General features: G+C 40.8%; 3 protein-coding genes across 4 annotated transcripts; 1 reads left to right on the top strand and 2 right to left on the bottom strand.

Moving 5' to 3' along the window:
• Positions 1 to 27081: 27081 nt before the first annotated feature.
• On the bottom strand, positions 27082 to 28807 carry foxd1 (forkhead box D1). Its single transcript, XM_083929980.1, has one exon. It carries the CDS (start codon positions 28602 to 28604, stop codon positions 27543 to 27545), a length of 1062 nt encoding a protein of 353 aa, XP_083786106.1. The 5' UTR covers positions 28605 to 28807; the 3' UTR covers positions 27082 to 27542.
• Positions 28808 to 37225: 8418 nt separating this feature from the next.
• Positions 37226 to 44190, top strand: btf3 (basic transcription factor 3). 2 transcript variants are annotated; one of them, XM_083930329.1, is made up of 6 exons: positions 37226 to 37285; positions 39588 to 39656; positions 41049 to 41162; positions 41254 to 41455; positions 42700 to 42759; positions 43670 to 44190. In XM_083930329.1, exons 2-6 carry the CDS (start codon positions 39588 to 39590, stop codon positions 43714 to 43716), a joined length of 492 nt encoding a protein of 163 aa, XP_083786455.1. In that variant the 5' UTR covers positions 37226 to 37285; the 3' UTR covers positions 43717 to 44190. The 2 variants fall into 2 exon arrangements, with proteins under 2 accessions (XP_083786455.1, XP_083786454.1); XM_083930328.1 differs by having other exon boundaries at positions 37237 to 37348.
• A 504-nt stretch (positions 44191 to 44694) lies between these two features.
• ankra2 (ankyrin repeat, family A (RFXANK-like), 2) lies at positions 44695 to 50479 on the bottom strand. The gene is made up of 9 exons (XM_083929240.1): positions 50420 to 50479; positions 49958 to 50274; positions 48588 to 48746; positions 48438 to 48503; positions 47465 to 47562; positions 47252 to 47377; positions 46995 to 47061; positions 46750 to 46830; positions 44695 to 45727 (listed from the first exon to the last, which is right to left on the bottom strand). Exons 2-9 carry the CDS (start codon positions 50238 to 50240, stop codon positions 45672 to 45674), a joined length of 936 nt encoding a protein of 311 aa, XP_083785366.1. The 5' UTR covers positions 50241 to 50274; positions 50420 to 50479; the 3' UTR covers positions 44695 to 45671.
• Between the last annotated feature and the right edge of the window lie 536 nt (positions 50480 to 51015).

Here is a 51015-nt window from a genome sequence, read left to right as displayed (position 1 = left end):
ATGCTCATATTCGACTGAGTTCGTTATTTTTATGTCAAATAAATAATAACATAAATACACTCGCCTTTAATTTGCCCTCTACGGGCTATTGGGGATTAACTGGGTGCTTGTTTGCAGGATTATTATTATTATAATTGGGGTTCCCATGCTTATTATGGAGAAATAAGAAGATAACAGCTGCATGTTGCGTTAGACCTATTCAATTCAGTTCAATTCAATTTTATTTATAGTGCCAAATCATAACAAAAGTTATCTCAGGACACTTTACAAACTAGGTAAAGACCAAACTCTATGACTTATTTATGATTTACAGAGACCCAACAACACGACTCATAAATGAGGCATCAGCCAGACTTTATTCATTAACAACCAAAAGATGTTCCCCTTGAATAAAGTTAAATAAAGTTTTATTAAAAGAGGAAAAACAACCACACCAGCAGGGACCCGTCGTTACAGCCTGGTATCACCAAAAGGCGTGGGAATGACTCGCTATTTCTCATCTCGCGTGTAATTACGACGCATTTCATGATTTTTCGCGTGTCATTTCACGCCATTTAGTCTCAATTGACTTGTATTGTGCCAGCCTGGTATCACGTTGGTCGTTAACACATAAAAAGAGATTTAATTATTTTATTTTTTTTACATTTGCAGAGTTACTTTCCTTGAACTTATATGACTAAAATACTTTAAATACACAGTAGAATAATGTGCGCGTCCAGGGCCCCCTGTTAATAATATTAGTGCGTGTGTGGCAATGATACAACGTTTGGAAGTTGCGCCTCTTGAATCCCGCAGTCCTGCAGCTCTACAGCACATCGGGTTTGTTCTGGAGCCCTTTTGTGAGTCTTTGATGTGATGTGAAAATGTGTGTTTGGCGGTGAAGGAAAAGGGGAACAGCTTCCTTAGCTTTGGGGCGAAACACACTCTTCTCTTTCATCAATTAGCCTACCTCCCACCACGACTCAGCCCCACACGGAGCCCCCCCACTCCCCAAAACATATTTCCAGTCCATGGGAAAACAAAACATCCATTTTTAAACATATTTCTCATCATCTTGACTGTTCTGCATTAATATTTTACTTGTGAGGGTCGAGCCAAGCCACACAGTTTAGACCACTGAGTCAGACGTGTTTGCTCCTGAGCCTGGATAAATCGGTTCAGGCACTCTAGGTGGCGAGTTTCCTCAATTTATTAAATTGCAACATTTTGCCAATCCCTTTGCACGGAAAGCATTGTTTCCCCTCCTTCCACAGGGCATTATGAATAATTAGAGGCCAAATACGCAATCCTGCTTAAGGGGACACCAGGAAAGACCTGCTCCGCGCTGAGGCGCTTGTGCCTAATGCCAAACCAGCTGTGAGCGATCAATAATTAATATAGACCCTCCGCGCATGGGCGGCATTCACTGGGGTTCCCGGGGTGGGTGCTGCACCAGAACGGCTCCTTTTGACTCTGGGTTCTTTCGGCAATGCCACACTGTGATCAATGCGGCATGGAAAGCGTCACCAAAATAAAAGCATTATCAACTAAGCGCAGCTTACCAAAGTAAAAGGCCCTATACTGTTATTATTCGATTATTTCATGTTCGAGTTGGAGCTCGTTATTCTACTGCTTTGTTTATGTTGTTGGTTCATCTATAATAGATAGATAGATAGATACTTGATAATAATGCATCATATTTTCATGTTTTGTATGAAATATCTTAGTAAAGTGGTGCAGTAAAAATAATATTTGTCTAAACTGCACTGGGGGAAAATAGAAAAACTCACTTTTTGCACTTAAGTATTAAAGTAAATGTACTCAGTTACATCCCACTACTAATAAGAAGTTATATGCGTGTCCATTTTACCATGACGGCATTACCTGAAAGAGTGAAATCTGCTATTAATCTCCTTTTTGTTTGTTTGTTTGTTTCTTTACAGAATAATTTTTCCTATTTCAAAATAAACACTCTCATTAATTAGTATTTTAGGAGGTTTTTCTTATGGGACACAACAACGAAAATTAAATTCTACAAAGTCTAAATTTAGACACAACAAATCAAGTCCATTTAACAAAGTGTGAGGGATTTTCAAAACAAAAGTCTCCGTACTCCGCGCAGGAGTAAGTCCAGGGAAAGGGCATCACAACTGTGTTTGGCTCCACTCACCTAAGAGCAGCTGAACTCCCTGTAAGCGGGCCAGTTTGCAGAGTTTGAACTGGAAATCCTCCAGTCAGCAGGTTTACCTCAGTTGAACTAAAAAGAGCTTATGGGTCCAGCACTGTGACTGCTCCGCCTTTGGAGACCATTCAATAAGTAATTCCAAACCATACATGCAAACACCGTGGAGGGCACTGGGAATGACAGATGTGTGTCTAGACACCAGCTAAACAAAAGGTCCTGCTGATTTTGCAGTGTTGTAAAAATGAAATATACAAATAAAAAACAAATAGGACCAAAATAAAATTGAGAAACATCCAACCGTGTGATATTTGATCCATGACACTAAATCTTTTTTTAATGTCAGCTTTGAATATTAAATAGAGATTTTCGCGACAAATCACTTGTTGCTGCAGAGATATTCCCGTTTATTAAGTTGTTAAATTAGGGAATAAAAGGAGGTGTTTTCTTTCAAATACTCGGCTTATTAAGTAGGCTTAGTTTAATTTGGATTTTATTTCTTAATATCTTTCTTTTTTAATTGCACGGCGGGTCATTTGGGAAAACCCAGAGTGTGGATTTGAGAGTTTTCATGAGGTGTTTCTTGACAGAGGGCAGGGATGTGTGTTTCTCGGTTTGTATTTGACACACTTGTTTGTAGTCGCACATAAAATGACATCAGCCACGGTTACTCGCTGGAGTTTCTCTCTTCTTCTGTCTTAAAACCATTTAAGAAGTGGGTAAAAAAGGGGGCTTAGAATAACTTGTAAATGCGCAGTTTTCCAGTTGAAAGTGCGCGGTGATGTTAGATTTGAAGGCTGTGACGAAGCCTGGAGGAAATGCCTTTTTTCCTCCCCACGGGTGCCCGCGCACATGAGCGATCTGCTGTAGTTTGTAACGTTCCCAAGATGTATATCGGTGAAATGATCCAGCCGATGCGGCCCCGGTTAACAGATGACTCCGGGGCCATCTGATACGTCCCTGCAGCCCAACAACAGCGTCTTTTCCCGGCCGCTCCGCTGCAAAGATAAGGTGCGTTTGGGAAATGTTTGTTTCTGTGTTTAGTCAGACTTAATGACAACACCGACTTATCTTGAAAGCCATAATGAACGGCCATTAGGAGTACAAAGGTTTCCAAATGGTGCGCGTTCGGGGGAATATTTTAGTGTCATATCAAAATTACAACTCGAGTAAACCAATTTTCCTCCACACAGGAATAAACACAGACTCAAGTGAACCGCAGAGATCAAGCTCGGGGAATATCACAAAGTGTTTTCCGAAGTGCAGCAGACTTCTTGTGCAATTAAGAGCGCTTGGCTTTGAATGGTAAAGGAAATAGCTTTCCTTGCTGTTAAATGTCACCAGGAACGCGCCCGGGGCATAAAGTGACCACTTTGTTTTTGTTTTGAGCGCTTAAATCCCTCTCAGTTACAAGGGCTGTGATATCCCAGGACAGCACGGGGTCAGAGCCGAGTCTGCGCACTGTACAAAGCTTCTTTTTACTCATTTTGTATTTATTTATTCATTAAATGTAGTCAACATTGGTTAACCCTGGGTGCAAACTCTTATTTCAAACTTTTAAAATTATATATATATAAATTACTTGAACTCACATTGTTTTCATCCCCATTATTTAATGAGTTTATGATGTTAAAATATCTTTATGTAGTTTTGCACAATAAAGCAAATAAATAAAAAGGATTTGAACTTTGACCCAAAAGGCAAAGGTTGTGTTTTATTCTCCTCTTACCCCAAAACGCATATAGTTATTGATTATAGCAACCTGACTGTCATGAGAACCACACGGTTTAAGATGCAACAAGTTGAGGAGCTTCATTGGGAAGATTTAATTTGAGGAAATTCAAATTCAAAAAACTTTATTTGTCCCCGGGGGGAAATTCAGGGCACACAAAGCAGCAAATAACGACAGTGCAACTATACAAAAACATTTTAACCTAACACAAGAATAAAGTGTAAAAGAAGAATAAGTGTCAGGATGTTAGTGTGTTACACATGTTAGTGTGTTACACATGTTAGTGTGTTACACATGTTGGCGAGTTAGTACAGGTTAGAATAAGTGTGTTAGTGTGTTAGTACAGGTAGAATAAGTGTCAGGATGTTAGTGTGTTAGTACAGGTTAGAATAAGTGTGTTAGTGTGTTAGTACAGGTAGAATAAGTGTCAGGATGTTAGTGTGTTAGTACAGTTAGAATAAGTGTCAGGATGTTAGTGTGTTAGTACAGGTAGAATAAGTGTCAGGATGTTAGTGTGTTAGTACAGGTAGAATAAGTGTCAGGATGTTAGTGTGTTAGTACAGGTAGAATAAGTGTCAGGATGTTAGTGTGTTAGTACAGGTAGAATAAGTGTCAGGATGTTAGTGTGTTAGTACAGGTAGAATAAGTGTCAGGATGTTAGTGTGTTAGTACAGGTAGAATAAGTGTCAGGATGTTAGTGTGTTAGTACAGGTAGAATAAGTGTCAGGATGTTAGTGTGTTAGTACAGGTAGAATAAGTGTCAGGATGTTAGTGTGTTAGTACAGGTAGAATAAGTGTCAGGATGTTAGTGTGTTAGTACAGGTAGAATAAGTCTCAGGATGTTAGTGTGTTAGTACAGGTTAGAATAAGTGTCAGGATGTTAGTGTGTTACACATGTTAGTGTGTTAGTACAGGTTGGAATCCAGTCACAGAGTTAGATACGAAGAACAGCAGAGAGGAAAGTGTCTAGATGTTAGTACAAGTGAGCAGATCACACAAGAGAAGTAACGAGTTAATCCAGTGGATTGGGATGACACAGAACCACAGGCATAAATACTAACAACATTTTGAAATGTAGGTGTTTGAAAGCATTGTTCCTAATTAAGGACAGCTTTTTCTTTTACTGCCCCTCCATGTTTTATTCTTTTTAATATGTATTTACATGCAGAATTACTCATTGTCTTCTTAGCATATTTTGGGTTAAAGATTTTTACTTTTTTGTCCCCTAGGGGAAATTTAGCTTGGGCAATAGTGCTACACGCAGTTGCAATCAACTTAAACAGTACCACAAGACACATTACTACACACAATTAACAAAATAAGTCACAAACAACAGCAATATGTAAAAGATTGCACCTGATATGTAAAGGGATATGCAAAATATTGCTCATGCCCTGTGAGATAAAATGCATTAACACATCGGCATTATAAGGAAGGGAAATAATAAAAACCATAATGCAGAAAAAACAAAATAAAAGGAGTGTCTCCTTGTCTCTGAACTACAGCATCAGCCTCGTGTTATAGACGTCAGGAGGGTCGAAGTTGTTTTTTACACGAACCATTAACCGTGAACACATTTCTCTCCTTTCACTTTCACGTATATGCATCTCAGTACATTCGCACACCTCATTTGAGCTGTAACAATCGTGGGTCACGAGTACTGAAAGAGTGATGTCTGCAGGAATTCCCTCAGGTCAGAGAGAAAGCTGTGTTTTGAGGACCTTCTTAGCAGCCTTTGCCTCACTGGCCTTTGACCCCGGCCAGCCCTCTTTAGTGAAGGAGCATAATCCACCTAACATGGATTTAAACAAACAATGTAATCCATAACACCCAGCCGTTGCACACCATCTCATTCGGGTTATGAGCCCTGCTGCTGTTGTGACTGCTTTGCTCTGAGCGGGTGATTTCTCTCACACACTTTGTCTCTTTGGCAGCAGGAGGCGAGTTCTCACTGCAATTTCACGTGCAGTAACGTTCCCTTTTAAACCGTCGACTCTTATCGGTGGAGGTGTGCTCCTTGTGATGCCCCCCCCTGCGACCCACGCACCTGCATTATAACTTTAATGTGGAAATAGGAGTGTGAAGTGATCCGTTGTGTTTTCCCAGTGCACAGCCCGGCCGGCTCTGTGTGTGCGCTTCAGTACAGCTGTGTTTGTGGCCCTTGCACCTCTGCCCTCGCCTGCCTCCCCGCCGCTTCAAGCCTCACTGCTCCCCCCTCCTTCCTTAAAAAAGTTCATCAATATTTTGGTTGACCTTTGACTTGACCCGCACAATTAAACAATGGGATTTTGGGTACACTAAATGGCCTGGCTTTGCAACAGAGGGCAGACTAATGAGAGGATGTCGTCTTTAGTTTATAGCTCAGTCCAGAAAGCACCGGAGCGGAAAAACAACCCGACGTTCCGTTAAGCTGCCTCACGCAAACTTTCAAAGCGGGGGCACTTGGAATCAGACTGGGCTTTGCAATGTCATTTACCTTCACTCACATTACCCCGCCCTTCGACCTCCATCCCCTCCTCCAAGTTGATCTTGCTTGAGTTTTCCCTTTTTTTGAACATTTCAGTGCCTCTCATTGGATTCTTTTCCAGTCCCCCCCCCCCTCCCTGTATTGTGCCCAACAAATATTTTGCAGGTTTACATGAACAGATGTAGAACAGTATTGTGCACGTGCTGTGAGTATGTGTTTGTGTGTGTGAGGGAGACAAAGGCTGTTTTTGTGTGTTTAGCTGTGTTATTGATGTGCTGTTCCCTCGGCCTTGCCAGTGTTGCTTTTCCAGTCTCCCAGCTGGAGTAACAACTGACTGCTGAGATGCTTTTTTTATTTAAAAGTCTTACGGTGGCTCCTCTTGAACAGCGATCACACAGGTATAAAAATACTTTAGGTAGATCTTAATGTACTTAAGTACATTTTATGCCACTTTATACTTGTATGTCCAAGGCTTTTTTACACGACTTTTACAGCTACAGTTACAAGTTTAACTTTGAAGATTGCAATTTAACAAATACACCCTGTGATAAGTTTATGAAATATAATTTTATGCTGTAGATTAAAACAGTGAGTCCAACCTTGTTGAAATGAACCAGTGTCTACTTTGCCCAGGTTGGGAACCACTGCACTAAACTACACAACTGTAGTTAAAATCAACTCCAACTCTACATCAAATTTGTGGTACACATCAATGCATCAGTGATATTTATCAAATATTATGATATATTATATAATAGCATAACATTGATGGGCTGTTCTGCATAATTGAATTAGGGGTTATCCCTAAAGAAAACTAAACTAAGTAGCATAAAAAGTAAAACAACCTAATCTAATCTAAACCCAGGTATTCCCAGGATGATTTCAGTATCTTTACGAGTATATTTAAAAATCCTCTCCAGACATATTCAGCTCAGATGTAAAGTGTTGCCCCTCTTCAGTGTCAAACTCTGCACATGCATCATTCTGCAGAGAAGCTCGATCATCAAAAGGTAAAGTAACGATATTTTGGAGTGTAAGGGGACTGAGTGACCACCTTAAGATCCGTAAAAATAAAATAAAATAAAAAAACCATAGGTTAATATTTCTTAAATTAAATTTAATATACACAAACATTCAACTGCAAAGGTAAATACCAAATAGTTTATTCCAATGACTTGTAGTTTGAGGGGTTTAGGACATGAGTATTTATTAGCTTAAATAACAGTTCAAAAGGAAACATCATAACATGGAGGACCCTGGTTTATAAACTGATTTAGTGTAGTTGTGTTTAGGGCTAGACTGATTAATTCATTCATGTTTTTAATAAAAGCAAAAGCAATTCTTTAAAAAGAAGTCAAATAGTTAAAAACCAAGCAATGAGGTTCAGTTCTGCCCTCTGCAGAAGGCGTTGCTCTGCACCATGATTTATTAGTGCATCAGCTGTGTGTTTACGTAGTATAATGACATTGAATCCACTGCTGCCATAATATTGTCACAATGGAGACGTGCGTTTTGTCACTGCTATATATCTGAATGCCAGTAATACTATTACTATAGAGCCCCTCCCCCCTCTTCATAAACACACACATGCGTACACACGCTTCGACCCTTATGGTGCACATACAGGCTCCATCTCCATTGATTGGTTCAACCTTTCGAGGAACCTCCTCCCAGAGCGACAGACTCGATATCTTTCGCTCTAATAATCTTTCACAAACGCTGCGTGTGGCTTTAGTGTCCCCGAGTGCTCTACGCACGAGATGGGCTCGTATGGGACTCGCTGTATGACCACGCAGGCAAATAAACACACTGTACGCACAAGTAAATAAGAGTAATAGTCCTCCTCCACGCCAAATACGCTCACATCACCATCTTGGCAGTTTGAAATTGGCTCTGCTGCATGTCTTCCCTGACAAAATAGGTACATTTGCTCATCTTGCTAATGTCCTTGAAAGGATTTTCTATTATTCAAAGCCCTGAAATAACACCTGATGTGTTGGACCAGGGGATAGACAGCAAGAGAAATAGCAGTGACAAAGGACTGAGATGAATGGATTTAGGAGAGGAGAACCCGTTAGAGGGAGGGAGGGAGGGAGGGAGGGCTGCATCATGCAAAGACGTGTGTGTGTGTGTGTGGTGTGTATGTGTGTGTGTGTGTGTCTTTGAGATGTAAATAGACAAGCAGACACATTATGGGATTACGGATGTGATTTGGGGCTAAAGCGAGGTTAGAAGACCTGGCTGTGTTGGAGAGGAGAGGGGGAGCGAAGACACAAGAGTCCTCAATCCAACCCTGGAGGATCTTCACACCGGGGCAACAACGACGCTCAAAGGGGACCGGTGGATGTCCAACAGCATAGTCAACAGACTCCTGAAGACATGAACATGAAACGTTTCATTGCGAATGTTTCTTGACAATAAGGGAATGTGTCCTTTCGGGGCCCATTTTGACGCCTGGATTATTTGCTGGTGGCTCTGTGCTCACTGGCACTTTGCCCAAGCAGCGGGTTCATTACCACTGAATCAGTTACAGCAGTCTGACACCCAGACTTCAACCCGTACACCTCACAGCTCTGACGAGACCGCCCTCCTCCTCTTCTGTGCCAAGATGGTTTGAGACCTCCCCTTTGTGCACCGCCACGGCTTACAGCTCTGTGACCTGTGAAGCAGGAAAAACACATCTAAAAGTGCTGTTAGGTTGTTTGCGTTACATCGACCCCGGGGTACACTTTAAATTTCCACTGGATTGCACTGTTTTTTTGTAGGTCAGCGTTATTGATTGTCTCATTTTGTTAAAAGAAATGTTCAACTTGGGAAATAGAGTTATTTGCTTGCTTTTTCTCCCACATGTACTCTAGATAGCCTCTCCCGTCCTCCCACGTTTGCAATTGTTTAATAGGATCAGGCTCAGCATTGTATTCTCCTTTTCTTATTATCAAGTCAGAAAAGATAAGCCCTTACAACGGCTGGTATAACTAAACTTCATGTATGTGCCAAATGAAAAAAGGTCCAATGTAGCACATACACAGCCGGGGTGGAGTTGAATGTCAGTATGCATATTTCTGTGGGTGAGTAGTTGGAACAGGGCCCTGAAAATTAGATCTATCTTCAAGTTCAAGGCAACTGGTTGTGCTGCAGTAGCAACAAACAACACACAAGATAAAAAACAAACATACCACACATTATAAAAACATATACGAAAGTACAAGAAGAAGAAGAATTACTTTATTTATCCTGCAACGGGGAGATTTAATTTTTTCACTCTTATTATTAATCAGGCCCAAAATACACACACATGCACAAACAGGACCTATATACATGCAATTAAGGAGAGATGTTAGAGCGAGGAGGCTGCCAGTGACCAGCGCCCCGAGCAGTTGGGAGTTCGGGGCCTTGCTCAACAGCACCTCGGCAGTGCCCAGGAGATGAACTGGCACCTCTCCAGCCACCAGTACACGCTCCATATATGGTCCACACAGGGACTTGAACCAGCGACCCTACGGTTCCCAGCCAAGTCACCTATGGACTGAGCTAGTGCCGCCCTTCAGATGAAACCACAAAGTACAAAAGTTACTAAATGAATGAGAAAAGAAAGAAGAAACTGATCCAGTAAAGGGCCGTATGGCTGCAGGTTTTCATTCCAACCAAGCAAGAACACACCTGACTCTATTCACTCAATCACCTGAACTGTCTTCACACAGTTGACTTGTTGGACCAGGTGTGTTTTTGATTGGTTGGAATGAAAACCTGCAGCCACACGGCCCTTTACTGGATCAGTTTGACACCCTTGGTCTAGCCGTTTCCTCCTGTTTTCAGTCTTTATGCTATGCTAATTTAGCCGGCTGCTGTAGCTTCATATTTACAGTACATGCATGAGAGTTAATCTTCTGGGTGTTCCTCCACTGTATCTTTGTCTGTCAAATGAACATATTTCTAAATGTTGTTTAAATAATAGTCCTGCAGACGTGCTGGTAGGTGGATTTTGTTACCTTTGGACGGACAGGCTAGCTCCGGTCTCCGATGTTGTGCTATGCTAATCGTGGGTTAAGCGATGTTAGCTGGCTGCTGCTGTAGCTTCATTTTTACAGTACAGACAAGCGAGTGGCCCCAGTCTTCTCATCTAACACTCAGCCAGAAAGCAAATAAGCACATTTCCCAAAATGATAAACTATAGCTGCAGGTGTACATTGTGTGAATGGATCAAAAAATGTGGAAAAATCAAATTACAGCAACTGTAGAGCAGCAGAATCTAACTTAAAATAATGTTTCATAAATGAAAACATATGCAGCCGGCCCTTGAGAGGGAAAAATGATTGAGAGCCGCAATTGGAAGAGGAAGTAAAGAAGGTCAAGAAGTGATCTTTATTTTCATAAGCATCCCTACCTCTGCTATTAGCCAGTGGTCGTTTCTTAACCTTTCTGGTCTTGAATCAAGGGCCTGCTCAGTCGAGTTTCCCCCCCCAAATGGAATTAGACTAAAATTACAGCATGAGGTCATGGCTCCCTGGCAATGAACTCAACAACTAAAAAGGAGTTAGCAGAAAAGATTTTGAACCTTTGAAGAGCATGGCTTTGGATAGAAATAATCATAAAAAAATCAAGTAAATTATATCTACTGAAGTATGTCAGAGCATGTTAAAGCCAGAAACCTCAAAGTGGGAGGACTCGAGCAGGAGTTTTATGGAAGTGGCCAGTTTCTGCATTCTTGTGATATTCCCAAAGGAACTAAAGATAGCCGGGTTGTAAAGTACACATTAAGGCCTGTGCGCAACAAAGACATACACAACGTAGGGCCTTTAAGTTAAGGTTTGTTCACATAGGTACCTAAAATACCAGGTCTGTTCATTGTTTTTACAATCACGGCCGCTCGCCTTCTAATTATGTGATCTCGCGAAATGGTTGCGGTGTTGCATAAAGTTTATATTGTGAGGACGGCAGCGAGTAGAAAACACCAAAGCGGTGGAAAAGAAATCGTCGCTGTGTAAGAAGTTACAGCGAAATTCCAAACTTTACACTCGGCTTGGTTATGATAGCTGCGAATGATGTTGGGAAGTCGTGTTCGTGTCTGGTTTTTAACATCCCTAAAGTGCAGGTTCCTTTGCTTTGCTTGCGGTTCGTCTTTATCCGACAGCTTCACTTATATGGGTCTTTTAAACAAACGTCCTGAGGCATCATTTTAACCACCTTCACATGGAGCACACCCTCTCCACGCAGTGATGGAGCCCTTTGCTGATGTTTGAAGAGCCAATGCCGGATGTTACGGCATTAAAAAAAAAACAACTCGCACTGTATCGTCACAATAATAGAAATACACTGTGAGGAGGTCTGTGAGTCATGACACGATGACTCGCACAGAGCTGACCTACTGCTGGGTGGTGAACAAGGTCTTTTGTGCAGCAATAACAACATGACAACACGCCTACATCAAACACTACTACTACCACTACTACTACAAATGGGAAATACAATATAATCCTGATTATTCTACTTTATAATCAACACATTCTCACTTTACAAAAGTTGTTAAAACAAGGGAATTATAGAACTGAAAGGATGAAGGGACGGAACAATAAAACACAAGCTAAACTAATAAAGAAAACTTTCACATCAGATGCAATAAACACATAATTGTGAACTTCTTCTGTGTGCAAAAGGACCTGATTCTTATATGTAGATATAAACACGTTAAAAACACAACAATTGTAATTTTCAGGTGATTATGCATTAAAGAAAACATTCTTATTAATATTATTTTCCCTTTCCACCAATGGATCCCCCTGAATCCTGCAATCTGGTCCTTTAAGACAGGCAACCATTCAAGTGACATTTTAAATTAGATTTTAATTTCAACTGAATTTGAACACGATACGCTGTTTCAGAGGCCGCAACACCAAAAGCTCTTTCAAATTGAAGATTGAGTTGGTGAGACAGTTTGGAGACCTTAGTCAGGTGACCACAGACATAATGCAATCTGGGGCTTTTGCTGAGTAATGGTAATTAAAATTATTTCAAATGAGATGTTAATGCGAAGTGGGAGCCATGAGAGTAATGTGAGCAGGCTGGTTTGGTGTTTGTGCACGGTGCTTTTCCAGCACACATTTGACAAACAACCTCCAACGGTGATGAACCCCAAAAAAACAATTACAACATGTCCTTTCAACACAATAACACTCACACTGTAACGGCCCTGTCTGTGCTGGCATGAGTTGGACTGGGAGAGGAAAAATAGCACTTGATCCATTCAAGCCATTTAGAGTTTCTCGCAGTTTTTTTCTGCGATTACAACTGAAGTAGGTACGTTTTAAGTGTGTTTGTGTGTGCGTGTACGTGTGTGTGTGCGTGTACATGTACGTGTTTGTGTGTGTGTGTGTGTGTGCGTGTGTGTGTGTGTGTGTGTGTGTGTGTGTGAGAAGTCAGTGTGTGTCTGAAGCTGTTCATCTGTCTCTTTTTTCTATAAAAGACCTCAATTCGCTATACAACATTCTGTGTGTGTGTGTGGGTGTGGGTGTGTGTGTGAGTGCTTGCGTGTGTGCGTGTGTGTGTGCTTGTATGCATGCGTGCGTGTGTGCGTGTTTTGGACAGCAGTGTTCCCGTCAAACTGAAGTTACGTCAATCAATGGGGAACACACATTTGAGGAAATGTACTCATAATGATGGTATAATCATCCGTGGAACAAAGGTGTTTCTATGCATAGCTCTCTTGTTTTTACCTACAGTAGTTGTGTTGCCATTCACATAGTTAGCTTTTATCCAATGCTGTATGAAAATGGCAAAACTCTACAGGCTTTTGCGGGAGCTACCCCTAAGCTCTGGAACAGCTTACCCGTTCATGAAGACACTGCTCGGACTAGAAACCTTAAAGTCACCGCTGAAGACCCACCTCTTCTCGTTGGCATTTGCTTGAGTTGAGATTGACACCTTGACCTCATCTTCTGCTGTACTGTTATTCTTTTACTATGATTCTATTTGTTGCTTTCTTCCGTTCTTGTCTTAAATGTGCTATATAAAATAAAGTTTGACTTGATAAAACTGCGCTCTCTTCAGGTGGTTTTTGCCTTAATGGAAAACAAGTCGATGCGTTCAATGAAATATGAAAACGCCTTTGTTGAACAGGTTCTGACGTACTGAACATGTATTTCACGTGGCTGATCATCTGTTTCAGTTGTCGGTGTCTTCCCAGATATTCCCATAATGTGTCTTTATCTCAGGACAGCATAAAACATGGTCACTACAGCTGATGTGAAAGAACAATTAAAACATGCCTAATTGAAGTAAATTCCTGATCACCTCTCTCTATTTTTCTCTCATAGATGCGGTTACATGGTCCAGGCAACTTGTTTAGTTTCCAGTTCGCAGCCTCTAGTTCTTCTACTGTTTAATGGCAGAAAAAAAGCCCTTCATAGCCTGTAGGCTAGAGGGCTAACTTTTGACCAAACTACGCTGTAGCTATTGGCTCCAAACCAGTTGATGGAAACTGATTTTCAAATTTCAAAAGGTCTCCCTGGAGCTACAAAATGTTTTACAAATTTAGATGTGCAAATCTGGCACACTTTTCACTTTTAATATCATCCATCCCTCCATATCTATAACCTTCTTGACACATAGAGGGAGACCATAGCCATATAGAGATAGACCCTTTAACATGATGCAAGACCGAATTAGGGGAAACTTTATAATCTGATACCAAATGTCTCGCAGCGTGCTTTCAGAACCCCCATGAAAACAGGATCATCCATCACAATGAATACACAGTATATCCTTGCATGGTGGTGTATCTGTGAAGGAATGGCTTAGCAGCTTCTTTAATTCTGCAACACACACACACACACACAGACACACGCACAGGCTAAGTCACAGAGGTCAGAGAGAGTATGTGCATGTAAAACATGATGAAGTGGAACACATGTCACGTCATGTATTGGTGGTGCTCCGGGATTTATTGTGCATTAAATCACCTGTGCTGATGTATATCATAGATGATATGAGAGACATTTGTTCTGATGGGTGTTAGGCGTATGGGTGGTCGGTCTGTACGCCACACCTCAGTCAGACTCGCATGCAGCGCACTTCCTTGAAAAGAGACAAAGCGTGCTGCATGTATGTAAGCAATCACACACATGCTGTAGATTACTCACACGATGCAGATCGCTTGTTCTCATGTGGGACCATGTCATGAGTGTGCAAATTCTTTCCTATGAATGAGAATCTGTCTTAAAGACACCGCTGCGCCTCGTCGTGCTCTTTGTCTTATCCAGCACGTACAACTTTAATGACCTCAGCTGTAAAAACAGAGAGCGTACTCATCTCCTCCTCCGCGCCCTGTCCTACGGCAGGTCCCTGGAGGCCGGTGTTGGCGAGGGGGAGTTTGCAGGAGTCGGGTTTTGAGGGGGGGACCCAGATGCTTGGTTTGAAGGAAGCTAAATAACTTCAAGGTTCACTTGCTTAAGCGCCGTAAGACATATTTCAACACTTCCTTCACTCTTTCCCTCTCACTCTAGGTGGGTGCGCCTCCTCTGTATGTTTGTCTAAGGCAGTGTGAGAGAGTGAAAGTTTGTGTTATTCTTCGGTGCATATCAATCCTTCTACATTTATGCAGCCAAAGGGTGTCTTGTTGAAAGAAAGAAATATCAGGAATCAAGTATATTATAGCGCCATTTTGGGGCAAGGAGAAGAAAAACAAACAAGTAGTGAAGGAGGTGAATAGAAATGTTATTGTGAGTAAGTGTGAGTAAAGTAGTTAAATGCTTCCATTGCTCTCCCTTTTCTCTCTCCTTCTGCCCCTCAGGCTCCATAAAATGGTAGTGGATAGCAAGCTGTCCCTGCGGAGCATCACTAGGATAAACACACGCTCATGAATGGCCTGCATTGAGCCGGGGCTGCGAGGGGATGCAGGGGAATACAGGGGTCACCAGTGGACCCCCTCTTGCCGGGGGAGAGGTCACCCCAGTGACCGCCCTCCTAGAAGCCAAAGACAAGGAGAATAAATTCTTTGGTAAAGCCCTTCTCCACTCCTCTTCTACATCCCTTAAGAGTGAATTGATAGCCCCATGAATCCCCCTGCTCTGCTACTGAGAGAATGATTATTTGTTTAGACTGGGAAAGTCATCAAGCGTTAACGCAAAAAGACTCAATCCGTCAGGCTGTTTAACTGTCAGCTCGAGCCGCTCTGAAGCAGACATCAGGTAACAGTGGAAGGCAGTTTCACAGGTATATCCCGAGCTAAAGGACAATAACTCGCTTCCTTCTAAACAACAATAAGTTCCTGAGTTTTAATGTCTATTTTTCCTGAGACAATGCTTTCTTACTTCCTGAATAGAAGCACAGGTGAGGCTTCTCTGCTGGTTGATGCCTTCACAAAAGAAGATACTGACAGGAGAGAAGAGTTTGACTTTTTAGGAAATACACATATTTGCTTTCTTGCTGAGAGTTAGACGAGTAGATTGATACAACTCTCCTATTTGTACAGGGTGTTGTATGAAAGTGTCCAAACTTAAGACCCTTTCACAAATGCACTGAAAGTCTGCAATGATCTAAACAAGATCAAAGTGACGAGTCCATGTGTGAACAGAGAAGGTGAGCTTATTATCAACAGAATTCCTAATGAACAAGTGGGCGTGTTGGTGACATTTCTATCAAACGGCTGATGCGAAACCAGACAATAGACAAATATTTGCGGGTGAAGAAGGGTGATTTACATGTAGATGGCAACGCAAATGTCTAACTGGAGAGACAACAAGATTCAGGAACCGTCGGTATGGCCCGAAGCATTCGAGGAACAGCAAGAGACTGTGGTTTTGCACCAAATTACAATCGCATACGCAGTTGTTCATTTCCCTCATTTCCCTCCGCGCCATAGAATTGTAAGTATGGGGTGCAGGGGTTTTCTACCCGGAAGTTATTGTAGACAAATGCTGCAAGTGGGTCTATACCAGCCATTACATTTATGAGATGGTGCTTCTCCTTACTTATGAATGGGAACTGCCTCTTAATCTCATAAATGAACTAATCTAAACTCCTATTATACTGTACTTTAGAGCCATAGGAAGGGCATCAATGGATATAGTTTAAAAAAATCCATCTTAAACTGACCTGGTCTATTTAACGGTTGTATGAGTAGGAGAGGGGTTAGAGAAGTATGAGGTCCATGGGGGAGGAAAAGTTCCACTGCTAACAAATGACCAGCGTCCAGATGCACAGATTTATGTGTTCGCTCTGTGACATCCTAGCATCATCCAACCAGCACTGCGTTTCACCCCTCTCCCCTCATCGGCACACGGTAACCCTATCCTCCCTGGTGATGGGCAGAATAAATGGAAACACGCTGATCTGTGTAGCATATGTGCTGCACGCTGGACAGAGACCGCGTCCTGGACACCCCCCCTGCCGCCTCGTTCCACCTGAGTGCAGAGTGACGAGAGAGGATGGAGAGATCAAGAAGAGGAGACCGGAGTGGCCAGTGAATCAATTAAGCTACTGTAAAAACAACGGGCAGCACAGGCAGGAGAAGTCGCAGCTGTCTGTGTGCATCCTGTTTGCATCCTTTCTGCACGCGGCTTCAGACCACTTCACCTTGGATATGGTGTTTGGTTTGTGAGTTTCATTCAGTCAATGTCAGGAATAACCATTGGACACATGCTGGTTTCCTTCAGAGGACATATACCAGTCTCTTTTTAAAGCCATTTTCCTATGAGCTGTCTCACTTATTGTGAAAATTCTCCACTATGTTTATGTGTCACCTAATATCTTTGCTTTCAAAACAAGAACTCCCTGTAGAATCCAGCTTTGTTGAACATTTCCAAATGTATTATTCTATCATGTTTGAGTTGGCTGTGTCAGGGCTGCAGCGCTGTACATGAATCCGTAAAGAATAAACAGCCACTGAAGACCATCCAGGGCATCGTTTGGGAAACTTCCACGCCTAAAGAAACAAATACAGACTTTAAGAACATTTAAATATTGTTATCTTAGGCTTCACATACAGCAGAGCACAATTAGAGAAACCCTGCAAATGTTCAGCATAACCCACCCCAAATATTGTGAGAGGAAGATGAGAACTTGTCGTGTAGCGTTTTATAGTTGGCGTTCGAGTTGTCATTCATTTGGCTTTTCTTTTTTTTTTCTTTTTTTTTGGGTTGGTTGCTTAATTGAATAGAAAAGAGGAAAATGCAGCAGAGAGCTGCATGCACGAGAGCCTACACAGGAAACACCTGACCAAACACTGCACATAAAAGGCCGGAGCTGACCTCTGGACTTATTCTCATTATTTTTCATTTAGCTTTACCAGGTGCTTAGTATCTTTAAAGATATCAGAACAGGCCGGTTTTAAGAGACTAAATCTGGGCTGAAGGTTTCTAGAAATACTGAGGTCACAAAGCCAAAGTACCCCAGTAGACAGGCACGCACCTGTCACTTAAAGCAGCCATGGCCTTAATTATGCATAACAAAAGACCAAAACCGTTTCTTATACTTGACTGTTACATGTTTATTTCTGCTGTAAAGTTCTGCATTTTAACACGGGGGTCTGACCTGCTTTAGGAGCCAGCCTCATGTGGCCGCTCTGGGGACTGTAGTTTTTGGAGTTTGCCAGTTGGCGCCAACCCGCCACTAACACATTTCTAACTATCTGCCAAAACATTTTCTGATTAATTGATGTTTTTTAAAATTGTATAAATTAAAATGTATCTGAAAAAACCCCAACATGTGGACATTTTACATTTGTGGTTTTCAGATAATACACACGTCAAATGTTTCACATATGACTTTAACATGTGATGTCGCAGATGAACTGCCACTGAATTCACCGGTGGCCAAGTCATTTCCCAAATATATAAAATCACAAAATATTTGGCATGGGAAAACATGTGAATTACACATCCATATTGAATTTGATTAAAATGTTCGATGTAAAAGAATATTAGATGTAACACACAATATACTTTACAAAATCAAATCCAATTGAAAGAGATTTACCCTAAGAAAAATCAGAATCATCCTTCAAACCCCTCCATGCATCAGCTTTAGTTGTAGTATGCAAGGTTGAGGCTTCCTTTTTTAAGCCTTCCTGATTTGGCCTAGCTTAAATTTGTTTTTATAAATTTGAATGATTGATTTTGTACATATTAACAATCGATTATACTAGATGTTATTTTCTAAAACCAAGTGGCGAGACTCACATGAACTAGTGAGGGGTCATGAACTGGGCTAACGTAGCGTGCTAAGCTGTCAGACGAATGTAGTGAGGTGAAAAGAATTATATTGAATTTCCGCCTGTATTGCAGTGGAGTAGAAGAAGAAAGTGTCATGAATGACTTGTACATTGTAGTATTAGAGCACATTTCTTTTGAAACTCAAGCAGCTCCACTGAATCACATGGAAGATTTTAATTACATACAACATAAAGCAAAAACCCACCGTTTAGTATGAATGTAACTGTATGCAAACTCTTCCATTGGTTGTTAAAACACCTAAAATGCTTATTGAACCATTAACCTGACACATCAATACTTTGCATATGAAATGAAATAAGCCCTTTTTGTATTTGACTGCTCCGCACATCATGGGTCGTGTTGCTGTTTTGGAGATGTCCGCTTGCATAATGATCGCACTGAATTACCACTATCGGATGGTGATAATTAGTATTGGTGTTCATGTTTAAAAGTGTGCGTGCACTGATGGTATGTGGGTGTGTAAAAGCCACTTTTCCAGCTTTTCCGTGTACGAGAGGGCAAAATGGAAGCATAAGTGAGGCACTTTGAGAATTAGAGATAAAACATATGAAAAAGAAACCCTAACCAGCATTATGGTAGATTCACACGAAGCCCGTTTAGATTATGGAACTCCATCAAACGCACAAGATGGACCTCTTTACTACTTTGTGAACTGTTGCAATTTGTGTAAATCTAGTGGGAGTGCAGCTTTTTGGTGGTGATCGGGTATATTTAGCTTGTGATCGTAGTAGAGGTGCATTAAAATACAGCCTGTAAATGTAGCTTGTGCTAACACTAGAGTAAGGCTACATTTCAGCAGGTCGGCTGCACCCTGCTGTGCCCTGAATATGTATCCAGTTACCTGCCAGTGGAGCCACTTCACATATCCAACAGAGAACCGCTCCGAATTGGCGGGCCTGGCCACCCTGAAGCACAGGGGCCCCAGGACACCCCCTTTGGTGAATTTATACTTTGATAGAGGCCCCTGAAAATGTTGTGACTGGGAACAGGAAGTGCCTACCGCCATGGGAGGAAGTATCAAATAGAACTGCATCTTTTTTCCACTTTGGTGAGATCTTGCCAGATCGATGTTTTCTATAGTGAGTTTTACTACTGCAGACAAAAGGGGGCTTTCAGCAGCGCCTCACCTTGATATACAGTGTTTTTACAGTTTTTTCGCCTCCCTTCGAGAGGGTAAACATTGTTGTTGCACACTAGGTGTATGTTTTTGTTCATTTTTTTATCAAATCTGTGGAGGGAAGAGAAGGGTTTGGTGAAAAAACTTCTGTCAATCTCCAGAAAGTCCCTCTAAAATGAGACATATAAGACTGACTGCGGTTAACTGTGCCGCCGCACATGCACACATGCAGTTGGGAAATGAACACTCAACATATACTTTGAGTATTACCCCCCCGATAATTGTTCTTTTTTCCAGGCACAACCGAGTCATGACTCAGAGGGCAGTTGACAATTTAAGAACGTGTCTTTTTAAGGGATTTTCCTCACCTCGACAATGTCATACATAACCATGCAGTGTGTGATCATGAAATCAAGGCTCAGATCCTTAATATGTTGCAGAGGATCATGGTTTTGTCTTTCATGTGGCTCACATTTTGGACGAGGCTACATCCGAGAGTCAGGGCGCTTGTGAGTGTTTCCTAAAAACCTCTGGATCTAATTGTGGGTCGATCTGGTTGCTGTGTGAGAAGAGCACGTATGTCAAATATCGAGACAGATTTGGACAAACCTCCAAAAAGCCTGACAAGTCATAGCAACGCGGAAAAGAAGTGGGGCGGCTCGGGCCGACCACTTAAATGCTCAGCTCCAGTGTCTCCCTGTTCCTTTCAGAGATCCGAGTCATCTGCCACAGACACTTTGTGGTCGAGTCAATGAGGCGGAGAGCTGGAGAAAGAGGAGGATGGAGGGGGGAAGGAATATACAAACAGAAGGGAATGTTCGGGGGAGGAGAGAGGAAGGATATTTAGGAAAGGAAAAGTGAGGAGTGAATGGGCCTACATGGGTGGCTTCCAGTGTTGACGTTTTAACTTTTTGAGTGACAAGGCCATCGTCATTGAGGAATCAATGACATAACACAGAGGATGTAGGCTGAAATTTCAAACTTGGAAGCCCCCGACTCCATCCATCTACACACACACACACAAACACACAGAAATGCAGTACCTACACACACACACACACACACACACACACACACACACACACACACACAGAAATGCACCACATACAGAGGCGAGAGCTTTTGGTTTACCGGTTTTTGAATGTATCCTATATATTTATTGAAGGTGTACCACTCTGTGTTTGCTGTGTAGATCGCTGGCAGTCTGTGTTTAGAAGCTCAGAGGAAATGTTTGGGTTCTGCCTTGTGTCAGCTGCAGCCGTTGGTGTGGATTACCTGTGGGTGCCACGATGATGAACGGGCTGCAGGAGCCCGATGAAGTGTTTATGACTGAAAGGCGTTGTTGCATGTAACTAATCAGGCCTGAAGCTAGTAGTCAGAAGCAGTGCTTCTTTGGCAGACCCCCTTCTGAGCGGTAACGCGATGATGCTTAATGATGTGTAGGATGCAAATGGTCAGCGGATGTTGCATCACGCAGCTGCTGGACTCAGAAGTCTATGGGGTGCCTAGGATTGGGGGACTTTCCCAAAGGCCGAGATGCCATGGCTACATGTGCAGTCATATTTTCTGCTCTATTTATTGTTGTAACCTAAGTAGGAGATGTCTAGGTAACCTCTGTACTTTGTTTCAAGTGGACAGAATAATAAATTCTGCCGTAACAAATGGTTTATTTCAAGCAGCCTGTTATTTTATCATCGCATTCTGCACAGGCGTGATGGATAAGCTACGGGCCCCAGTTGTTTGTATGAGGGGATAGCATGCCAAAGCAAACACGTGGCGGGCTAAAAGAAGTGAAAAATGCAGTGAGAGGCAGCAACATAATTCTGCAGCAGATCGCCGGATCTGCGGGTTCGTACCGGGGTGAGACAGGCAAGATGTAGAACAAATAAAAACACCTCTGAAAGTCTCCGGCTAAATAAATGATGTGCAAGGATGCGTAAGCTTGCACTGCATGGAGTGGTGAAAGCCCAGTGTTTCTCCCATGGCCTGTCTGGAGCGAGGTGGCCCGGAGCCAGAGACTTTAATTCCTCTGTCAAACAGCACCTCATGCATCTCTATCTGTTACTGTAAGTCTCACCGCGTGTGCACTCATCACTGCTGTACTTTCTCCATCACTCCGTCTGCGTCAAAAGGGGCTAAAACGTGGTGAAAGCTTTGTTCTCCTTTTTGTTAGCAAGGCTCTGATGAGAGCACACGGAGAGAAAGAAAGAAGGGAAGAAAGAAAGAGAGAGAGAGAGAGAGAGAGAGAGAGAAAGATGGAACGGGTCAGAAAAAGAAAGAGCAAAACGACGGCATCACAAAAGGGGAAAAGCAGAATCCATCCCAAAGCCACTCTTGTGTAGCAGGTCCTTGCAATTCTGAGCAGCCTCTAATTAGGCTAGTATTCAGGGGTGGCATTAGTTCCCAAACTTTTTAATGGGGTGGAAAGCGGAGCTCCTTTTAGAGAGAGGGGATAAGTGTAGCGACCGTTCCATATACTGAATAGCAGATGGAGAGATTCTGCACCTCCCTGGGAGGTATTCACTCTTTTTACTTTTTTAATTTCATTCTTTATACCCCCCCCCCCCCCCCCCCCTTTCCCATTGCTCTCTTTTTTCTCCATATTTCCCCTGTTTTCCGCACAGTTCACTTCAAAAGCTGCAGCCTGATTTGGGTCTAGGAGAAAGCTGGTCTCTTTTAATGTCTTTAGAAGTAGATTGAAGGAGTTGGAGAAAAGGTACATCAGGTTGTAGTGGCTTTGACTGAGCTATCCCGCCCCTGTGTGATCTATGCGATGACCTGAGGCTTGTTTTTTTTTGTTGCGATTTGAAATAAAGTCTATAGCTGTGTTGTTTGTCTGGAACTCCCTTTAATGTGCTGATGCTTTCTTGGCCGGGACACTCTTGTAAATTAGATTTTGTTTTAATCTCAGTGAGTCTGTTTCCTGGTTAAATAAATTCTAAATTAAAAACTTAAAACAAAACCAGATGTTCTCAGGTTCGGACACGTTATTCTTGCTTCTAATATAAATGATAACGCTGGCATTTACAACACTGCTGATCAATGTGAATTCTCACTATAATAAATAAATAAATAAATAAATAAACATTAATTAACAGATGCATGAGATTGACTTAAAAGTTTAATTTCTTCTATTTTATATGAATAAATGAAACTAGATTCCTGACTTTACTATTTAAAGTCATATATTTTAAAAAAACAAACAAATATATTTAAAACTAGTATTTATATATACAGATACACAAAAACACGTCTTATCTGCTTTAATTTAGGAACTTTTAAAGTATCTTTCTTGAAGACGTCTTCCCTAAATTATTTATTCCATTGTGTTTTCACTGGAGTTTGAATTTTAAAAGATTATTGCAGATACTTTTCTTGTCTTTACGAGTCAAAAACACTTGTTAGCAGCACTGTGGTTATTATTAAATTGTAACTTGTGCTGTTATTAAAATGACCCTATCATCGATGACAGTGATGATGATTATTACCATTTATTATGATACAGATCAATAAAACAAAGTTGGCTGTTTGGGTCACTTCCGGATACACTGAATGCAATGCACCTGGAGCTGTAAGTAATTCAACATTTTATAAGAGGCATTATGGGGCCAGAAACACAACATGTTTACTATTGCACTGCGTCGTAAAATGTCTTTAGTGAGACAAAATTAAATGTTCAGGTCAACTTGCATTTATTAGTGGATTATACAAGTGAGCGTGTGACGTTTTTATATCAGTGTTTGTCATTTTATTAACCGTCAAATATTTCCTCTTGGAGGGAAAAAACAATCCTATTAGAAAGTCCTACTTTTTACAGCATGGGGTTGATAAATAGTGCTCATGTGGAGTCGATTTGTACAAAAATAATAGCTCATCTATATAATATAACTGCATAGAGAGACGTAATAGCTATACATTGTTTATCTGTTTTATTATAATGCATTTTAAGTCAGGAAACATTCATAAATCATATTTCCCTTGATGTGTGTTTTACAGTTTGAATCCATGTCCAACTGGTACAACTATCAAATGTATTCCCAGTAGTTGGTGCCAGTTTTCCTTCTTAACAACACACTTCTGTTGCAGTGTCAAGTGATGTGAAGCTGTCGAGGTAATTATAAAAAATAATGCATGCGATAAGACCATAAAGGTGTCCAAAGGTGGCCCAAAATGACCCGTTTACTGGCCCTATAGGTTTATACCCAAAGCAGCCAAAATCTTTACGACTTCCTTTGAAATATAGATTATTCTCAGAGTCCTGAATGCCCCAACACATTTACCCAAAGCCCAATGGGTTTTATGGGCTGAGTGTGGTGCTTTATCCCCTCTCCTCATGACCTGTGACCCAGCAGGATAAACTGCTAACTGAGCTTCAGTCATGCTCAAGGAGGCTGATGCCCACATGACCCATGACATTTGATGAAAAGACCCTTTTTTTTGTTTTACTCTGGGACTACCAGCAGATATCCATGCATGGAAAAAACAAACACTTAATGAATCAGCTTTGTTCTCCTTGTTTCAGCTGTATCTCTATTTAAACCTTAATTGTTTTGAACTGTGTGTGAGTAGACCCTACATACATTACCAGCAAAGGAAATATGCAGTCATAGTCATAGTGTAGACGCATGTTTTGCCAAAGCTGAATCTGATTCTGATTTAAATATAAAGTTATTTAAAAAAAACTCCACTTATCTTTTCTATTATTAGTGAATTCAACAAAATCAATAACCCTCTTAATCTTTGTAAACACTTACAAGAGCTCTCTAAGGATTTTTATTTTAACCATAGGCACCAAACTGTTTGAGCTGCCTGTTTAATTATGAATTATTATATTTCAGAGTGCTACTTTTAAATGATACGGTCTACTACTACCTCTTATAATAAGAATAAGAATAGGAATGAGTGTATGCCGTTATTCCCGGAACGAAAGTCTGCAAATGTGAACGATTTGACCTCCAGCCGAGTGTGTTTTTAATGACAGATGGGTCAGAGATGGATATTTCCATTGTGCGCGCGTATGTTATTACTTTGTTTTTGTGCTGAGTCTTGTTTTTCATTTCACCCGGAAGTCTCTGGAGACGCATTATTTATTTTTTAGAAAACAGTAGTTAACAGTCACACGGGGAAAAAATATACAATTTACAATGTTGCAATACAGTTCAACATTGCACAACAACATGGCCCCGAGAGGCGGAGAGAAGACATGTTGGACTTCATTCATTCTTCTTGACTCTTTTACACGCAAGGCGGGTTTTACATGTGGCGTTTGGGTGCTTGGTGTGAAAGCAGTGTTTCCAAATTGAATATTATGTGTTTATAACAAATTATAGGTATACTAGAAGCCAAGGGTGCGTCTGGAGCTGCATGCATACAGCATTTAACATTAACAAGCCCCGACTATTAACCATTAATATTTGACAAATGAGCTTTTACCAGAGCGATCCGCAGAGAAATGACTGCTAAATTAACAAGTTGAGTGTGTCACAGGAAGTCCCAGAATATCACAGAACCGCAGACGCACTCTAGTCCGTTATAGAGAGATAACAGATATATCCCAGACATACTAGTATTTTTTATAATATAACACCAAACTGCATTAATTACCCAGATATTATTTAAATATAGCTTACCATAAAATACCATAAATAGCATTGGCCACAGACACGATGTAAATCCCCATATGTCTATTTATGTGATAGTGCGGCGTTTGGAAAACCCTCCACGCGGCTGCACACGTTATTATTATAATGTGTCTTATCGCAATATATTTTTTATTATTGTATTTTTTTGTTTACTTGATCTATTTGTAAACAAGCCCATACAGTACAACTGACCTCCTTCCCTGCTACTATCCCTCTTTCCCTTTAGCGTGTGTGTGTGTGTGTGTGTGTGTGTGTGTGTGTGTGTTTGGTGTGTGTGTGTGTGTGTGTGTGTGTGTGTGTGTGTGTGTGTGTGTGTGTGTGTGTGTGTGTGTGTGTGCGCGCGTGTGTGTGTGCGTGTGTCTCTCTCTCTCTCTCTGGTTGCGTGTTACATCATCACGCAATAGCTGTCCTCCCGTGGCCTAGTGAACTGGCTCTAAGCGCTGCACCAATTTAGCTATCTACTACACACACACGTTGCTTTGAATCAGGGGATGCAGACACACGCAGACGACGGGCGCACACATCCAGTCACGGAAGCAGCGCGGCTGTACAGTATGGGCTACTACAGAGCTCGTGAAATATTCAAACATAAAAAGGGGGTCTGACACAACACATGCAGCATCGCACAGGAGTCGGGGCTCTGCAGCTCCAGCACCTGCTTAGGACTGAAATGTATTGTGGAAATCCATAATGTTTGTTAATAGTTTTAAAATCCACGTCTTTATGGTGCGTAATTATCTCCTGCGTAAAAAAAATGGCACGTCTATTTGGCTTTTCGTGTCAACACAGTACAAAAGATATGGCCTTTCCTATACGGGGGCAAAGTAAAGGTGAGTAAACACTAAAAATGATGAGTGGATTAAGGTGGTTTGAGCTTCCACTACATCTCTGCACACGAGCTCTGTTGGCCCCGTGGCACACCCGAGCGAGACTCCAAACATTTCATTTTCTCTGGGGGGGAAATAAAAAGTGTGTCAAATAAGAGCACATAATGAAATATTACACGAGGAGTGTTTTCTCAAGAGGTGCCCAGCTGTCGACATCAGCACCGGTGTAATCACCGACCTGAAGCAGGCAAAACACAGCCCCTGTCTCACCCCGCTGACACCTTTCTGTCCGCTCACCGTAATTACGAGGATGAGTGTGAGAGAGGTCAGATGGACACGCAGGCCCCGTGTGCGCATGTCCAACAGTGTGCAGCACGGACAGTAAACAGCGTGCAGCATCCCCGAACCCACCGTATAGACTGTATGAAACGTCTGATCTGAGCAAACTGTTTGATCACATGAACAAATGCAACAAATAAATAGATTTTTTTTTATGGTTTTCTGAAATGAAAACTGGTTCCAACCCCCACTCAGAGTCACAGATGCTCCCACAGCCTGTTCAAGTTGCTGTTACTGTATCAGCTGCTTAATAAGCACAATTCAAATGGAAGAAAAGATCACGAATAACCCTGCAACTTGAGTTTTTTGGCAACAATATTGAGCCTAATTTCGTCCTAAGCATAAACCTTGGAGTAGCAGTAGAGGCACAGTGCTTTTTAATAAATGTATTTCCAAACAAATTAGCTTTTTTTTTTGTAAAACGAAATTTATTCTTGTTGAAAAACAAACTGTGTAAAAATATCACACTTCAATTACACAATACTTGCCAAAAATGTACAATGTTTCATGACTGAAATAAACACACACTGCATATTATTATTATTATTATTATTATAAATGTATGACTTTGCTCTGTGTTGTTGTTCTTTTTAATACAAAGTTCAAATCAAAACCATTTAAAAAAGTTTTGATTTTTTTCCAAACCTATAGAAAAACATGGGTGTGTTTGACACGAATACATTATTAGCCTATCTTCAAAAACATGTGGTGATTTATAAGCTGTCCGTTAAGTCGTTATCCTGAGACGCCCTAAAAACAGTGACTGGAACGAATGAACTCATGGGGGAAATACAAGGAGAGGGTCGTGGTCAAAAGTCTGATTCACACCGAGAAGAAAAATAACATAAATATATATTTTCAAACAGCATGAATAGAGGCACAAATAGTGTTTTTCTTATGTCCATTATTCAGCTGCGTGCTATCAAACAAACATACAAAAATAATCCTACCTTCAAAGAGGGGCGTTTTTTGTTTTTCACGCTGTTTCTTTTTTTTTTTAGTGTCTTGGAAAAGTTTCTTGTTAAGACATTTAACAGTCGCTAGTGCCGCTGACAACTCTGCTCGGAAAGTTTTCTACCGGGTGTAAAACAGCTCCGGGGTGCACGCTCTGCGGCTGGCTGCCCGCTGCAGGCCCCAAGGAGGACGGTAAGACCGGGATAACGGCCGGAGAAGTCCTGGAGGGGCTCAGTGACCCCCCGATGATACTCTCTATGGAGAAGGGAGACCGCTGCACCGGAGAGCTGGACTTCTGCACCGGGACTGCAGCCTGCACGCTGGCCGAGCCCAGGCTGGAGCTGAGCTGGGGATAAAACCTACTCCTGGCTAAGTCCGTGGTGGTGGGCATCAAAGACGGTGCGGGGATAATGGTTCCCGTGTGTGAATGTGAATGCCTGGAGTGCTGATGTTGCTGCTGCTGCTGCTGCTGCTGAAACGCAAAAAGTGCAGAGTGTGTGTGGTACGACTGGAGCTGGATGCCGTATCCTCCGCAGCCGTACGGTCCGTACCCATACGCAGCGGCTGCGGGGAGAAAACCGCTGTGTTCCCGCAGCAAGTCCTGCGCCTGCTGCCGCTTGAAGCGCTTCCTCCGCCTCAGAAAGCTCCCGTTGTCAAACATATCAGCCGACTCCGGGTCTAAGGTCCAGTAGTTGCCCTTCCCGGGGTTCCCAGGCTCCCTCGGTATCTTCACGAAGCAGTCATTGAGGGACAAGTTGTGTCTGATGGAGTTCTGCCAGGCCGGGAACTTCTCCCTGTAGTACGGGAAACGGTTGCTGATGAAGTCGCAGATCTCGCTGAGAGTGAGCCTCTTTTTGGGACTCTGCAGGATGGCCATGGTGATTAAGGCGATGTAGGAGTAAGGGGGCTTCACCAGGGTGTTCTTGCCCACCGGCTTGTAGGTATCCCTTGAGGAGGTGGAGCTGTCCAGGCACGGCGGAGGAGGAGAGCCGTCCAGGAGGATGCCGTCGTGCATCTGTGCCACCTCGTCCACGTAGGAGCGCGTCTGGTTGTCTCCATCCTCCCCTTCGCCGACCACGTCTATGTCGGTCTCTTCCGAAAGGATGGAGGCATCCGACATCTCTGAGCTCAGAGTCATGGCTCACACACACGGCTGTGCCCTCCGACGCCAGATGAGGAAGACGATGAGATGCAGAAGCCGCCCTGCCCTCCCTCTTCAGAAACTCATATGAGGAGGGGGAGAGGAGAGGTGCACGTGTCGCCGTCGGTGAGAGATGTCCCCCTGTTTTCTCGCTATTTCCATATGTTTTCGGGGGGTTATAACGCTGGCTAACGACCGGTCCCGTTGATGCCAGACAGAGAAAATGCGCCGGGGAACCTGCAAACGGGGCCAAACCTGAATCACAGAGGGGGCGGATCTTCTCCCGGTATTTATACCGCCGCCCTGATCACATGGCACACGGGGAGGAAACGTCACCGGGGCAAATGAAAAGAGAGAGAAAAAATTAAATAACACAAAAGGTCTTTGAAAATTAACTGAGTGGTTTAAAGAAAAAAAAGGGGGAAAAAGTTTGGTGTGGCCTGCATCCTTTTTAGTGGTCAGTGCCGGTGGCCTGTAGTCCGCATTAATCTGAAGCTTTAGCGTTTCGCGCAAAAATAGATGTTGGGAGATTAAAAACAAATCTTCAGGAGAGTGTAATTACTGGTATGGGCATTGCTGAGTTCGAAGCGGATATCTTGACAAGCGTTTTATTCATTTACGCGCGCATTGAGGGCGCGCACGCACATTTTTAATGCGCAGAAACGATGCGTCAAAATACTCTGGGTGAAAAAAAAAAAAAGGTTTCTGCTTGAATTTAAAATTGAATTTTAACCCGGGATGTTTACTGTGAATGGCTTCTGAAACGAAGTGCCGAAGACTGGCGGCGTCGGCCTATACCAGAGGCAGCTCCGTTTGCGTGATCCGGTAGTTATCTAGATTATCCGCGAGCCATTTGTAATGGAAAAGAGTCAGCTGTTAACTCGAATCAGTCACGGGTCACGCAGAGCATGCAAGCCCCACATATAAGGCCTCTGCCGTGCGTCTGGAAGCATGGTGCCGTGTGTGTGTGTGTGTGTGTGTGTATATGTGTGTGTGTGTGTGTGTATATGTGTGTGTGTGTGTGTGTCTGTGTGTGTGTGTGTGTGTGTGTGTGAGACAATTTATATTCATCTTATTTCATTTGTAGGGTTAGGAGAAATTAGGAGGATGGGGTGAATATTTTAAATTGGTGTGAAAAATTCTTACAGGTTGATCACATAAAAGAAAAAAAATGGTGATTTAAAATAAAAGTTAAGAGAAGTTCAGCAAAATGCATTATAGTACATAATATAATTGTCTAGATCTATATTAAAATAGATCCTAAATAAAACCCGAGGAGCTCAAACACTTGTGTGTATCGGTAGCTCCACGTTTCACACTCATTAGATGAGTAAAAGTGAGGTAACTCAGTATGAATGTGGAGGATATTTTACTTTGATTTAATTCGTTCATTTCACTTTAAATGTGACTGTTTCTATGGTCGGCTGATGATTATTTTTCCAAGTGGTTTCCTTTTGGAAAAAACAGCACGTGCTCCTATTTTTTGATGTGTTTTATTTTGTGCAAAAACACTTGAAACAAAGCGAGCATATTTACCAAACATCCAACTCGGCTGGGTCTCATCAAATAACAATAACAATAGTAATAAGAGCTTTAACAAACTTTTACTTCCACCTTTTCTGTTCTAAACAGAGGAGCCCGTTTTCACAAATGCGACTAACAACAAACAACATTTATACTTCTAATAAAACTCTATTCATAAGGTTGGGATGACTTTATTCCAGGGTGATGGATGTGTTACTGTGACTGTGAGGCCCTGCAGTCACTTCTCAGAGGTTCCCATTGGAGCGGCGCCATCTAGTGTTGAACCCGCGTCACAGTTCACACATTTCTGGATTTATGGCTCATAAAAGTTCAAAACTGCTACAGCTGTGTGTGTGTGTGTGTGTGTGTGTGTGTGTGTGTGTGTGTGTGTGTGTGTGTGTGTGTGTGTGTGTGTGTGTGTGTGTGTGTGTGTGTGTGTGTGTGTGTGTGTGTGTGTGTGTGTGTGTGTGTGTGTGTGTGTGTGTGTGTGTGTGTGTGTGTAATACAGAGTTTATCAGACCTATCATAATAAAGCTCTAAATGAAACTGAGCTCTAAATAATAATAAATAATAAATATTTTACATGCAAACGCTGTTAATTTAATGAGAAACCTTTTGAGGTGAAAAATAATAATAAAATAATGTTTTCTGTAATTTCTGCTAACACTGTTATGTCCCTTTATATGAACCCATGCAGGCAGGGCTGTATTTTATATATTAATCATCACTTCAGTTTGAAATAACACACTAGTCTGCACTATCACATTTAAGAAACTCAGTATACTCTACATCTATTAATGATATATAGATATAATTATAATCAATTCATTTTTAATCTATGGATAAAATACAATCTGATGAAAAACCTCTACAAGTTACACACACACACACACACACACACACACACACACACACACACACACACACACTCACACACACTATCAGACTTACTTAATAATTCAGTTAATAGCGTTGTATTTATTATTAAAGTGAATCAGTGCCGCTCACAAATGCAGACACGGAGTAACTGTTGCAGAGTAACTGTTATTGTTTGAATCCAATAGGTTTGCGTCATCACTTATCATAAGCACAATAATCAATAAGCAGTCCGTGTGAATTGCGCGTGGATCTGCGTCAGCCTCTACTCAACCAATGATGTTTTAAAAGACTCCATTGTGGTTTTTTCAAACTTAACCAATAAAGAAGTTAAAACGCCACTTTTTTAAAAAAGCACCACATGGATTTTGCTCAGTTGGACGCTTTATTTCTCCAGCAGAAACCAAAATACAATGGTTCACGAACATGTCCGAAAAGTTAGTTCAGTTAGGACACGAGCTGCTCCAAATCAAAATGAGCCTATTTGAATTTAAATAAGTGAAGTTTGCAGAGCCAGAACTATTCAATTTGAGCCTGATGTGAGTGACACTATCAGAAAATTGAGCCAGCATCACGACACATCCAGCAGCAGCAGCGGCAGCAGCAGCGGCGGCAGCAGCAGCAGCAGCAGCAGCAGCAGCAGTCGTCGCATGTGTGGTAAACCGCGTCTCAAGTGTTTCTAAATTCCCCCTCTGCGATCCGAGGGTGCCTGTTCCGTGCCGCGGCGCGTACGCTACCCAGAAAGAAAGCACTTAGCTGGTTAAACGCGATCCCTGCTCTGCTCTGCTCTGCTCGGCCTCCTGCTCTGACTAAACCCCCCGAGTGTCACCAGCACGGCCCGTCAGAGAGGGGTCTGCGGGGCATGGGATTAGTGTGTATCACATGGAAGAGGCGAGACAAAGTACCGCACCAGCAAAGGTTCTGTGCTGCAGGAAAAAGAAAGAGCCTGGAGGCTTTGCATGAAAACTATCACATTCATCCAGAGTTAAATTAAATAAAAAATAGTTTGAATAAAAAGTTTAATATTTTACAATTGCATTTCAATTTAACGGGGATGCTTTGAAATGCAAAACTAATGACAAAACGTGTTGCAGGTTGAATTCTTGCACTTGAAGGAGACAAACGCAAACGCTTTGACAGTGGTCGGGTTTCTCAATATCTTATTTAATATATATTTATATTAAAAAATAACATGGCTCTGGACTGCCGTAGTGCCATATTGAGCTTACAGTTTGTGCTATCACTTGTTATACTTTTAAATATTATTTTTTATTACTTAACCAAACTCTGACTGGCTCCACACTTTCGTATAAGCAAGTCTTTTTTACATTTGTATTTTTTTTCATTTTCTAATAAATAATAATAATAATAAACAATAACAGTTTCCGAAGAGTCATTTAACGTGACACAAACATGTAATAAAAGTGTTCATATTTTTGTGCAGAATATGGATACAATATGAGGCCTACATTAAAGGTCAGACCCTTATTTAGAGCCAGAGACAACAAACATCAAAAAGGTCCATAAACTGCACGACAGGAAAAATAAACTGTTGTTATTATGCATTTATATTTATAAATGCATATATTTAAGTTAGACTTTGTGTCTGTATTTGCATGTGTTGTACCTGTAAGCTTGCCTAAAGGTTTATTGTTGTCTAAAAGAGAACATGCGTATGGTTTATGCTATTTTATTAATGTGAGTGTGAGGTGAGTGCAATATATTGTGCAAATATTCGCTTCATATGGAAGCGTCTGATAATTCATCACTTTATTCAGTTGTACTTTCACTTAGTTTAGTAAGAAATGCTTCTAAACCTTTAACACTGTTTTCACTTATCGCTCCTTATCACTTATTCAGTTTGTACTTATTTTATTTCAATCTGCTGCTAAACTGCACGCTGCGTATTGTTGTATATTGTATAAACCTACGTTTAACTACAATGTCTTTTGCACTCTGTCACACTTAGTTATTGTTTGACTCATTTGACGTTAGCTTTCTTTTGATTTGATTAATGTTTTTATGCTTAAAGTCACTCTGATCCTTTCTCACCTTTGTATTGAAACTGTTGAACAATAATTTCCCTCGGTATAAATAAAGCTGGAAAAAGAAACTGTTATTATACATTTATATGTATAAATGTATATATTTAAGTTAGACTTTGTGTCTGTATTTGCATGTATTGTATCTGTATGCCTACCTAAAACTTTATGTTGTCTAAAAGAGAGCATGCGTATGGTTTATGCTATTGTATTAATGTGAGTGTGAGGTGAGTGCAATTTATTGTGCAAATATGTGCTTCATATGGAAGCGTATGATAATAACACAAACAAAACAGGAAAAAGAAGTGATCACCTCATCTTCATTATTATGCATATGGTTTGTAAGGGCATTATAGTGGAAATGCATTCATTATTTATTTAGTCTGTTTGTTTTTTACACAATATGTTTAGGAAAAATAAAAACAATGCATATGTGTCATTTTAATTAATTAACGAAGATAGACTGCTTCTTTAGACTCACTGTATGGCTGACATCTTACATCACACACAAACAGAAACAGACACCCTCAGATTCTCTAGTGTCTCACTCTCACTGGACCAGAATGCAATGACGTTGCAAGACAAACACACACTGGATCTACTGGAGTAAAGATGATCCGAGGTGATACATCCTTTTGAAGTTAGAGAGAGCGTTTACATTGATATCATTTCCCTCTGTTTAACCCAACACGTCGCGCACACACACACTCTTCTTACTTTTTCACCAAAACCTTTCCACTTAAACCATAATAGTTGAACCTAGACTGAAGGACAGAAGGTGAAACGGTCACATACTGTAAGTTTTTGATGGGGAGACTAGTGTCATGTGCACATCTGGATATGATGTGCTTAGGTGGTTTATGGAGAATAGAGCAAAAGGATCTTCTTTTTTTGCCTTTTGCAGGCTGAGTTTGAAAATGAGTGTGATCTAAGCCTGTCCTCCACCCAAAAATGACCACATAGGTCGTTTGATCAAGGAGCTTATTACGACCCATAGGCACGTTTCGAGGTTTAGCGGTAGTGTCAACCTGTCCTCCACCCTGGAGGACTTGTTGGTGTGATCCCAGCAAGGGCCTTCTGACTTCTCCACAGGTGCCTAACATGTCCACGTCTATTGTAACTTTGTAACAAACTATAGATCTATCTAAAGGGATTATTATCAGCTGCCTGAGCCTCTTGTGCTTTGTTTGATCAGCAGTGGACTATTTTACCAAACAAGCAAGCAAAGTAGTGGGAAGATTGGTTTGATTTTGAACTGTCTTCTCTTTGAGGTGCTTACAGACTTGAGGAGAGTTAAACTGAATATTGTGCCGAAAATGCATGCAACAAAAGTTATTCCAGAGCCCTTTGCAAAGTGTTTATGTCATCCCCAGAATAGAACAAAAGGTTCGATCCTTTGATAATCATCCCATCAGCCATGATATCTGGAGCCCAGAGGACTTCTGTATGAACAGGACGAGGGTGTCATACTATTGCTTCTAATCAGCAGGACACATTGTTTTTACTGTGTATCTGGCCCTACCATCTGGAGGTGTCCACCTACTAACACCTCTCACATTGAGGTCCTTCGAGGACACCTCCTGTTTCCAATTCTGCAGTTTGCAGGAAGGAAAACAGGGGGTTGTTGCTCTATAGTTGGCATTACATCACAATGACCTGACAGAAGAGCACTGAAAATAGGCTACACAAGTACAATCCTTACTTCAGCAAGCAATCAGTTCACTTTCCACTCCATCTCAAACACCTCTGCATATTGTGCTTGTGCATGTGTCACAGTTCAAGCATTACCCTCTTAGAGATCTGGCAAAGTAATTACTTAAGTAAGGAAGCGTCATTGGTGGATTATGAGACAATGGGCCCCTGAGCACAGACATGCAAAAAGGCCCCACCACACAGGAGTAAGACACACAGACGTTATGGTTGTTTCTGTTTGTGGTTGTTTCTGTTATTATTTACACACCTCTCTGTGGTTTGGTGTGTCACTTCATGCTTCTTTGTGTTCATTTTACACCCCTTCCTGTTTGTACATGTCGATTTTAGTAGCATTTTGCAGGTAAATGCCAGGAATCATGTTCAGGCGATCCATGTTTGCAGTGAAGCAAATGGTAAAGGTGACATAAGCAGAGGTTCGGGCTGCACAGACTTGTTTGGGGATAGCCTGGCATGCTTGTTGTCTAATCAGAATGAATGCTTTTTATCATTAAAAGGTGTACATAATGGATGTATTACATCATTATTTAATTTGTGGTGTTAAACAAAGCCAAATGTCATTTTGATTTCATCTGATTGTAACACATTCTAGGGGTCTGTATGAATGAATGAATGCTTTATTTCAAACATGTAAATAAAAAAGCTAAAAGAACAAAACACAATATTAACTTAACATGTCTGAAGGTAGGAATAAGAAAGGAATAAGAAGAATCAAAAACCTTATTTAATCCCACCCCTTTTTCATTACTTTATAATATAAATCATAATTAATGGTTTCATATTTACATCATATCTTTAACTCTTTCGATTACTATTTGTAGCATATGTATACTTACACACCACAAAATAAAAACATACATATTTACATATTCATCATAGAAAATAAACAAGTTGCAGCTTATATATATATATTTAAATATGCATTAAACAATTCAAATTGAATTTAGTCTCTGGGGCATCCATAGACCCCAACCTATAGCTCCCTGGTTAAACCTTTACATTTGATCAGTGATGGAAGAAGTACTCAGAGCTTTTACTTAAGTTAAAGTAGTAATACCACACTGTAAAAATTCTTTGTTAGGAGTAAAAGTCCAACATTCAAAATGTTACAAAAAGTACAAAAGTATTAGCATCAAAATGTACTTAAAGTACAAAAAGTATTTATTATGCAGAAGGGCTCATTTCAGAATATTTTATTATTATATTCTAATTATTGATAGATTAAAGGTTGAATATGGAGAATGAGCAGAACACCGCCATCTAGTGTCTCAAGATCGTAGTCGCAACAACAAAAAATAATTCCAGCAGCCGGGTTGCCATGTTTGTTGCCCAGTTGCCTGCAGGAGACCGGAGTCTGTTTGAGCCTGTTTGAACCCGTCCGCTCCGGCAAATCACGCCATAAAAACAAGTATTGCAGAGGAGTTTGACTGACCGTTACCGTAGCTGTTACAGCTAAGAAAACATGAAAGTAAGCATACCGATCAAGGGGAAATGTAGCCATTTCGGCGTGCGTTTTAATGCAGTTGAACTCCTTTATCTCAGTCCATGGAGTGAATGCTTGGCCTATATTGACTCTGGTTTTTGTCTGTCTCCGCTCACTCAGCTGCTGGGAAAAATAACGCAGCTGCAGGATTGGCAAACTCTATTTCACCTGTGCCAGCCTACAGTAGCTGCACCAAACAACAGACAACCGTGGCAACCCTCAATGCCGGCAGTTATTGACTGCTACAATGTAAACAGAAAGTGGCAGAAAGTCAGTTTCAAACCCGTCAAAAAATTTGAAAAAATTAATTAAATCAGACAAATATTTTTATTTGGAAAAGCAATAATTTAATCCAGTATCCCTCAAAACGTGTGGACCATAAATGGAGCGTGGACTGGTGGCTGGAGAGGTGCCAGTTCATCTCCTGGGCACTGCCGAGGTGCTGTTGAGCAAGGCACCGAACCCCCAACTGCTCAGGGCGCCGGTCACTGGCAGCCCCCTCGCTCTAACATCTCTCCATTGGTTGCATGTATATAGGTCCTGTCTGAGCATGTGTGTGTATTTTGTGTGTGTAATATGAAAAAAAAAAATAATAGAGTGAAAATTGAATTTCCCCATTCGCGGGACTAATAAAGGAATTCATCAAACTTTAATGTTAATATAACTTTAATGCTGCAGCTGATAAAGGTAGGGCTATGTTTGTTTTTTACCTTATATTCTGCTGTGTAGCTTAATGCATAAACAATATATGCTATTTAATTTGTTGATAACATGTATTAATAATCAGAATCTGTAAAGGGGCTAAAGTTACCAAATACATGTAGAGGTATAAAAAGTACTATATCCCTCTGAAATGAAGAACATATTTAAAATAGCAAAAACAAGTAAAGTACAAGTACATCAAAATTGTACTTTGAGCCTGCGAGGATGCACTCGGGGCAACAAAAACCCACCACTCCATTGCGCTTTATGCCCTACGTCACTTCCTGCCTCCTCTCTCGCTTCCATCTTGCTTCCCGCATGTGTCTGCTGTTAGTTTACAGGTCAGTGAGGAGCTTTAAATACCTTCTTCCCTGCACTGTTTCCCCCCGAACCGACGGCAAGAGGTAAACGAAAGCCTTTTCTCACTCGATGGCTGAAATCTGCCGGGGTTTGAAGCTAACGTTACTGACGCTGTGTGTGTGTGTGTGACAGGCCGCCCACTCCACTAGCTCACAGTTAGCTAAAGAAGCTAGCTAAACTTAGCATACAAGTTGTTGCTTTAAAAGCTAAACCACACCTTGTTTCGGTTACACTGGCTGGCTGAATTAGCCCGTAAACGTTATCTTTAAACTACCTGTCGTTACCTGTAGTGAGTTTTGGCCCAGCACAGCCTTATGTCATGTGGCTCCCCTCGCATGTTGTCCACAATACAGACATCAGATAAAGGGGAACCGTTAGCTTAACGCAGCTAAACCTAACTTAGCCGCATTTGACACTGACAGCCTTTTTAAACGTCTACTTACTGCTTTGAATACGCTGACGACCACACCCACTCCAAAGTCTCTTCTACCTGTGTGTGTGTGTGTGTGTGTGTGTGTGTGTGTGTGTGTGTGTGTGTGTGTGTGTGTGTGTGTGTGTGTGTGTGTGTGTGTGTGTGTGTTTCATGTGGGAGAGGAAAGGTGCAAGTATGCCTAATTCATCTTAACCACAAGTCAAGGAGACTAAAACCCATAAATGCCAAGTAGCATGCACAATCAAAACAAAGGCCTGTAAAAACAAAGGAAATAGACCCTTTTTAATGGAATTGTATTGCTAGGCAACAGCCTTGGTCCTTGTTAACTTCCTCTTAGTTGTCATTCACTGCAACAGGAATCAGACTTGGACACAATTAGAATAAGTATGTTTACAACTCTGTAAAGGCCTATAGGATAACAAGGATGAGTACATGCATATAAACAAGTAGAATCCAAATTGCGTCCAGATATTGTTTAAAAAAAAGACCCCAACATTATCTTATTTATCATGCCAAGTTGGCAATATCTAGGAAACTGTTACTATTGCATGCAACGCTATGACTTGATGTAAATGTTGGTGTGGTCGTGATGTTATTTGTGTGTTTTCTTTTAAATTAGTTTATAGTTTCATTTATACGGGCAAGTGTCTTCTCATACATTTGCTTGTCCACACTAGTTCAATCAAACACAACAAGTCTGCCCATGAATTAATAATGATTCTACTTTATGTTTATTATTGATGGCCGGGCGATAATTCAGCATGAGACTTTATCCAAATGTATCACCTTTGAATGGAATCAATAGAAACTATATAGTGATTCTTATTTTAACACACGTTGACGTCGTATAAATTGACAATAAAAAACACGTTAACACACATTCAAACCTCTCCGAAAATGTCAGTTGATAATTGCAGTTTTGGTCTTATTATCCAAACCGTCATATTGCCTAGTAGGGCGCCAAAATACACATCGTCAGGAGTATGCTAAATAGACTATACCATGTTGTTATTGAATATAGACTATTAATTTATTGACTAACCAGAAAGCAGGCTATATCATGATCTAGGCTATGAAGTCCCGTATATTGAGATTAAAGATTTCATCCAGAACATCCAGCCCTAGTGCATTACATCGACAGTTGTTTCTAATATTCTGGCCCTCTGCACATGTGCTCAACAGAAACTTCCAAACGGGACAATAACAATTCTTAGTAATGAAGTTGACATTATGTGCAATGAAGTTTTAAGAACGATGGGGCAGCCAACTAGTTACAGAAAGGAAGGAAAAGACGATAAATCATTCACCTGACTTTTGTCACCGTGCCATCGTCCGTTTTCTCTTTCCATTATCCCTTACACACTAAAAGTGTAAACCATTGTTCGTCCCGTGCGTCAGATTTTCCAACAGACTGTGTTTGCTCAGATCAGAGCCTCCTGTCAGCACATAAACGATCCAGGTCACACCAAGCGCTAATCACTAAAGCCTCAATTTGTTATTTGACGTCAGACAACTAAGATTTCCACTTTGTTTTGTAACAGATGTTTTATTTTTAGTGCATTGCAGTATGGCCATTTTATCTCCATACTTGCATGGTGTGCTTTGTGCCTTGATGCCACAGCAACCACATCAAGTGTTCTGAATTAACCCAAACATGTTTTTCTGTCTTGACCGTTTTATTTTTAGCTGTTTTAATTCATGTTATTATAATGTTTGCAAGATGTACAATACTGCAGTATTACAGTTATTTGCTAAATATCCAACATGTGTTTAAAAAGTTTGTTAAACAATGGGGGCTGTCAGTATGAAGATACACTAACATAATCATATGTGATGTACTTTTTTTTTAGATGAAAGAATCAATTATGAATCAAGAAAAACTTGCTAAACTGCAGGCACAGGTCCGCATCGGCGGAAAGGTAAGTGACTAAATAAACACATTAACACAGGTTACATGAAAGCTTTCTGCTTTCTCTGCTGTTTCTTAATGCTTCAGACATGCTCCGTTTTCAAGGTCTGGCCCCATGTTGTCAAAAGAAATGCTCCGACTGAAGAGAAGCGATGACCTGATACACTGTATGTGTGAAAGAGAATTTAGATCCTTGGTAATCTGCTGACATAAGGCTGTGATGTCCGGCGGTGCAGACTTATACATCTAGGTAGTTTCCATTAGGGATGATGGACATTATAAGCAAAACTACTATTTGATATTTACTGGGAACTAATCGACTCTTCTTCCACCCGTTGGGTCACCGTACTTGCAGACTCGCAGATTTGCGGGTGCGTTCCCGGCAAGTCTGAAGTTCTGAAGGCTGTCCAAATCCACAAGGGGCCTTACCCAGACTTCTTGTGGACTTCTAAAGAGTATACACGGGGACATACATCACCAGACTTCACTGATTTTACCACCCACAATTTGTTACAATATGGGTGTGACGTTATACACAACGTATAAAAATGTATTTTATCATTTAAGCATGACCTATAAAATCTGTTTAGTGTAATGCCAAATATATATGTCTTTAAAAACAACAGGCACGTTTTGGCATGATTACTGCGTACATGTGGTTGTCGCTCGGACGTTTCCACAGCAACGAATGAAACAGACTGGAGGCCTGTCTAACAGCTGCCTTGCAGTCTCTCGCCCTCAGAGGCTAGACTTGATGACACTGAACACGTCACGTCACAGATGTGTATGTATGACTGAAGTCCGGAGGGTTGACATTTTGGATTCAGCCAAAGTTACAGCATGCTACACGACAACACTAGCAACATGGTTTTAACATTAGCCAACACTGAACGGCTGGGATTGGACTCTCAACTTTGTTTCACTCCAACTTTCTATAAACGATGGATTCAAGCTTCAACACATAAATCATGCGATAACAGTACAAGCACGCTGGTGGTTGTATTATCATTAGTTTTTGCATGTTTCTCCTGTTTGTACAGTAGAATTGAGCCCATCTCACAGCGCTGTAGCAATCGCTCTACTGGCCTCGTGCAGGAAATAGCCTGTTATGCCACATGCATTTTATCTGTGACGGTAAAAACAAGGGCATACACGATGATAGTTAAACTATTAACCTATCCCTGGTTTATATCACAACAATTTTATCTATAATTTGTGTTACACAGCTGCATATATTTAAGTCAACCGTGTACTGTGGGCCAGAGAGGGAATCAGCTTTAAGGACAAAAAAAAGCCCCATAATCTACCTACAAGTTATGTATACAAAAGAGGATGCATTCATAGATTATTTAAAAAAAACTGGAGGTTTTCACAAAATGTGTTTGTATGAATGTCCCTGTAGGGAAGTGCTCGCAGAAAGAAGAAGGTCGTGCACAGAACAGCAACCGCAGATGACAAGAAGCTCCAGTTCTCCTTAAAAAAACTCGGCGTCAACAATATCTCCGGTATCGAGGAGGTAGGCATAATCTTTCATCTCAGCTTTGTCCCACTGTGCCTCAGCACTGCTTGTTATTATGCCAACGCTGTAAAATCACGTTGTGTTACAGGTCAACATGTTTACAAATCAAGGAACAGTCATCCACTTCAACAATCCCAAAGTGCAGGCCTCCCTCGCTGCCAACACTTTCACCATCACTGGCCATGCTGAGACCAAGCAGCTGACAGAGATGCTGCCGGGCATCTTGAACCAGCTGGGAGCCGACAGCCTGACGAGCCTCAGGAGACTCGCTGAGGCCCTGCCCAAACAGGGTCAGTAAACTATTCATATTCAAAGGCTGAATATGTAGAATCTTTATTAAAAGCTATATCTATTTTTCTTTTAGAATAATACACCCACGGTGCGTTTTGAGGGGTACAGAATGAAAGTATTGCTCTTCAATTAATAAATATATTTAGTCTGAATTAATACTTAAAAAATTTTTTTTTGACAGGTGTGAGAATGAGTCTGTCACGTTTTGTTTACATTGTACTAGACAATAGCTGCCGGCATTGCAGGTTGCCAGGTTTGTCTGTTATGCCACAGAAACAAGGAATAATTTTGAGTTGAGAGTTAGCTAGCTAATCGATAACGATAAATACTGTTGTAAAATTAATTTATAAGTCAAAATTTGGCGTTACTGTGTATGGTTATCAGTCGGCATGGTGCAGGCTGATCGTTTGACACACTCTGAAAATGAAGCTGGCTGCCCAAATCATTTTTTTTGTTGTTGCGACTACGATCTTGAGATCCTAGATGGCAGTGTTCTGCTTATTTTCCACATTCAACCTTTTAACTTTATTCAAACATGTTGGATAAAGTCAGAAATGTGCATGTAGCACACTGTGGCTGGGGTCATCGACTACATTTGTACAAGAGACAGAATTGTTTTAAGCAGGCACTGTAAGGGCCAGACTTTCAAATACGAATATCAATGACACAATTGATACTTTTATTAGCCTTTATCAGTGTGAACAGACACTGAAAACATGGGAAATCATTTAATTTTAAATGGTCTTTCTACAATGAAGTCGCTACTACAGGGACCGACATTATCACGCATGAATACAGTTGAGCTCATTGAATCCACAACCCCAAAACTGCCTGCCCCAAACGGCATTGCAGGTAAATTGGGTGTGTCTGTAAAGGGGAGACTCGTGAGTACCCATAGAACCCGTTTTTATCACCAAAATGTACTTTGGAGTGTGCACTACACAGTTGGTGCCAATGTTGCCTTAGGTCAACTTGTTTCATGATATAAATATCTAAACTCTAACTTTAAAACAGAGCCTGCAACAGCCTCCAAGACAGTAATGTCGGCAGAGATCACCTGCAGTCCTGCGGGTCTCTGGGGGCCGGATACGAAGGCACTACAGATCCATAGCTGTGTTTTCTGTTTAGTCAAACTTGTTTAAAGAGATGAGTCTCTGCTTCCCTCAGGATTTAACCGTAATTGCTTCTGGCCACCATTCATACTACTCTTCAGGCGTCTCACAGATGTTTTCTGTTCTTGCAGCTGCAGATGGAAAAGCGCCGATTGCAACAGTAGAAGAAGAAGAAGACGACGACGTTCCAGGTGAGCGCTTAAATGTCTCACCTTGCTTTACGCTCGACTGTTCACGCACAGAAGTCTGTTCCAACACTCAAGATAAAGCATGACTCATGCGAAGCCTTTTTTTGGAAAGGCTTCTTCACATTTGTCCGTTAAGGGTTGAGGTTTTTTCTTCCTTTTCTCTCGGTTAATAACCACCGCAGGTTTGTTTTTCTTTGGGCTTGGGAAAGGGGTCAAAGCAAGGTGATCCATCAATGACTTGAGGGTGATGGTGCAACGCAGGGACATGTTTGAATCTCATGCTCCATTGTTTATAAGATCTTAAGATCCAGTTTGCTTTTCTTTGTGAGGAAAATAGGCCAAACACATGAGGTTGCCATTACAATAATCCCAGTTTTTTCCCAGGACTGCTCTCCCCGTAGCCCCGGTTCTCGCAAATGTAACAAACGATTACACATGCATTCGGCAATAGGAGCAGTCGGAGCCCGATGGCACTGAGGTTAACGGCCATCGCCATCATGTTGTTATTGGAGTTAAGTTTCCTTTTTGTTCTTCCACTGAAGGAACATGTTTACTCAAGAGTTTTTGAATTGTTTCCATTTTAACCCTCGACCCTTTGAGCCAAATCGTTCAAAGGCGGATTTCTCACGTTTCACAGAGTAATTGAAGCCAACTTTTTGATGCTTTACGCCATAATTTTTACAGCTGCTTTCGGTGGTTGTGAAGGACCCCATCTGTCGCGCACATTGCACTCTATGTAGGAGCAGGGGGAAGATGAGCAAATCATTTGGATTGCATTACACCTAGTATCGCGTTTCGGATAAACACGCTTTTCCTGAACGGGGCTCTGGCACCTCTCGAGTCATTTGTGCACATGGACGCGGCTCTCACCCTATCTCAATCCATTTACCACTGAATCTTTTGTTGTTTTCAGATCTGGTGGAGAATTTCGACGAAGCATCCAAGGATGAGGCTAACTAGAGGAAATGGGACTCTCTGGAGTGTCAAAACTTGACAGGACCATGTGAGGCACAAGATGTTTTTCTGTCTGTTTCGAGAGGTGGAAAGTTGATAGTTAAAGAACCAGAGAAGATGGATAATCTGTCAGCTTTTGGCTGCGAGCCTTCTGTAAAACGTGCAACACCCGAACAAAGTACTTGCCTAACTCCTCAAGTGAATTATTTTTGAGTAATTTTCTAGAGTAGTACCAGGAGGAGCAGTATTTGTAGTGTAAGGTTTTTTAAAGTACTGATTCCACTTCTTCTTCTCCACTAGACTCTCCAAATGCTTGTTGTGCTCTGTGTGTCCAGTTAGAGTGAGAGACTGTGTGTAAAATGTGGTGTTTAATGCTCCCGCTGTACATCTTTTTTTCCTCCTTGTTACTGAACCTGAATTCTTTGTGGCCTCACTCAAACCACCATATCTGGAATAAACCTTTGCTACTGTCAATATTCATTTTTGCTGGTTTTCTTTTCCTCAAGTAGGATTTACAACAGCTCAAATACTGGAGTTGCCCTTCTGTCGTCAATCATCAAGCGTGCAGTTGGATCTTTGACCAGAGTGTTAACACTTTTATTCAGTTCAGTTAAAGGAGCGCTTCGCTTGAAAACCTTTCTCACTGCTTGGATCAAGACTGAATTACCTGCATCGTACCTATAAATAAAAGTACTTTCTCGTATACTCTAAAGATACACATACAGGATACGACTAAGACATGACATTCACCAATCTGTCTGTCGCTGTATTTTTCAAGAACTGTTCATTCGATGTACTTCACACTTGGCAGGTGTGTTGCCGGGGACACAGGGTCGTGCATTGTCTAATTTGATGCAATTTGGACACGTGAAACATTCGATATTAAGACTTTGAACAAGGAAACGGCATCTGTGTAGCAGTTTTTTACAGCTACTATACAAGTGTGTTTTCCCCATAACCGTGACTCTTATGAATGCACTTTAAAAAGATATTTTAATTAAATAACAGCTTCATATCAGTGATTATAAACAGTGGTTTGACCTTGTCGACTTGCAATCAGATAAATATCTGTACAGAATGATGGGTGATACTGAGGTCAGCACAAGTTATTTCTTGACACACCACTTATGGTATAAAACACAAGCACCCTTATATAGTGGCAAGCAGCTCCACCACTCCTAGTGGGACATTTAAATGAGGTGCGAGGTCTTTTAAAAGTCACGACACATCAGTGGACATTAGCATCACGATACACGGAAACAAACTTGCATCAATATGAGAATTTTATCACATTACAACACAATGTCTAACTCATTAAAATAAATAAACTCAAAACAACCAACAAAGATCTTCAGGGTCAACAAACACAGCACATACGTATGTCAGTATGTATTTTCAATGAATCCACTGTTTTCTTCATAAGAGCAAAAAAAAGCCTTAGAAATGTGCTCACTATGAGGACCAGACGGTATGAACATGAGGCAATTCAACATATTACATTAATATTCTTTTACTTAAACGGTTTCTTATCGAGGTTAATAAGTTAGTTTGAAAAAAACAAAACTTCCATGACGGGGAAAGGATGGAACAGCCAGTGGTGGCATGAAAAGTGATAACAATAAAATACTTAAAACCTCTATGCTCAGTTAAAGCGAACTCAATCCTACACTGCACTGCACATTTAGCAGCATACTACAGGTGGAGTGCAGTGCATGCTGGGTTGTAGTGAACTCTTTTTTTTTTTTTTTTTTAATCTGTCAGTGTCAGATCAGATTTGCTACTCCGCGTCCAACGTGAAAAAGTGTAAAAAGTAAATTTCGTTGAAAGACGTTCAAAATCGAAAACTCACGGCACAAACCTTCATGTGCACCCTTCCAACTGAGTAATGCGCGGGCGTGCTACGTGATTGTCCAGAGCCCAGCGTCGCCCCTTCGTCATTTGTCTTCCTCAAGTGTCGCAGTTCATTCCCTGATCCCCATCAGTAACTTCAGTAAATGTGCCTCCATCACCTGTTGAACTAAGCAGGGAAACAAGGTGTTTTATTGTACAGAGCTGTGCAGTTCAAAGTGAATACTTCCCCATCCTTCACTCCCAGAAGAGAGACTAAAATGAGATTCATGATTTTTCTTTACCGCAGTCAACAACTGATTTTTGCTTGGATCACATTACAGCATGACATGCGTTTGCATTTAGAGGAAGTCCTCCCTTTTCTCACTTCTGGGTTCATTATGAGGATGAAAGGTCACTTTATTGAGTAGAAAATAAGTGAAAATAGTTTTAGTTTTCAGTTTATTTCAATTATATTATTCTCTATAATATGACCCACCACTCATATGCTGCGGCTGTGGTGGTTGGGAGGTTCTAAGTAGACGTGACTTTCAGGGCTGGGTATCAGTACTTAACACCTTTTTAAGGTATCGACTGAAATAACTCAGTACTGACCGTACACATCTCCAGTCAAAAGATACATGATTTCAATCCTTTTGGTACCAAGATCTACAAAATATAGAGCTCTTTATGTGGTTTTGCTCACAGCCAATCACCACAATCGTTCTTCGATTTAATGCGGCGTGTGATTGGCCCACTACCCCAGCAGCTACAACTCATACAGTCTGTGTTGAGCACGCTGTAGTTCACAGAGCTGGCAGTTCAGATAGTCAAGATTAATTTTTAATTGTCATATGTACAGTAGAAACAGATGTTCACCACACAATGAAAATCCTACTTTTGTCATCCTCCATTGCACAGTTAAATAAAAATACTTAAAAGTAAATGTGCACTGTTGTGCCATAGTGGATATTAAGTACATTGTGTAACTTGCATTGTGTATCGGTATCTGTCTCATTGCAAGAGTCCTGGTACCTTTAACTCTTGAAATGATACCCAGCCCGAATGACTGTGTTTAAAGGGACCATTTAAATAATAGAGAAAGCTGTGAGAAAGAACTCTTATCCACTTCAGGCAAACATCCGCTCCGCCTGTGTGTATGGTTTATACCTTTAAATTTCGTCTCACACTGTGTGTTTAATTGACACTTACCATTCCGGTGGCCCATAGCCACAGCCATGTCCATTGCATTGAATCCAGAATCCGACTCAATGGTAGGATCAGCACCATTCTCTGGAAGACATACAAATGTACCAAAACTTTATTTTTGTACATGTTAGACCTAACACAAAGCATTTCCAAAACACAAAATAACTGCTGTTTATACTATCCTAGACGTAATACAGATGGATATTTTTAACCACAGGTGTTAGTTTCAGTAAAAGACGTGTCCTCACCTAACAAGATCTCAACACAGCGCACATGGTTCCCATGGACAGCGTACAGCAAAGGGGCTCCTCCATTCTGAAACCCACAGAGGGAACGTCACAACCAAATAGGCCGACGGCTCCACAGGGCTTCATTTTATACATTTGAACACTTAACCTCCAGCACAAAGTGAGGGAAAAATCTCCCTTATAATATATATATATTTTCTCTCATATGCAACTTAACTACGTCTAGTGAACATGTGACAAAAGCTTAGTACTCTTACCCAGTCATATTCATTGACATCAACACCACAGTCAATGAGCATCTTCACAATGTCAGTGTAGCCCTTACTGCAGGCCAACGACAATGCACTTTCCCTCCCTTTGGCCAGGAGGTTGGGGTCCGCGCCCTACGGAGAAGAACGACACAGAATTTAAGAGCACGCTCTGACATAATAAAACCATGAGATCTGAGACACACATCTACTTTTGCATACGTTCTGGAGAAGAAACTCGACCACAGCGATTTGTCCGTGTGCAGCCGCCCACATCAGGGGGGTGAAGCCTTCTTCATCTTGGAGGTTGATCACAGTCTCTGTTAAAAGGATACATAAAGAGACGACACCGTCACTACTTACATTTTCATCACCGTACCTGATCGTTCTTTGCAGGAGTGCACTGAGCGAGACTCGCTCGTTTGTTAGTTTGTCTTCAAAGTCTTTGATGTAGGTGTGATACAACATTAGACAGTATAATTACATATTACTTACATTATAAAACTCGAATACCAGTTCTTGTTTAGCATGTGATATATGTGAAATAGTAACACCAACAACGACAGCGATTTAGAAAATCAAGTGACCGTTTTATCATTTTTTCCCAACAAAAATGTCAATTATTATCTGGATCCTGCTTCTTAAATTTGAGTATTTCCTCATTCATCTTTTTATTTTTTACAAAACAAGACGTTTAAAGACATCACCATGGGCTCTGGGAAATTGTGGTCAGTTGATAGACAAAATGATTATCAACCAATCAAGAAGTAAATGGTAAATGGACTTGTACTTATATAGCGCCTTTCTAGTCTTCTGACTACTCAAGGCGCTTTCACAGTGTATGTCACATTCACACAGACATTCACACTGATGGAGTGGACATCTACAGACCATCTAATGTAATGTAACCATTCACAACACATTTACACACCCATGCGCAGCACGGGGAGGAATTGGGGGTTCAGTGTCTTGCCCAAGGACACTTCGACATGTGGACGGGGGGAGGTGGGGATCTAACCGCCAATCTCTCGAGTGGAGGACGATCCACTCTTCCACTTAGCCACAGTCGCCCAGGAAAGGAGTTAGTTAGTTGCAGCCCTAAACAACAGTGGTTATGAGTTCTGCTTAAGATCATTTCACCGCTGCGTGACTGTGACGCATTATACCCGTGTGACGACCCAGATGGGGAGCCTACCTTGTTCGATCCTGCTGGCCAGAAACACCATTTCCCCCTGGGCTGCAAGCTGATGAATGGACAGAGCTGAGAGGGAAAACATGCATGTATAGATTAACTTCACGTTAGATACAATTCATTAAATGACATTTTAATGACTCGGGTACTTACAATGCACCAAAAGAGGTGTGGAAGAAACCTCATTGCCCCGGTGTTTATTGGTGAGCGTGGTGGACTGTTTGATGGGGGAGAAATGTTTGGTGGTGGACGGCGTGTAAACATGGCGCACTTGTATACCCGGGGAAGGTGAGGTCTGGATGTTGCACTCAGCTGAAAGAGAGAGATTTTTGCGGTTAGTAAGCACACGCAAGTTACAGCCTCGTACATCATGTCACAAGATAACCAAAGCGTGATTCTTTGATTTAAACTGTTTTTATTTGATATCAATTTTTATTTCATACAGGTGAAAAAGAAAAATGGTCATACAGAAAATAATAATACTACACAACTTAAAAGAATGGGGTAACTGGGTCTGATTCATTGTTAGTTAACAGCTTCCTCTGTCATACATTTATTACTATTTTTATTCCTTTATTATTATTATTTTTCCAAACTCAACCAATTATTTTAACCTAAAAAGTATCTTACTAAATAAAATGTATTTCTCAAATATTAATTTCTTTCATATTTATTTAATTTAATCAGAAAATATAAACTTATTGATACATTTATATCAAAATTAATTCAGAATTTAAAATAAATAAATCAATAAAAAATATAAACTTATTGATACATTTCTATCAAAAATAATTCAAAAATAAAAATAAATAAATCAATAAAAAATATAAACTTATTGATACATTTCTATCAAAAAGTAAATTCATTCAGAATTTAAAAATAAATAAATCAATAAAAAAAAAAAAAATTGAGTGGAAAAAAGGGAAAGTAAGAAAGGCGAGCCACCTTTCAACAACAACAACGTAAATTAAATTGATTTACATAAAACATAAAATGACATTCAGGTAAAATATTAAAGAAATTAAAAACATGCAAATTAAATATTTAAAACATATAGATTTATTTAAAATAAAATAAAAAATATATAATTTAATTTTGTTTTATTTAAAACAATTTAAAACAAATAAAAAAATAAATAAAATAGAGTGGAAAAAAGGGAAAGTAAGAAAGGCGAGCCACCTTTCCACAACAAGGTAATTCAAATTGATTCAAATAAAAATTAAAATGACATTTAAGGTAAAATATTAAAAAAAACTAAAAAAAAATGCAAATTAAAATATATAAAATTAAATTAAAAATAAATAAATATATATATATATAAAAATGCAAATAAAAATGACATTTAAGGTAAAATATAAAAAAACAAAAAAAATGCAAATTTAAATATATAAAATTAAATTAAAATAAATAAATATATATATAACCAATAATATCAAATATTGTGGACTTAAAGGCAGTAAAAAAAAAAAAAAAAGAATAAATAACAACATAAAACAGTAAACAAACAATGCTAAGTGGCTTACCTTTAAATAAAACCGAGGCCACCTCCAGGTCGGAGTTCACCTGGTCCTGGATGTTCTTGCTGTCCTCCTCGTTGAGCGACTTGACAAACCTGGAGCAGACGTTCATGTCGAAGCGGTTGGGCAGGATGAACTTGATGCCCATGGCCACGTTTTGGGTGCCCGGGTCGTCCGGGCCCGCACCCACCGACTGCTCGGTCTTGATGGCACTCAAATCCGGGATGACACAGATCCCCTCCATGTCCTCCGCTGCCCCACCGGAGGCTGCCATGGTAACGCTGTCCATACCTCACCGAGATTCAACTGGAGCCTCCGTACACCTGAAACACACACACACACACACAATTCATATTAAAACTATTTCTGACGTACAGCGTTAACGTTAGCTAACTTTGGCTCACGGCGTCCATGTTAATACAGAAGAAACTATGCTGTTATTAATATTTTTATAAAGACGTGTCTTACTCGATAAGTCATTGTTTTATTTAAATATCCTCCTGCTGCGGTCACCCCTCTTTGTATTCCTGTGTTTTGATGTATTTGCGCATGCGCGAGTTCGGGCTACCGTCAAGCAACGGGTGCATCTACTATTTACCTCCCGCTTTTTGGTTCCGCCATCGAGCTGGTAGGAAGTGTGCGTTTGTGCTCTGAAATAAGACATTTCTTCATATTTACAAATGTTTTTAGGCATTATCTGGAGCTCTGGGTCTCAAACTGTGGTGCTTGTACAACTGGTGGTACTCAAGCTCTCTTCGGTGGTACTAAGAAAAGGAACAAACAGGAAAACATTCAATGCTGAAGGAATAGATAGATAGATAGATAGATAGATAGATATATAGATAGATAGATAGATAGAGGAAGTACTAAAAATAAGATTAAATATAAAATACAAAATATGAACAACAATAAAATAAAAGTACAGTATCGCAGATAAACGCTATATTACAATATGATGTGTGGATTTTAATGTGCAAGAGAGAGAAAGGTGCATTTCAGTGATAGGTCACTTTGAGTCGTGTGAGTTTAAGGATATTAGGAGTTTAAGAATATAATACTAAGAC

This window comes from Echiichthys vipera (genome assembly GCF_963691815.1).
Source record: "Echiichthys vipera genome assembly, chromosome: 16".
Taxonomy (NCBI): domain Eukaryota; kingdom Metazoa; phylum Chordata; class Actinopteri; order Perciformes; family Trachinidae; genus Echiichthys; species Echiichthys vipera.
The sequence above is the reverse complement of the archived record's forward strand: the minus strand, read 5'-3'. Positions and strand labels throughout refer to the sequence as shown.

Excerpts from the sequence above, each read along its gene's own strand:
- btf3 (XM_083930329.1), top strand. The coding sequence starts at position 39,588 with ATGAAAGAATCAATTATGAATCAAGAAAAACTTGCTAAACTGCAGGCA. Across the intron at positions 39,657-41,048 it reads AGGTCCGCATCGGCGGAAAG|GGAAGTGCTCGCAGAAAGAA; the intron begins GTAAGTGACTAA and ends ATGTCCCTGTAG. Across the intron at positions 41,163-41,253 it reads ATATCTCCGGTATCGAGGAG|GTCAACATGTTTACAAATCA; the intron begins GTAGGCATAATC and ends GTTGTGTTACAG.
- foxd1 (XM_083929980.1), bottom strand. The coding sequence starts at position 28,604 with ATGACTCTGAGCTCAGAGATGTCGGATGCCTCCATCCTTTCGGAAGAG.
- ankra2 (XM_083929240.1), bottom strand. The coding sequence starts at position 50,240 with ATGGACAGCGTTACCATGGCAGCCTCCGGTGGGGCAGCGGAGGACATG. Across the intron at positions 48,504-48,587 it reads CACACCTCTTTTGGTGCATT|CTCTGTCCATTCATCAGCTT; the intron begins GTAAGTACCCGA and ends TTTCCCTCTCAG. Across the intron at positions 47,563-48,437 it reads GGCCAGCAGGATCGAACAAG|AGACTGTGATCAACCTCCAA; the intron begins GTAGGCTCCCCA and ends TCCTTTTAACAG.